General features: G+C 50.6%; 1 protein-coding gene across 14 annotated transcripts; it reads left to right on the forward strand.

Moving 5' to 3' along the window:
- Positions 1-8,728: 8,728 nt before the first annotated feature.
- Tle3 (TLE family member 3, transcriptional corepressor) lies at positions 8,729-54,139 on the forward strand. 14 transcript variants are annotated; one of them, XM_048423124.3, is made up of 20 exons: positions 8,729-9,809; positions 10,306-10,406; positions 10,894-10,957; positions 11,923-11,967; positions 29,678-29,740; positions 31,084-31,188; positions 38,203-38,407; positions 39,827-39,843; positions 43,486-43,605; positions 44,455-44,505; positions 44,926-45,075; positions 45,443-45,584; positions 46,018-46,217; positions 47,152-47,228; positions 47,949-48,198; positions 48,509-48,756; positions 49,572-49,719; positions 50,302-50,452; positions 51,221-51,297; positions 52,248-54,139. In XM_048423124.3, exons 1-20 carry the CDS (start codon positions 9,786-9,788, stop codon positions 52,353-52,355), a joined length of 2,346 nt encoding a protein of 781 aa, XP_048279081.1. In that variant the 5' UTR covers positions 8,729-9,785; the 3' UTR covers positions 52,356-54,139. The 14 variants fall into 14 exon arrangements, with proteins under 14 accessions (XP_048279081.1, XP_048279084.1, XP_048279083.1 ...); XM_048423127.3 differs by having other exon boundaries at positions 46,018-46,202; XM_048423126.3 differs by having other exon boundaries at positions 45,443-45,575.
- The last annotated feature ends 16,161 nt before the right edge of the window (positions 54,140-70,300 follow it).

The following is a 70,300-nucleotide window of genomic DNA, read 5'->3' on the forward strand; positions in this document are numbered from 1 at the left end:
TAGTGTGTGCACATGGGAACCTAGAGATCAACTTGGGGGTGTGATTCATTAGAAACCATTCATTCACGTTGTCTTTTTGAGTCAGGGTCTCTCACCAACCTGGACCTCATTGATTAGACTGGGATGGCTGGCCAGTGATCCTCAGAGATTCACCTGTTTCCAACCTCTCCAGCACCGGGAGTTCAAATACATACACTACACTTAGCTCTTTACCTGCACTTCACTGCCGGAGCCATTTCCCCAGTCCCAGAACCACTATTGTTATGAATCAATAGTATCAGGGAGGGTCAGCAAGTTGGTCCCTTAGGTCAAGAGGCTTGCTGCCAAGTCTAGTGACTAGAATTTGATTCCCAGGATCCACACAGGAGGAGAGAACTGATTTCCCCAAAGTTGTCTTCTGATCCTCATATGTACACTATGACGTATGTGTATGTGCACATATGTACATTTGTGTGTGCACATGCATGTGCACATTCATGAGCAAATGTGTGTTCCTGTGTGAACATGCATATGCGCACACATGTACATGTGTGTGCGTGCACACACACATTAAGTAAATTAAATACACTTAAAAACCAGTTTTTAAAAAAATTAGGGAAAGTTGACATATTCACAGTAGCCCAAGCCAGGCTGAAGGCATCGTGGTAAAGAAGGTGCTAGAAGAAACAGAACTGTATGGTGCCAGGCCAGACACTCTTCTGTTTGAAGCAGACCACACTAGTATAAGGGATTATTGTATTAGGGCTAGGAGAGAGGACTAGGGCCATACTTCAGGAACTGAGCTTAAAATGCCACAACTCACCGGCCGAGGGGGCTGCCTCTATTTTTTTTAACTGTAGTGAAAACCATAGTACATAAAACCTGCCACTTTTAAATGTACAAAGAATAGTGCTAACTCTTCACAGCCATGCAGCTAATTTACTTTGGCCTTCTTTGTCTTGTCAAGTCGAAACTCTGTAGCCCTAGCCACTCTACTGGGCCCTCCCTAGCATGGCAACCAGCGTTCTACTTTCTGTTTCTCTGAGCCTGACTGCTTTAGCAGCTCATTAAAGTGATCCATAAAACATTTGTCTATGACTACCTTCCCTCAGGGTCAACCTCTCAAGATTCATCCTCATGTAGCATGTGATTGGACTGCTTTCTTTTCAAAGGCTGGGTGATATTTCCATTGTATATATGTGTCAAATACTCTTTATCCATTTACTTATGGCCTACATTTAGGCTACTTACACCTCTTGGCCATGGCGAACAATCCTGCAATATACAGGCAGTTGTGCAACTATCTCTTTCAGATTCTGTTTTCAACTCTTTTGGGTACACACACAAGAAGTGGGCCTGCTGTGTCACATGGCAATTCTATTTTTAACACCTTGAGGAACTGCCACACCGACTTGGAGTCAGTTGCACAACTTCACAGTTCCACTGAGAGCACACAAGGGTTCTGGTCTCCCCACAGTCTCCATAACACTTGCCGTGTTCTGTTAGGTCTTAAAATATATTTATTTGTTTTTTATTAGTGGAAGTGTGTGTGTTTGTGCATACTGGGAAGGGGCACACATTTCTAGGTCAAAGGACAATAATGTTACAGAGTCAGTTCCCTCCTAGTCCTGTGGATTTCAGGGATTGCATGGGGGTGGGAAGGCGCTATCTCCCCATCTTCTCCCTGCGCCATTACCTTTTGAAGGCCCCAGAACTTCCCCAGAACTCTGTTGGAAACCCTGACTGGTTTATGGAAAGAATCAGTTTCAATATCAGAAGACCTAACTTCTACCACCATGTCCTCCGAACCATGAAGGACTAGACCCTTTGACTATGAGCCTTCCTTCCCTAAGTTGCTTTGATCATTTATTTTTCATAGTTACTGTAAAGTAACTAATACAGTATATGCAAATTACCCAGCTTTGTCACTGTTAGGATTAGGAGCCAGATGCTATACATAATGTGGTGACTTTTCTCGGCACTCTAGGATGCTGGGAAGCTTCTGCTCACTGCAGGTATCAGTTGTGGGCTAGCAAAATGGCTCACCAAGTTAAGCCATTTACAGACAAATCTGACTATCTGAGTTTGATTCCTAGGACCCAGAGGGTGGAAGGAAAGAACTGACTTCCAAAAGTTGTCCTCTGCCCTCCACATGCATACTAACACAGAAATAAGAGAATAAAAATTAATAATAAACAATAATAATAATCCCAAACCAGATAATAGTGCACCCCTACTATTGAGTTGTAAGAACAAAAATATCTCTGGATATTGCCTAATGTCCCCTAGAGGGCAAAATTACCCTCAGTTGAGAACCAACAGGTAAGTACAGCTGATAAGCAATCAAACCATCCATCGCTGTGTGTGCATGACAAATGTACTTCTGTAAATCCAACGAATAAAAGAACAGAAAGAGGAGAGTAGAAATAGAAGGGTAAAACAAAAAAGACTATCAGGTAAATAATTTCTCCCCTCCCCTCCAGCTCCAGCTCAGTCCCACAGTGAAAGAGCCTGTGCACAGGGCCAGAGTTCTGCCCCAGCCTTCATCCCAGCTTGATGCTTCCCTAAAGCACCTGTCTCCCCCCGCCCCCCCCCCCCAGCACTGGCCTGGGTAATTCTTCTCCGCCCTTGCTAAGATGGATGCGTTAATACCAGCAAACTATTTCTTAATCTCCTAAGCCTCAGCTTTGAATCTTTAAAAAGGAAAGAGAAACGGCACAAATCTCTTAATTAGGACGCCCAATCACTTCGATAAATATTTACCCAGTTCCAGCATGAAGCATGGAAACCCGGCGCCATTAGTCAATAGAGGTCAGCAAAGTGCACCTTAGGAGCAGCAGGATGCCATTCAGCCTAGCTTGGGAGGAGGTGTCGGGGAGAATGTTTCCAGTCTCAGGCTTCTGCTAGAGACAGGTGAACAAACACATTCCATGCCTCCTCCGCACACCTGCCCCCCCCCCAAAGTCCCAGGTGGACATGATAGCCTATTTGTAAATCATCACCTGGAAGTCTGGTTGCCTTAGTTTTCTAGATAGAGGGAGTGGGGCCACCAAGCAGATCCAATAGCCCAGGACTCTCCTAGAGAGTCCTAGCTGAGCTGCCTTGCTCTCCCTCGACCAAGGCCACAGCACTCTCGTACAGTCCAACTCCAACTCAATACCCGGCATTATTCCCTGTGCAGCTCTAACACCGAGGTTTGTGCACAGCCTAGACTGGGAGAGTCTTGTGTCTACCCGAAGGCAAGGGCTTCTCTCACGTTCTAGCCCTTGCGTACTGTAGTCTTTCAGTACGCTTGTGATGAGTCAGCACCCAGACACTATTCTTCCCATTCTACAGCTGTAGAAGTGGAGACTGAGGGAGTGGATTCCTCAATCCTGACCTTAGCAACCTCTGGGGACTTCCTTCATTGACGAGAAGGCACTTAAGATGGGTGTGGAATAAGGTCAAGGCCTTTTTAGAAAAGCCAGCGCTTAGCGTCCTTCCTCAGGTCCTGGTGACAGCCTGCTAGGCGGTAAAAGAAAGCTATAAGAAGGGGAGACTACTTTGGATGGCTGTGGGAGAGAAAAAGCTCCTGCTGATCTCCTCTGCCCACCAGAGCTTTTGTCTACAGTCCTGTGCTGAGTTCAAATCCTACCTCGCCAATAAGTCCTCAGAGAAGCCCTCGACACCACTCTCCACTGTGGTGGTACTCAGGTTTCTCTCTACCTCTACTATCCCATCAAAGGTTAGTTTTGAATTATCCTTCCTCCCATTCCTTTCTTCCTGCCCTCACCCAGCCTTTCCCGGATGGGCTCAGGGGCTGTAGGGATAGCCAAGGTTATCAAGGACTATGGAAAAGAATGGAAATTCCAGAGTGGAGAGATAGGTCTGCTAGCTCTTGGGCTTTCCCAGGGCTCCGAGGGAGTCTGGTGCTCCTGGTTGGCTCTGGTCAGAACCATGCTTGACTTTTCTGTCCTCTGGCCAGACCACACACATACAGAATGTTCCAGAAGCTGAATCCCCAGCTGTTGGTACGTCCTCATCAGGGCCTCCACAGCTAACTGTTATTGATGGCTTAATGTGCCTGCCAGGCCTATACCAAGTACCACTTGAATGATCCCCATCGATCTCGGAAGCAATACTCCAAGGTGGACAGGACTGTTATCTTTACTCCACAGATGAGGAAATGGAGGCTTAGAGAGAGTCCACAAGTACCTCAAAGTCACAGAACTTGACCCAGCTAGAGAGTTGGAAGGGAGCTGAAGAGGCCGTGGGAAGTCCCTTCACCAATTGGAGCCTCAGCCCTCTTTCCTGAAGTGAGCTGGGTTCATCTTGCTGGCCTGACTCCGCAGGGCAAGTGTAGTTAAGTTGTGGACTCTGGAGCTGAGTTGCTTGGATTCAAGTCCGTCAACCACCACAGTGACCTTGAGTAAGTCATTGTACCAGAGAGTAGTATCAATTACCCATCTGCTCTGCGGGAGTGCCGTCAGTGGCTTTGCCCTCATTCTTCGGGCCGAGGATTAAATTTGTTAATATTTGCCCAGCCAGCGCTTAGAATGGAATCTGGTGCAGAGCAAGCACTGGGTTAAGTTTGTTAAACAAACACAAATTCCCCTTCTTCTAGCTTCATGGTGAGGTGCTGCCTTGTGGAGGAAGATCTGGGATTACTGATGGATGGGGGTGAGTCAGGAAAGGGGGGGAGGAGCAGACTTGCTCTAGCACTGAACATAAACAATAAGAGAACCGCAGAATTAACCAAAGGGAGGTGGGGGGTGATGAGGGAGAACACTGTCCTCTTTGGCCAGCTCAAACAAGAGGCTACCAAAAAATCAATGCCAGTAGCTGTCAGGGTTTGGGGATGACAGGAGGGGAGGTTTTCAACCCCACCCCAGACCTTGAGACCAGTTCCTCAAAGGGCAGGCCACAGTCTGGTGGCTGGCCAGAGACAGTTCCCTTAATTCTGGAGAAAAACATACAACACTCATCTAAGGTGTTTCGGATTTATTTTTAAGGAACCAGAGAATCATCTCTGTCCCCACCCCAAATTCCCACAATCACTCTACAACCCAAATCAGGAGCTGGGGTGGGGGGGTGCTCTGCTGCTTCAGATCCATCCCGGGCTTTCCATCTCACCGTGTGACTTTTTTTTTTTTTTTATAAATGTGCCAGGAATTCCTCTCCCACGTGGGGTGGACTCCGAGGTACTCAATTAAGCAGCCAATGAAAAGTCAGCTCTCCGGTAGCAAATGACCCTGACACTTCTTGTAACATAAACAGTTGAAACGTTTCCAATTAGAACTGGAGACAGAGCTGTTTGAAGTCTTTTTCTTCAGTTCCCTCCTTTTTTTTTTTTAAAAAAAAAATAATTGTCAAGCACTTCGGACAGGGTGTCTGTGCATCTTTCTCTAGCATAAAACAAGCATATTTTCTTTCCTTACAAAATTTGTGGGGTGGCATAGGGGTGGGACTTCTGAGCAGTAGTGAGCTTTGAACTTCAGGGTCCTGAAGCTGGTTATCAGCACCCAGCTCCAGGTTCTGGTACCAAAGACAGGATTGGGAGCCGAGGTGAAGGGGCAAACCGGGAGCCAGAGACCCCCACCTCCAGACCTCCAGAGAGGGCCAGAATGAATGAATGAGTGAATGTTATTCAGTAAGTGCTCGTATGGATTCGTCGTGCACAAAGCTGTTTCTGAGTTTGGCCGTGGATCTAGGGCTGTCCTGGATTCCAATTCTGATCTCTCTGCCCAGCTCAGAGCCCATTACTAAGCTTTGGGAGTTTGTTTTCAGTGTTTCTTTTTTATCTTATAAGCCAGGCCTTGGGAGTGAAATGAGGACGTAGTGGGTAACCATGGCCTGCTCTGTACCTATTAAATACTCAAGGGCTGTCCTTCCTCACTGTGGAGCGCACCGTTGCAGTTCGGCTCTGCTGTGGGGGCGGCGCTCTGCGAAACCGCATCCATCACACTTATCCTCGGTGCGCCAGGCCTGGTGCTGGCGCCTGGGTTCACGGGAGAACTCATTGTGAAGGCTGCCTTGCACCAGCTCACGCTGATTCGTGGGGTGCTCAGGAGCACCTCTGCCCTGGCAGGAGACACGCAGACCGGAGACAGAGCTGCAGGGCTTTTCTGTACACAGTCCGCGTAGACTCGACCTGGAAGCCCAGGACCTCGGTGGCGGCCAGCGGAAGGACGCCGTCGGAGCCAGTACGGAGGGAGACCGAGGAGAGGGAGGCTGAACTAGGCGCCTTGGCCCGGGCATCTTGAAGGCATTGTGTTTAATAAATCTGGGCGACAAGCACACCCGCTATCTCCCCCCCCCCTTTTCGGCTCCCAAATCAAGACCTGCTGTAGGACCCCCAGTTTAAGGGGTCTTAAAATCCCTGCACTTTGATTAGCAGCTTCAAAGAGATCCCTTTAAAGTTCTCCTTTCTCCCCCAACGCCATATCTCCTCCCCCTTGACACCCTTCCCCCACCACTCCTAGGACCACGACAACAAAAACACTAAATGCAAGTTTAAAGGGGGACGGCGGAGAGGGAGAGTCTCAGACTTCCTCCTCAACGCGGTCCATAGAAATTACCTATTTCAGACGTGCGCACTAGTCGGAACATCGTGGAGTTTGGTTTTTTATTTTCTCTTTTTTTCTTTCTCTTTTTTTCCTCTTTTTTTGTTCTTTTTTTTTTTTACAGGGTTTGTGTGTGTTTTTACCTTTTATTATTTAAATTGATACGTTTCATTACTAGGGAGAAAAATAAAATATTCCTTTGATACACAAAATCAAATTGATATTTAGCCTCTGCTTACTTTTTTATGCATGGCTCCTTTATACCACATGGTAGTGACAGATTGTTTGAGCTGGAAGGAAAAGCCATTCAAAGCTAATTAAGCAGCCATTCCAAGCACTATTTGCAAGCGGGAGGCTCAGAAGCCTCGGCATTTGTCAGCGCTCCCCCACCCCGCGTGGTTTTGACTGACAGCTCTGGCCAAGGACTGACAGCTCCCAGCATCTTCACCAATCCGTAGTTGAGAGGCTCTTTACTTGTTTATGATTGGTCTCTAGGCTTGCTCTGGGGCGTGGCTGGCGCTTCCCACGTGGGGGCTGGAGCGAGAAAGGGGTGGGCCGGGTAGAAAGCGGGTGCGCCCACCCGTGACGTAAGGGGGAGGGCAAAGAAGAGGGAGGGGAGAGGGAAGCTCAAAAGAGGAGCCATTTTGAGACTAATGGATGCTGCGGGCAGATGCTCGCATCTGTCGAGCTGGGCTTCTCCTTGCCCCCTCCCCTTTTCGGTGCGCGCCGTACACGATTTATGTTTTTATTTAGGAGAATAAATAAATGAAGAAGAGAGCGCGGTCGCGGCCGGCGGCCGGAGCGGGTTTTGGGAGGCTCCATCTCGGGGCTGTCGCTCACGTGGAGGTCCCCGCGCGCTCCCTGCACCTCATTAAGATGCAAACGCGAACCTCGGGCTCCTAATGAGGGGAAAATATAGATTCCGGGTGCGCGCGGCCGGCTCGCGCGCACCCGCAGCGGGCCCGAAGTGCGTGCTTGCGTGTGTGCTGGGTGGGAAAGCAGAGAGGGACCCGGGGACGCCTGGGCAGTCCACTTAGCTGTGGCTCTCCGAAGCCCGGGGACCCAGGGTGGGCAGTATGCCCCGACGTGACCCCTGTCTGCGAGCAAATGGGCCCCAGAGTCGAATGTCTGCGCCCCCTTGGGCATTAAGGCTGGTGACCGTGGACGCTCCAGGCTCACAGTCGCTCTTCCACGCGTGGCTGCTGATGCATGTGGTACGGGCCGGCCAGCAGGCCAAGAAACCAGGTTGGAGCTCTGGGTCGTAGCTAGGAGAGCCCCAGCTCTGTGCATGCCCTTCGCCACTTCGGGCCCGGAGCGCAGCTGAGGAGCCCACCTCGACAAGGCTGCGGTCAGGAAGTAGCTGTCCCCAAAGGGCAAGAACCCCAAACGGGGCCAGCCACACTACTAAGCCTGTTGTCCGCAGACAGCCGGGCCCTTCCATCTGCACTGCCCGCCAAGCCAGAGTTCTCAGACTTCCCCCTCGGCGGCAGCCGCTGCGCATCAGAGGCGCTGTTTATTTGGCTTTCTGAAAAGAAGGGCGAATGAACAAAGGAGGAAAGCGGGGCGCCCAAGGGTGGGAGAGGGGACAGAAACGGATAAAAGAAAAACTCAGTTTGGGGAACAGTCTTAGAGGTCGGAGGTAACTTTGGGAGCCAGCATTTTATCGGTCCTAAATCTTCTGAAGTGAAAACATTAAACTGACAAAGTGATTCTGTTTGTTTTATAGTATCTAATTGGGCTGCTTTGCAGCCCTAATGAGATTAGAGGGGGGCAATCGTTCGCCGCCTTTACAGAATCAACTGATCCATTACTACCAGCCACAGGTTTTGAGGATTGTACAGCTTGTCCTTTTTTTTCTCTTTTGTTGTTATTCGTTTTCTCTTCCTCCCCTCCCGCCAAATAATTATTTGCTAGTAGATCGTGGGAAAAAAGAAAAAAACCTAGCAGCCCAGCACTATAATATATATCTATTTATTATATGTCTTTCGGTTAATTCCTGATGTGAGGAGCGCTGTTTTTCACTCCCAAGCGAAAGTCACCAGCGGGTAGGGCCTGATTGCTACTTTTCATGCATAGTTTTAGACACAAGAGGGCATTGTGACGTCTAGCCCAGCGGCGCCCAGTCGCAGTCCGAATACCGCGGCCCCACGTGGGAGCCTCGCGCTCCCATTGGCCAACGCTAGGCGAAGCCGCCACATTATTTTGTTACTTTTCAGTCCCTATTTGGAACTGCTCTCGCGGCAGTTCAGACCTCGTGCTCGGCCCCCTTCGCCTGTCTGTGTGTGGTATCCGCAGGTCCGAGGCACTTTTGTGTGTGTGTGTGTGTGCGCGTGTATGTGTGTGTGTTGAGTGCGTGTGTTTTGGGGGTTTGTCGGGGCGCGGAGAGGCTGGGAGGAAGCAAAGAAGCCGCAGAGCTCCCGGGCTCGGGCTACGTCTCCCCCTCCGTGATCTCCAGCCTGCGCGCTCCGAGGCGGCAGGGACGCCGACCGCTCCTCGCCAGAGACGCTGACGCTCTACTTGGGAGCAGAGAGGACCCCTTCGCCCAGGCTTCTCATGCCTGCTGGAGTTAGGATGCCGGGGCGCATGATTTACACCGACTGAGCCCGGAGTTCCTCCTCGGCCCTGGGAAGGAAGGGCTGGCGGCAGCGACGGGAGCAGAAGGAACAGCAGGCTCTCCTCTCCGAGGGGGGGCGTCGAAGCACCCTCACTGGGCTCCAGCCCTCACCCTCGGTCCTCAAGCCGTCACCTCTGTAGCCTGCCTTCTTTCTCGTCTCATTGCGAGTTCCGGGCCCGGTCACCTCTGAGACCCGACCCACGCGCCCCGAATGCTCTGGGCTGCCCAGACGCGCCCCCCTCCAACCTCATCGTGCTGAGTGACCCGCGAGGGGACAGGAGGATCCCCCCACCCTCGGCCTTGGGATCCCGCACTGGAGCCACCAGGAAGCCAACGATGTCCGCACAGCCCCGGCTTCTGACACTGTCCACGCAGCCGGGGGAAGGTGGCCGGCAGAAGCCGGCCGAGCCCTAGGCGCACAAAGCGCGAGCCCGCCGACGACTTTGCCGCTCGCTCCGCCGCTCTTTGTCTGCACTTGGGGCGCACGCCCGACTCTGGGATTTCGCTGCGAGAGCGGGCTGGGGGGGCCGGGGGCGAGCTCTCGGTTCCCCGGCCGCCCCCCGCTCGGGCTCGCCTCCCCCCTCCCCCGCACATCCCCGGCTCGGGCTCTCAGCGCTTCCAAGCTCTCGGAATCGCGACCCCTCCCTGCCATGTATCCGCAAGGCAGACATCCGGTGAGTAATTGCAACTAGGCTTATTTAAGCATCTATCATGGCAGGGTAAACGAGGCAGTTTATCTCGCACCTCCATTTTGCTTGTTGCTACCTTTATGGTGCGCGCGCGTGTGTGCGCTCACACAAAGGGGCTGTGGTGTTGGGGGGGCGCAATAGAGGGCCAAGGGTAATTGCACTCGAGTGGTGGGGGGGCGGCTTGCCTTGGATGAAGGACTTTGACTCCCTCTTCGTACCCTTCTCCCAAGTCTTCCAAGTCGCCCTCGCGGCACTTGGCCATGGGAACCCTGCTGGCTTTGGGGATGATCGGGGCGCCCCCTTCCCGGCCCCGTCGGGAGAGCGGAGAAAAACTTGCTGGGAAGGTTTTGGGCTATGGGGTGGTGGCCTTGCCGGTGGCGCCCTGCGGGAAGGAACCAGGGACCCAGCGGAGGCAAGGGGCCTCGTGGAGCCCGTCTGATGTGCCCACTCCTCTCCCCTGTGTTGTCCTCATGGGCTCCAGGCTCCCCATCAACCCGGGCAGCCGGGATTTAAATTCACTGTGGCCGAGTCCTGTGACAGGATCAAAGACGAATTCCAGTTCCTGCAAGCTCAGTATCACAGGTAAGGTGGGCGGGGGGTGGTGGTGGTGGCCCCCGGCTGGCGAGGAGGGCGGCCGCGCGCGCTCCTGTTACCCCCCGCGAGGACGGAGGGGACGCCGGCCCCCGGACTGTGGGGCTACGGGGCCTCCGCCTTTTGTTTCCCCTCTCGGTGCGCGCCACCTTAACCCTTTGCTTTCCGCGGTCGCCCAGCTCCTGAAAGCCCGCCCGGGTTGGGGCGGGGAGGGGGGGGTTGGGGTCTTGATCCCGCGTAAGGGTCCGCCCCCGCGTGGCCGCGATGAGTGCCCTCGCAGATCAAGGGAAGTTTGGAGTTGGTACAGCCAGGCCCTGGGTGGCAAGCAGCCACCCCCACTGCCCAGAGGATGATGGATAATGGGGGTGCGCAGGGTGCTGGGGAAGTGGAAAAAAATGGCTCTCCGAGACCCTGGGATCCGGGTCTCTGAGGAGGCCATGTAGGCGCCAGGCCTGAGCGCCTCCTCCTGCCCTTACAGCCTCAAAGTGGAATACGACAAGCTGGCGAACGAGAAGACGGAGATGCAGCGCCATTATGTGATGGTGAGAGGCAGCCCGCAGCAGGGCGGAGGGAGGCCAGGGCAGGGCACCCAAGCTGTGTGTTCAGCTGGGACTGTGGCAGACCCGAGGCAGGCCCAACTTCAAGACAGCCCCCTGGAGGGCTTGCTTCTTCAGCTTCCTCTTCCCCGCCACTTGGAGGAGGGCTAGTGAAGAGTAGGGGCCGAAAGAGAAACAAACCGCGGCCACTTTTGTAAAGCTTCTCATTTGTGTTTTGGAGGTTTCCCGGGGTGTGTGGGGGGGGGGGGCGACTGCTTGCCTTAAACTGGTTAGTAACTTAGAGTTGAATGAGCCAGTGTCGGAGTTGTATAAAAACCCTCCTGAAGTCCTCCTGGGAGTGTTCGGAAACTTTTCTGTTTGGCAGCTGGGATCTAGCTAGAATGGGACAGAAGAGCCTGCCTTCCCCAGAGTTTTTTCAGATTGGAGGAGCCTTTTAAAGCCTCTCCTCCCCCCCCCCCTCCTCGAGGATTTCCTCAGTTGGAGTCTGGACCTCCCTAGCTAGACTATGTTTTACTTAGTGTCTTCCTTCAAGTTAACATCTTCCTTTTGGGAGTGGGCATGGGAACCACTTGAGGACAGGCCAGTAGCAGTCTTTCCACATTAGAGACCTTCCACCTAGTACTAAATAACTCTGAGAGGACAAGAGGAGGCGGGTGCACTGCATTCCCTGTGGAGCCGGCACCTTGTATAAACAGCCTGTATGGCAGGCACATGGGTGCTTGTGGGAGGGGAGGCCCGGGTCTTCTTACTATTGTGTGTAATGTTCTATTGGATGGAGAGGAGCACTTGACCACTTCTAAAACTCCTTAGGCTGTCTTTGTGGGTGGACTTCAGTTTCTGTGGACCCAATGAATGGCTTGGCCGAGGCCTGGGGAAGGGGAAGGTAAAAATGAGTAGTATCCCTGTGTTGCCTGCTAATGGCAATTATTATTATTTTTTTAAATTTGTAGTACTATGAGATGTCCTATGGCCTGAATATTGAAATGCACAAGCAGGTACGTGCTTTTCTCTTTTTAAAAATGTATATGTATATGTAAAAAACAGAATATGTGGATTTTGGGAAAAGGTCGTCATTTGAAAATGAGCCTGGTTCTGGTCTCCCACTTGGCCCCCAAGAGTGAGTGTTCAGGGATGCCTGCTGCTGGGGCTTTGCTCTTCCTTGGTTATGTTGAGTTGTTAGCATTTGTTCTTGTGAACTTAGGCCTGGTCTGGGATCTGGGTACAAAGTTGCTGGTCTGGGAACTGGGTAAAAAGTTGTACTGTAGGTACCCCAGGATCTGTGCTACCCACTCCTGAAGTTGACTGACTGCTTTTTATCTGTTTTAATGTAATGTAAAATTCTCAAAAAGGGAAGGCAGGCGGGGTTCTCCACCCCCCTTGCTTTTCTTTCTTTTTCTTGCAAAAAAAAAAAAAGAAAAAGAAAAAGAAAAACACAACAGTGATGTACTGCCTTGATAAGATTACGCTTCAAGAGGCTTAAAAGCCAGGCTGAGCTTTCGAAATGTAAGGGAATGAAGCCACTAACGGCCTAAAAAAAAAACTTAAAGCCAGAGTGGAGTGCAATCCTCGGGCTTTGCGTTCAGGAGGGAGTTTCTCAACTCTCCTCGTTCGAAGGCGGCTGTGTCCCCATTTTACAGGGGGAAGCTGAAGCCCTGGGGTGAAGTAGCTTGCCCGGGGCCAGCCTCACCAGGCCTTTTGAGGTGGCTGGCAGTTGAGCTCAGCTTTGTAATCCTGAAGTCAAACCAGTTTAACTAGTGTGGTATCCTTTGATGGATATGTAAACTACCTCACATTGTCTCCCTTCTAATAACACTATACCTCAAATCCAGCAAATAGAAACACCCTTTATCTGAGTGCATATCAGTAGCCGGGCCTGAGCTAGGCCAGGCTGTGGGAGAGGCCTGTTTGTCTATTTGTGTTCTGAGGAGAGGCTGCCTATAATTTGGCTTGGCGGACGATTAGCATCGACTTGGCACGTATAAATGGCGCAGGCCGGTTGTTCTTTTTAACAATTGGTGTTCTTGAAATCTCAGAAGGCTGTTGACTCATTCCAGGCTTTGGTGACCGTGACTTGAATGGATTTTCTGCTCTAAATTAACAGTCATTTACAAGGTTTAAATTTTACTCTTTAAAGGGGGCAGGACCCACGGCAGGTGAGAAGGGCAGGTGACCCTGAGGGGAAGCGTGCAGATTCCTGCCCGCCCCAGTGGCTTCCTATAGAGCCCTTTGAATCTGGTTTCCTTTCCCTTGCTGTTAGGCAAAGGGGAGCCAGAAAGGGGCCAGCATTTAGTGAGCAATGTGGGAAGCCAGCTGTGGTTTCCTGAGGAGTTGGTTCCCTAGGCATGCACACATGGAGGCTACCGCATCCTCACTTCTTGGCCCACAGAAATAATAAACAGACATTGCTTTATACGTAAAGAAGGTTCTCCTGGGGAGGAGAGACCAGAAGTGAGTTTCGCCTCAGTCTAGGTAGAGCTGGCCCAGGCTTGACTGGAAGACTGCATGAAATAAAACTGGGGTCTCAGGTGTTTTAAGGACTTCGGGGTATTTTGCAAGGTACCACTTCCTCCCTTTTTCCAGTCCTTCCCTTCCTCTGTGAATAGTATCTTGGGCGTGTTTTAAAGAGGGTAATTGCACCCAGGTTCAAAATTTATAGCAGTAGTTGTTGTTGTAAGAGCTTCTAATTAAGGTGTAATATGTCCTTGCATGTTGAGGTCTGCATGGGTGGTGTTGCCCGTGTCTGAGTGGATGGTTGTTGGGTACAAAGAAGTCACCTTGGCTGGCAGAGCAAAAGTGTTCTGAGCCCTGGGGAGGCTAGAAACCCAGAAGGGTTAAGTATCTCAATGGTGAGGCTTGTGTACAGAGCAGCTGTGTTCGTCTGGGATGTCTGGCCATTCCCTAAACAGGATTCTAAGACGGGAGAATGCCTGAGATCTGGCCACATTGTCTTCATTAATCCTCTCAATGGCGGATAGAGGGATTTTTGCCCTCTTTTTATAGGTAGGAAAACCAAGGCATCAAGGAAGCCAGCATGGCAAGAGCTAGGGCTCATTTTAGACCCTCTGGGTTCTGCAACTAGGTCCTTTGCTCCTGGTGCCTTACCTTTGCCTTCCAGCCCCTTCCCGGCATGAATGCCAACAAGTCGCTGGGTTGGATGAACTCACCCTGTGGCTCTGTAGGAACAAAGAGGCTAAGAGGTGGAGAAACCCTGACTGAGAAGGGAGAAATGCAATACAACCCTGACCTAATGGCGTGCTGGCCACTCCCTAGGCTTGCAGGGTTCTGTAGAAGAAACCCCGCCACTAATTGTAGTGTGGGTCTTAGGTGCATTTGGTGATGGTGGTTAGGCCTGAGCAAACAAGTTTATCAGCTGACCTGTTTAGCGGTTGACTGGTGTTTTATCTGCACACACAATCAAGTGACTGGAGTGCTTGAATTATTCATGCAGTGTCCTGCCCTCTAGACTTGACTGTGTGATTACATCTGCCTGGAACAAACAGGCTGGATTCTTCATCTTTAAGCGAGTGGGGGCGGGGACTGTATGTACTTTTATATAATAGATGGTCTACAGGGCTCTAGCACCTTGGGAAAGTGTGTCTGGCTGGCCATTCTTGGCCTGTGCACGCGTGTGCACGCACACACACATACACACACACACACACTTCACCACCACCACATATATTTTCAAAAGCTCTTCTTCCCTGGCTCCATGGGAAATGCCAATTAGCTGAGAACCTTGCGTTTTGCCAGATGGTCCCAAGTATTGACAGAGGGCAGCTGATGAGGTACGTCCAGCCCGTTTTTATTTTACTGAGAGGTTAAACTCAGTGTGGCTGGCTCTGTCCCTGGCTGTTTCTCTGTCTCCCCCCATCATTCTCTTTTTCAAGCTGTCAGATCCCAGAGAAGTAATAAATGGGTCCTCCTACTCTTTTGCCTCCCTCCCTAATTATGGTAAAGCAAAGATTACAGAATCACAGACCTGGCCCGGGACTGGAAGAGGTCACCACCTCCCCCAGGCTCCTGCTTCCAGGCAGGGTGTCAGGGATGATTCAGCGAGGGCCAGGGAGGCGATGAAGGCTGACCGTCTCATCAGTTCCCGTCTTGTTCCTGCAGCCCCTTTCCCGTGTCAGCAGCAAATAACAAAGCCAACTTAGAAATAGACTCCAGAGCGACTGTCATGCAATGACTTTGAGACATGGTGCCGGGGGAAGCCGGCAGGCTGGCCTTTCACCCTCTGTTGGTGAGCACTGATGTTTGGCAAGCTGACTTGAGGCAGTTTGATTTGGGGGCAGCATCATGCCAATACTAGACAGGCACTGTTTTCAGTAACCTAAGCAAGTTCCAGAGCCCCAGAGCTAGAAGAGCCCTTTGACTTCTTATCCAAACCTTTCAAATCATGGAGGAGGAAACGGGCCCAGGGACTAGAGCTGGTATGCCCAGACTCCCGCAGCCATAGGTGATGATAATGCTGCTATTGCAGGCTTTCCTCCATACCCTTGACCTCTTCTGTAGCAAGCTTCTTTTGGTAACTCATAGCACGCTGTGTCTTTAATTACCTCCGCTTGTTCCATGCTATTATACAGCCAGGTTCAGGCTGCAAACTTGGCTCCACCAAAGTCCAAAGTATCCCATTTGGGGTTGTATAACCGCGTCAGCTGAACCCTCTGTGTCCGCAGTCCCATCTCCATTCGCCAGCTATTTGCACAACTAATGATTCGTCGTGTTTGGTAATAACACAGAGGGCAGGTTCACAGATGAGGTGATGGCCATAAAACCTGTGACTGTTGTACCCCAGCCACAAGGTGGCCATCTACACGGCTGAAACGGGCTGAAGACCTCCAGGCAAAGCAGCTTAAGGGGCTGTGTGGCCAGAGAGCCATCAGGCAACAGGGTTTTCTGGAAAAGACCTTGGTGGCAATGAGATGGGGGTGCAGGCGCTGATCCTAGGGCAGTGTGTGGCATCCGGGTTGAGCTGTGAAATTTTCTTTACTGGGAGCTCTATCATTCACGCCCTGGATTCTTTGTGACCTCAGTTGCCTTGTGGCTCCTCCCTGCAAAGGGGGGGGGGTTGTGTGATCTCCCCAGAAGGGTGCCACCCCTGCTCTACCTTGGGAATTCCTGAGCCCGAAGCTCATTTTACTCTGCCTCATCCAGTGAGAGGGTGCCTTTCTCTCAGGCTATAGATGACAGAGCGGTAGAGAGCAAAGCTCTCTGTACTTCTCAGGGCTTTTTCCTTCTTGTACATTTGACCGTTGAGAGGACTCTAAAACTAGATAAAGATAGATAAGCCTACTGGGAACCCATCTCTCAGTTCTACTATTCCAGAAGCCAAGAGTTACTCCCCCTCCCCCTCCTCATCCTCCTTGTCTTCTGTGGAATCCTCCCTCCACCCAGGAAGGGTCGCCTTTACTGAGACCCTCGATTCTGAATTGTGGAAGGAGAGTTAGCCAAAGAATAAATTCCCTTTTCACATAGGAAAATATTTTTTTTCTGTATCATTGGACAAAATGCTGGGACACCAGGAGGTGGGAAACAACTCTCAGCAGGGCTCTCCCCTGTGATCCTGCACAACACAGTGTGAATCTTCTTATCTCATATTGGAGCTATGGAGGATGCCCCTTTGCCAAGTGCACACAATGTGTAATAGGTGCTCAGTAAACACGTGGGGTTTCCTTCTTTGGGTTGTGGGCAGGTGGGTGGACCTGCACTGCACAGAGCCCTGGGAAGGAAGTGGGGGGTTGTAATTGTGGGCTGCCTGCAGGCTGTTCTCTGTGGTTCAGCACACAGTCTCCTCATCAGCAAAATGAGAGAGCTGGATCCATTCCCAAAACGGTTATTAGGGGTCTGGGATGTGCTTGGGTGTGGGCCGGGCTTGGTTACACAGACGAATAAGACACCATTCCCTCCGCTGGGGCATCAGGCCTCTAAATAAGTAATTGCGATGCGGTGAGGTAAGCGCTAATGTGGCCGCTGCGACACACTTGCTTCACTCTGCCTGGGAAAGCGGAGACGGGTCAGAGAGGATGTCCCTGCAGAAGGACTGTTACTTGAGTGGGGCCTTGAAGGGAGGGTGGGAGGGGAGTTGTTAAGGGCAGAAGCCAGCAGCTGGAGCTCCTCCCAGGTGACAACAGCTCCTGGCAGGGCAGTGAAGTACATTCAGGAAGCCACAGTCAGGAAGAATGGATGGGGGAGGGCAGCACCCCCCCCCCCTCCGCACTTGAGAAGTGAGGCGAGGTGGTGACATTTTGCAGCACAGCGTTATCCAAAGGCCTCTCCACCCTCGCATTCACCATGACTCAGTGGCTCCCTCCGTCCCCATATGGCTCTCCAAGGGCTGGCTCCAGTCCATCTGGCATGGGGTGGGGGTGGGGAATGCTGGGGCGACTGCGGCCTCCCCTGGCTGCTTCCCCACCATCGTGCTCTGGTTTGAACTCTATTCCCCAAAGTGGCATTGTCTCCTTTCTCATACTGGTAATTCTGTAATGACTGGGTATGACCTACCCCTCCCCCATATTTAATTCTCATCAGCCCGGCTCTCCACTTTGCTATTAATGATAGCAGCCAGCAAAATAGCTTTCAACATGCCATTGACAGTCTGGCTTAAGAGCGCTCTTGAAGTAGTGCTAGACAGCTGAAAGCACCCATAATTGTGTACCAGAGTGAGAACTGCGTGCTCAAGGGCCTTGTTTTTATATGCTTAAAGGGACAATATCTTGTTTTCAACAAATGCTCTCTGAGACACATCCAAGATGCTTTCTTCCTTTCTCTTGTACCTCTCCTCCTCTTGGCTCCTTCTCTTCCTCTGGCCTTTCAGAATAAAGACTCCCCTCCAGTTGGGGCTAAGAGAACTTAGGGAGAGGAATGAGACCCGCCTTGAGAGCAGTGAGGGATATATATCCATTGGGCCTGCTTAAGGCATCATCCACTCCAGACCCAAACCGGTGGACCAGCCTTTCCCTGCTGACACCAGGGCCTCAAGTTTCTCAAGGAGGGAGCGGGGAGTCTCAGTCATGGTTGGCATAGTGTTTTCAAGTCCTTTTGTTTGCTGGGCATGTTTCATAACAGCCAGAGGCAAGGGGGGGTACCGAGCTGTGCCTGAATGCAGAAGCTGCCATGACAGGACACAGAGAACAGGAGCCAGACTAAGGTTGCCTCGCCCCCCTGCCTGGTCAGATTTTAGGAGGCCTTTCCTTCTGAAGAGCCTTTGGATCTAAGGGGCCTGTCTGGAAACCAGGAGGGTGGGTAGGATGGGGCTGGTATTCTTAATTGAAAGGCTCTATCAAGCTTGCGGGGAGCCAGAGGAGATCTCTGGTGACTCCAGAGATTTTACTGGACAGTAGAGACCTCCCTCCCCGCTTTCTCTTCACCTCAGCCACCCTGTGAGAAGTGAGAACCAAGTGCTTAGCTATGGAGAAGGTGTGTGTCTGGGGGGGGGGGGGATGAGGTCAGAGAAGCAGGGAAGCCTTGTCAGTACCTGCGGTTTAGATGTAGGTGGTCCTCACATCTCTACATTGCCAAGTTCTCTTGGTGAAAGGTAGGAGCCTGGGTCCCTTTCCTTTTACCCACTCTTTTATTTATTTATTTATTATTCATTTATTTATTCCTTAATTTAACTTTATTTTATGTGCATTGGTGTGAGGGTGTCCGATCCCCTGCGACTGGAGTTAAAGACAGTTGTGAGCTACGATGTGGGTGGATGCTGGGAATTGAATCCCAGTCCTCTGGAAGAGCAACCAGTGCTCTTAACCACTGAGCCATCTCCGCAGCCCCTCCTTGATTGATCTTGAGTGACAGCCCAAAGTTCTGAGATAGCTACTACGTCTCTGCACATGGACACAAAAAGTGGTGACCTCGCAAATGCCATGGATGAGGGTGACGCAGCCACTCCTGCTCCCGCAGTGCTTGACTGCCAAGCGGACGAGGCGTTTTCGTCTGAAATGCTGGGCTGCTTGCTTCCCAGCTGAGAGTATGGGACACCTGTAGACCTGGGTGTAGAAATGACATGTATGTGCTCCGGAAAGGGGGCTGCCTCGCCGTGTGGTTGTAGAGGGGTGGGAGGGGGTGTGGAACAACAGGACTGTGAGGGCCAGGGTTATTTTGTGTGGACTGAACCTTGATGCTTGCCCAGTAGTGAGGGGACAGCGCATTTCTCGGAGACTCTGGTGAGGGGATACCCTGCTGCGGCAGGCAGTCTAGGGTTCTCTTCCTGATCACGGGCTGAGGCATCCAGAGTATTCTCAGGTTTCTAAGGCCTGTGGGCTCTAAAGGTTGTGATTGGAAAAGGCACCCTGATTGGAAAGTGTTTTCTGTTTCTTTTTCATCGTATCTGCTATCAAGTCGAAAGTGGAAAGTGGAAGGAGCAGAAGAAGGGGTGATAAAACTGAGGTGTGGTGACAGGAATGAGGAAGGGCCAGGTGACTGCTCTGTCTGGGTTGGGAAGGAGCTGAGGCTGAAGGAAAACTTGAGGCTTGCCTGACCTCAGCTTTGGTGGCTGGGCTCCTAGGGCTTGGCCTTTGTTTATCTTGGCTTTACATCCTCTTTCAGGTTTGGGTTGGTTGCTTCTAATTCTGAGAACGACTCTGGACTCTGCCACTGCTAAATGTGTTTAGTTTATACTGGGAAGGCTCCCTCTTCCTTCAGATGGAGACAAAAACTCAGCTGGAGTTCTTCCCTTTGGTCTCATCTCAAGGGACTGTGCAGCACAATTCGGGTCAGGAGGAGCACCTCCTTCTGGTTGACAGGGAAGACTTTGGACTCCACCCAGTTCGGCAACCACGTGAGGGTGAAAGTGGCCAAGGCAAGGCCACCTCCACTCCCCAGGACTTTAAGGTCTTTCTTGACTCAGGGTCTGGCATTGAGGGAGCTGGTCAGACAAGCTGCACACACTTGCTTCAGGAGCTAGTGAAGAGGATAGTTTAGTGTAGACCCGTGTGCAGGAGTGGAGTCCTAGCCTTGGATTCACGGGGGCACCATGCCCTCACCTTCATGCTGGCCTCCAAATGGGAGGAGCCGTTCGGTGGGATGCAAGCAACATGTGGCCTGAAACATGGGGCCTGGTGCCCAGCATGGTAAAATTGTGTGGCAATACGGTGGGATGATATTGTGGGGTCAATCAAGCCAGTCCCTTGGCTCATCTCAAGTGTCACTACTGTTTGTCCCAGTGGAGTTCCTTCTCTCAGTTTCTCTCCAGAAGATGGCAGCCTGGTGGGATCAAGTTCATAGCAGCTCCTGCCTCGGCCTGTCGCCTTGGCCTGTTGTAGATCTCACACACTATCCCAGAGGAAGTGAGGAGCTTTTTTAAGTCGAGGTCACCAGCAGCTGCCCTCTGCTGCCACAATTGTGGATTTGACACTGGCTTTTATGCCGTGTCCTGCGGAGTGAGGGGATCCTGCGGCCTTTAACTTTCCCCCACCCCACCGGATTCTTACCTTGCTTCTCAAGAGGCCCCTTCTTTGCAGACCCCTTGAATACTTATGTTGAAAGCCCAGGCCTACAAGGTTGGGGCAGTATTTCTGACAAGCCTATTTTTACATGGGCGGCAGTGAAGACAACTGTAGATTTGGAGCTTCTTGTCTGGGACCTCTAGAGGCAGAAACCCAGGAGCGTGGGGAGTGGGGGGGGTGGAATTCTCTGCATGGCTAGAGTGGGGCTTTAGGGTGGGTCTCTGTCCCTGATCTGTACCCTACTAGTGTGACTCTGGGCAGCTGCTTGACTTCTGTGAGCTTTAGTGAGTGCTGGTGTATGTAGTCCTACCTGCTAGCGGAGCAGGCTTGTCTGGAATTGTCATAGCCATGAAGTGCCCTGCGCCTGCTCTGCCCAACATGGTCGCCCAACATGGTCACCGCCCATAGCGGCATGGACTGCTGAGCCATTGAAATGGGGTCCTGAGGTGACTGAAGAACTGAGTTTGAGATTCTGTTTAAATCTAGTTGCACTAGTCTGTGTGTGGCGCGTGACTTTCTGGACATTGGGGGTTTGGGGAGTGTGAGGGATTATGGGAGGGGTGTCCAGGAACTTAGCGCATAGACGGGGCACAGCAGAGGAGTCCCACAGTGGAACAGAGAGAGCCTCAACATTTCCATGGCCTCAGAGAGGGAGGAGGAAAGTGAGGAGGGGAGGAGAGGGCCGGGCTTCCTAGACTTCCGTGGGCTATATCATGTTGCTGCTTATTGCTGCTTAGCCACTCCACGTGCCAATCCTGCAGTGCTGGGTCCCATCCCAAGCCCATGTAGCAGGTGCACTACTGTTGAAGGGGTTGGATGTGTGTGGTCTCAGGGTGGACCCTTCGGCAGGGTCCAGTCAGGCCTCTACTTGACCCGGGCCATGGCGTGAGCCTCACCCCAGAACCACTTTCCAGTAAACATGCATGCATGCACTGGGGGCATATCCAGCCTGCCCCGAGCTCTTGCCCACTGGCTGGTTGTCAGGCACTGCTGTGGTCCTGACAGGATTCCAGACACTGCTGATTGTCCTGTCCTCTAAGGGCAAAAATCAGCACTGGCTGAGAGGACCCCCCCCCCCCCCCATGTAAGAGACAATGAGGCTCTTAGACTTGGGAGACCTGTGGGGAGCATCCCCTTGCTCTCTCGGGTCCATCTGTGAGATGGGAGGTTTTCTGTCTGAGAAGTCAGTTTGACTGAGTTGATGGCAGACAAGGGCCCCCGACTTGATTTCCATGGCCTGTGAAATGCCTCCTCTTACTTGAGTAAGGAGACCCGTTGACCCTCTGCCTTTCAGTTTAAGGAGGGGATACGCTCTGCGCTTGTGAACTCGCACAGAATAGGGCTCTGTTTCTGCTGACTGGGTCTGCTACATACCACCTCGTTTTCCCTTCATGCTCCTCCTCAGAATGTCAAAGCGGTTGGTTTCATTTGTAGCCCTGGCCTGGTGAGGAGACCCCCAAAATTTAATGAGCTGCCTCAGCAAGGGTAATGTGACTTTTACAGCCTGTTGAGGGGCAAGGGGGAGATTTGCATAATGCTGGGGGGGGGATTAGGTGGCTGGGGGTTGCCATAGCAACCCTACAGGGATGAATTGAGAATTTTTCCTCCTCACAGGAGTTGGCCAATGGAGTCTGGGAAGGTGGGGGAGGGAACAGGGGGTTATTCGAGGGGAGGGCGGAGGAAAGGGGAGGGGGTTCCTGGGATGAGTGGGCAGCTTGGGGGAAGGTGTAATCTGAAAAGCTCCCTCTGTTCTGTCCATACAAGCACGCTCTTTGAGAGCCGTCTCCCTTCGTAGGGGGCGGGAGGCAAGCAGTTTAATGTGTTTGGGAACCAAGAAATTAAAGTGAACAAATATTTAAAGATTATTGGATCTTGTTAACAGGAAGCTGGGTGGATGGAAAGTGAGAGTCAGAGAAATGAAAGTCTTAGCGTCTCAGAGCTCAGGGAGGGACGTGGGCTGTCAGCTGGGCTCAGTTCTGCCTTACAGCGTGGAGGAGTGCCTCCATGGCCTTATGGGTGCGCCTGTGCTTGGCACCCGGGCATATCTGAGAGCTCTTAGTGTGTTATACCCCTGCCCAAGCGTCCTCCAGACTGCAGAAACAGGCCCAGTGCAAGGACAGCCCCGGCGCTAGGGTGCAGCCCATTCAGGCCCCCCCCCCCCCCCCCGCTTGCCTGGCATGTTCTTACAAGAACAAGGAAGGCTAATTTCTTTCAGGGAAGTGCCTAGAAGGGTCATGTCACCACTCAGAAACCCCAGGCTCTGGGAAGCCCTTGTGACTTCCTTCCTCCCTGCCCTCCTCACTGTTCCTTCCTCTCCTGGGAAGGGCACACACAGGGGCTGGTGCATGAGGTGGCCATCCCAGGCTGGCCTTGCCATTCTTACCCTGTATAAAACAAAGATCCTTGGGGTCATGTGGAGACACAGGCCCTTCCTCGTCCTGGTCTTCCTAGCATAAAGACCCCAGCAGGCTTCTTCAGAGGGTGTAAATATTTAATGGTGTTGTAGTTATATATAATTTGATCAATATGTCAGTGCTAAGAGAGCCTTTAAAGAGGCTCACCTATCACCAAGCAATCTGTGATGTAAACCAGCCGCCCCCCTTCCCTCTGCCCCCAGAAGCAGCAAGCATCATCTCCCAGGCTGCTAAGTGGATCATTTATCCCTTTCTCACTCCTCAGCAGGGTCTGTGGCATGGAGGGACTGGGGCCTGGGAACACCACCCTGGCTTTTGTTAGCTGCCTTGCCCCTCCCCATCCCCTGATTTTCCTTCCTTTGTTGATAAATACCACCTGGCTCAACCCAAGGAGAAACTGACTGGCCAAGGGTACCATCTTGTCAATAATTGAGGGGCTATTAATTTAGAATTGCCTAGGAAATACAAGGGATATGTCAAGTGAAGATTGCCCGGACACTTTGTTCTGGAATCTTCTAATACTTGGCTGCTGGGTAGTTATGAAGCCTGGCCAGAGTCAGCTCTCTCTATGCACAGCTCACAGCTCCTTTTAATTCAGGATGAAGCAGGTTCACTTTAGTTACCCAGAGAACTGGGTAAAACTTGATTCAAACCTGGGGAATCCCAGAGTCGATCTGATACTCCACCTCAAATGTAAGAGTCTAGCGGATTAACTGGAGACAGGATCAGACTTTCCAGAGGTCACATATGTTGGCAGGTTAGACACAGCCAGGATGAAAATCACTGGTCCTGTGTGGCTTTGAAGTGTAACTCACCCTTCAGGCTGGCGTCTGTTCCATGGCTCTCTCACACGTGTCTGTAAGTAGGTCTCTAGACTCACATTGTGATGACTGTCCATGACTCTGTCCCGATCTCCAAGGAAGACACCCTTATGTTAGAGATGTAACCAAGAGCCTGCTAGTGCCAGACAGCCCTTTCCCTACCCAGCAGACATGGTGCCACGTCCCTATAAATGAGAGTTATGGTGAAGGAGCGTTTCTTTGTAAGCCACAAGATCTCTCCAGGAGGCACTTAGAGATGTGTGTGAACTGCTTGTATTAGTCGGTGTCTCGTCGCTGTGACACAACACCTTGACTAAAGCAACTTAAGGGAGTTTGGGAGATGTCTCAGTTGGTAAAATACCTGCTGAGAAATCGTGAGGACCGGAGTTTGGATCCTGGTGCCTCAGCTAACATGCGTGCGTCAGTGCATCTGACTGGAGGAGAGGAATAGAAGCAAGCTAACCCCCTAAGTTCACTGACCAGCCAGCTTAGCCAAACTGATGAGTTCATGGTTCAATGGGAGAGACCCTGTCTCCAAAAGTAAGGTGAATGATCAAGGAAGATACCTCCATGTTGACCTCTGGCCTACATGTGCACATGTACACGCCTACACACATGCATACACCATGCACACACACAAAGCAAGTGAAAGGAAGCAAGCAAGGAAAGAAAGAAAGGCTGTGTAGAGAGAGCTGCCTCACAGATGGAAGATACAGTTGATCGTGGTGGGGAGGCATGGCTGCAGAAGGCGTCTGGTCACCTTCCTTCTGAAACAGGAAAGCCGATACTGGTGCCCCGCTTACTTTCTACTCCTCAGCTCATGGGATAGCATAGGTCTATATGTAGACTAAACATTTCCACCACCTCAGCCGCACCCAGAGTGCGGTTCTCTCTGGCGTGCACAGAGTCTGCCTGTTAGGTTGAGAATACTGGCCACCGTGTTTCTCTTGCTTCCAGCTCTAGGACAGTTGTATACAGGTTTGGGTATTGGAGAGAATGAAAAGCTCACAAGAACACAGGACACCAGAACCCAACCCTGGCCAGCACCACAGCAAGCCTGCCTGCCCACTATCTGGTCCTTTCATCCAGCTGCCAGAGTGTGGCTTGGCACACCCCCACTGCTCTTCCATTTAGGCGCTTATGTGGCGCTCTGCTTTGCAGAGCTGTCTGAGTTAGTGGGAAGTGGGAGGTCACACAGTGAGTCAGGCCGCTCAGAAGTGTGTGGCTGTCTAAAGTCTGAATCTGGTACCTGGGACCTAAATGAGCCACCTGGTCTACCCTTCCCTTTTCCAGGTAACGTGAAAGCCCAGAGAAGAGAAGTGGTCTGCCTAAACTCGGTGGGAATAGAAGCTGGGCCATTTCTTCCAGCTGTAGCTTTCGGTGCTCCTTAAACTGGCAGGTTTCTCCTCCCGCTTTGTTTTTGGTCTGGCTGAGGTTCAGGTGAAATGCGCTCTCTGAGTCCGCAGGTAGACGTGACGGGGCAGTTTAAAGCTAGCTAGCAGTGGAGTGGCTGTTGGAGACACTGTACTGTATCTAACATGGTCAGTTACAGGAGGCAAATGGGCCAACAGCTGACTGGATGCTGAACGGCCAGCCGCAGCAGCGAATGCTGGGGGTGAGGACCAAGAGTTGACTCCATCCCCTCCTTAACTCAGTGTCAGAGGTCAAGGGTCAGGGATGGCCTAAAGTTGGAGTGGATGCAGGTAGTAGATTGCTCTTATAGACACGCACTTTCTGGGTGTTCGGGTATCCTCAGCTTTCGGCCAGACATCCAGCGGTCCTGCTTTAATGACAAGAGGAACGTGCAAACAAGAGCTACGAAGGCACAGGGAACAGATTGCTCTTTGGGAAATTACACTTGCCCCCCACTATCTTGTTTTGTGTCATTTATTCGCCTAACAATCTCAACAGAGACTCGGGGCAGATGTTCCTCCCCAGTGCCCAGTTGGTAGCACAGACTCAGAAAGGGACCCCGGCCCATTCCTGGCTGCTTCTGCCTGTATCTCAGAGATCAGTAATGGGGCTGTCTACCAGCAGCGTCACCAACTTTGAACTGTACATGAGAAGTACTTTGAAAGGCCAGAGCAGCCTCCCCAGACACCTCTCACTAGAATGTTCAAAGCAGGCCGCCCTCCCCTCCTGCCACATCTCAGGTGCATCTGAAGACCTGGCTCGCAGGCAGGGATGCCTTGTGTTCCCAGGTCGTGGGGAGGATGGGTTGGGCTTGCCGGGCCCCAGCTACCACACTGGTAGCAGACTGGGCCTGAGTGCTGGAGTTTTCTAGTACGCACTCTGGCTTCAGCTTGTGGTTTGTGGCCTGTCCTAATTGTCGAAATCACACATCTAGATTTTTGTCCCCCTTTTCTTTGGAGCGGGTGCTTAGAGGTTGTTTGAGTTGGATCGAATGCTGTTTGGACAGCTGTGGTAATCAGAAATGCTGTCAATCATTAGCCTCGACGGTCGATTTTCTTTCAAAAACATTTCTCTGCCCTGTCTCAACCTACTGAAATTTGGCTTCCTGGCCGAAAGTCATTTAGCGGAGTCGCTTAACTGCCGAGTGTCAGTCTCCCCTTCTGGAGGATAGAGGTTGTTGGTGGGTGCCTTCCGGCAGGGCTGTGAGAGCTGCCATGCAGAGTGCTGGTAGCGGTCAGCTAGATGGGTGCTTCCCTGTTGCTCTTAACACTGACTCTGTCTGGGCAGCTCGTTCCCCTTTAGAACAGTGGCTCTCGACCTCCCTAATGCTGAGGCCCTTTAGTCCAGTTCCTCATGTGACCCCCAGCCGTAAAACTGTTTTTGTTGCTACTTTATAAGTGTAATTTTGCTTCTGTTAATGAATCACAGTATTTGCTATGCAGGATATCTGATAGATAACCCCTCTGAAAGGGCCGTTCGTCTCCCCAAAGGGGTTGCGACCCACATGTTGAGAACCACTGCCCTAACATGACCCTCCCAAGAAATGGTTTGGTAAACGGTTTTTATACCCATCTTTGGGCTTATTGGAGTACAGAGCGGCCTGGGCACAAGACGGGGCAAGCTCAGTCTGTGCTTCTCTGTCGAGAGGAGATGAAGAAAGGTTTAGTGGCCAGCAGCTCGGGCCCCGAGGAAGGGCAGGAAACAGAAGCAAAAGCAAGCCCAAGTCCCAAGACAGGGAAGCCTGGTGCTTGTAAAATACCTGGTGTATTCCAGGTGTGTGGCCCCCCCCCCCCGGTGTTCTTGGTGATTTGTCTAAGTCCTTCGTGCCAGCCAGTGGCATCTCTGTCACGCTTGGGTTTGGGTGTCAGTTCCACAGGCTTCTGGACTTCTATAGTTCTCGTGCTTAGTTGGTGTTTGTGGTGATGGAAGATGAAGTAGGAGTGACATTGAGTGACAGCTTCGTCTCAGCCACCCACAGGGCCCCTGGCAATCCAGTTGTGGTCACTTGGTGGCCAGAGTTGCAGGCCTTGACTTGAACATGGCTGTGCAAAATCCCAGGGGATCCCTTTTCTTAATGACAGAAGATACAGGGCTTTGGGCCTGGCAAGGTGTGAGAAGTTCCCTGTAGGAACCTGGCGGTCACGAGCTCGCTGCAGGTTCAGGGAAGGGCCAACTCTTTACTTTCCCTACCAAGACCCTGACCCTTGACCTGCTTTAGAGGAGGTAAGCTCTGAGCTGTAGTAGGTCAAATGACTGCCAGGGGACAGAGTTGGCCTGTTGGCCTTCCTGCCTGTGTATGTGAGGAATTGATGGGGCTACGAGAGACCCATAGAGCTGGCTTGTGGTTGGCCTGGCTTGGCTTATACTCTTACCCTGTTGATAAAGTATTTGAGCCACTGCCCGCCTCCACTCCTCCTACCAGCTGTCTGTCAACACTTTGTCCATCACAGCATGTTGCTCACATCAGGAATCATCACCATAGACACTCTACAACATGAAGTTTTCACACACACACACACACACACACACACACACGAGCGCGTGCGCGCGCACACACACACACACACAGTGGGGCTGAGGAGATGGCTCAGTCACTGATGCCCTGTACTGGGGTTTGTGGAGTCAGGAGAATCCAAGGAGCTCATTGGCTGCCAGTCTCGCTGTAGTGGTGAGCTCCAGATTCAGTCTCAAAAAATGGAAGGTGAAAGAGAAAGACGCCAGGTGTCAGGCTCTGGCCTCCACACGCATAGGCAGCAGGCGCGCACCACACAGACACGAGAGAAAAAGAATAAATGCTAGTTACGTTATTCTTTGGCCAGATATTTATTGAGCACATACTGTTTCCCCGGCCTTTGGTTGTTTGAGACAGCCGGGCTGATGTGTTGGTGTTTTGTTCTGTATAGGTCCTCCTGTTCCTAGTTAGCACATGTGACGCGAGCGAATTCCTTCTTGGTCAGTTCAGAGTGCAACGTAGGCTTGTTCGTTGATGCTAGAGCTCTGACTCTCACTCCTGCCTTTCACCCTTGTCGGCAGAAGAAGTGAGCAAGTGAGAGGGCCCTGGTTTCGGGGTACAGTTCTTCCTGCATATGTAGGCTGGCTTAGGCTATGCGAAGTGATCCTCCAAAGGTCCTTGTAGCACAAGTGGCAGACTACTTGGAAAAAAGGCCAGAGTCAAACTGTGGTTAAGAATCTTGCAATATACAAGTCAGCCCAACGGGGCAAACAATTTATGGCCAGCGAGGTTGAGAAACCTTGACGTGTGGCTGTCTGCCACTGTTGGGTAAATACGGGTCCCACCAGCTCTCAGCTGGAATGCTGCTTGCCCCTACTCCCAGAAAGCTTGGAAATTGGGGACCATACTGACACAGTTGGCCTGGGGTTTGAGGGACAGCCCTTCACAGTAATGAATGGTTTTGCTACAAATGCTCGGACCAGTGCCTGCTGGGAAACGCCCTGTTCCTGAGGAGACCCGGATGTTCCATCACGGCCCTATCTCCACCAGGAACTTGCAGTTTGGTGGGCAGGTTCTCTGGGTTGGATTGCCTGACTTTTGTAGTCACAGGACACAGGGCTGCCTTAGCCTGTTCAGGTTTTTGTCAGGGCCTGTTCTCTCCTCAAACTGGAGACATATTCTTTAGTGCCCTTAGTGCCCGGAGATGATGGAAGGGGTGCTGGCCCCAGGGGTTGCCCAAGGCCAGCTTCTGTTGGTGGGGCCTCAGAGGGCATTGTTTCATCGAGGCACGCTAGATTTCGCATGCAGAATCATTTGACATGCAGATGATCACAGGTTTTTAAAAGGCTGTTGTCATGGTTTTGTCTGAAAGATCGCTGCGTGCTGATGAAAGCTTTGAAGGCCGCTCTGAGACCTGAGTCCCGGCTGCTCAGGATTCAGACAAGATAAGAAAGCCAATTCCAAGAGTCATCTGTCAGCGTCCCAAGCCTTCCTGTCGGGTTCAGTTAACCGTTTAGCAGCAGTCTTGATCTGAGCTCTGAGTCGCACATGGTCCTGCTGGAAGCTCTTGGTATTCTAAGCATGGGCTTTGCTGATAGGCGGGGTAGGCAGAGAATTGATCTGCTGTTCTGTGAGCAGCCTTTATCAAGGTGTAGGGAACCACTGGGTTCCATTCTTCGAGTCGGCCCTAAGAGCTGAAGACTTACCAGTGTGTTTTCTGGTTGTTCTGCCATGGTTAGAAGCAATGTTGAAAGTGGAAGATGAGGGTGATGCTGGCTCTGGGGGATCCCTTCACTCCGTCATGTCCAGGGGCTCTCTTGCCTTTGACCTTTCCAGTTTGGGGCATCATCGGGCAGAGTGATTCTCTCAACACTAGATTTCAGTTTTGTCATGGGTTTTCTGAAATGTGAAGTGGTTTTTGTTTATATATATATAGTGGGGATTCTCTATAGAGGATGCCAGTTGTGACCTGCCAACATGGGCCACCTCCCCTATGAAATGGGAGCTTTCTAAAATGCGATCATGGAGCCCATGGTAAGGGGCTGCAGTGGCTGTGAGTGCGCGCGTGCGTGCCTGCGTGCATGCGCGTGAGAGAGATACCACTTTGACTTGTCTCAGTGTTTCAGTGTCTTGATTTATTTATGGTCTCTTTTTCCTTGCAGACAGAGATTGCAAAGAGACTGAACACAATTTTAGCCCAGATCATGCCCTTCCTGTCACAAGAGGTAAGGCCTTCTTCTGTTTCCTCCTCTTCTGCCCAGAGCAGCACAGGTCTCCCTCCAGCCTGAGCTCAGTCCAATCTATCATACTGATAGGCTGATAGGATTGGCAAACCTTCTCTAGCCAATCACGGGTCAGGGCTCACATCACAGGGACCCGGTGCTCCTTTGTCTATGCGAGAGTGCTCCTGCCACACCTGAGATCTGGGAGGAGGGTCTTGGTTTTCATCTGCAACAGTGATGGGCACCGTGCCCGACATCCTACCCACACGGCCTCACTGGCCTCTGCTTTCCCTATACCTGGTTCCAGTGAGGCTGATTGGTTGGTGGCAAAGGTCAGCCCCTGTGTGGGTTGCTGACTCCCCAGGTGCAAAGTACCCTCTCCAAAGGAATGGCAAGCAAGTCTTGTCACTTTACTCTTGAGAACCCCCAAAGGAGGCAAGGGCGTTTTGAGGGAAGAATCTTGAAAGTTGCTCCGGAAGTACGGAGCAACAGACTGATGGGGTGATCTCATTGGCCTCTGTTTCTGTCCTGTCTGATCCCACTCCAACACAAGCAGAGCCAGGATGCACCCTCCGCTCCCCCTGGTGGGGGTCTGAAGCTGAGGTAGTGACCAGATTCTGGTGAAATAACTAGAAGAATTAGGTATGGCAGTACGTTGGGTACCCAGAAAGGGAGATGACATTGTGTGTGACTGATGCTACTGCAGGGCTCTAGGGAATCTATGAAATGTAATTTTTAATAATGGGCTTTAGGTTTGGCAAGATAGAGTGGAAAATACAAAGGTTTCCCATAGCCTCCCCTTATCAGGGTTTAGTATTTGTTAGAATTTCGAGTCTACGCCAACACATCATTGCATTCAGAAGTCTGTGACCCTGTTAAGAATTCCTTCAGCCATTTTCACGGTTCTCTTTCTAGCTACTCTTTGCTCTCCCTCTTGGTAGCCATAGACCAGATCCACGTTTCTTCTCAGCCCTTTGAATGTAAATCCCACATGTTCTAATTCACCACTAGCCACTATTGGCATGTTCTGGAATTGGATGTTCTACATGTCTGTAGTAATGATTCCGTGCCTAGAAAGCAATCACTCCAGTATGCAGCGGCATCCAGCTTATGTTCATATTTCACAGAATAAAGGTTTTCCTGTGTATGAGGTAGAGGAGATCTATGGCGCTATCATCCTTAGAAAGCCGTCATTCTCATTACAAAGACTGAAAGAAGAATGACTTCGCCTGCCACCCTTATGCCTGTGTCCTGGGCCGTCTGGGGAAGGGTCCTGAGAGGCTCCTGGTGCCCAGTGAGAGGATACTGAGGATGGCCACACCTGATCGTACTTTATTTCCCCCCAGCATCAGCAGCAAGTGGCGCAGGCCGTGGAACGCGCCAAGCAGGTCACCATGACGGAACTGAACGCCATCATCGGGGTACGTGGACTCCCCAATCTGCCTCTCACCGTGTGTATAGCCCTTTTATTCCTCTCATTTGCCATAACCAGAGATGAACTCTGACCTTAGGTGCTCTCCAAGAATGGCAGCCCCATGACCCACAGTTCGAGGGCTTGGATCTATTGGGCTCTTTCCACATTGTCTCCTAGTCCACAAACTAAAAAAATACGAGACACATCTCAAGTCTCCCTGTTATGTCATTCATCCCCTGGCATCTTCCAGACTTCCAGGAGGAAGTGCCTAGCTGCTGCCGCCCCCCCCCCCCCCAAGGCTGGGCTGCCCTTCTTTGGTCTCCTGGGGTCAGAACCATCTCTGCTGTTTATTGATGTGCACCGTGCTGTGACAGTATTGGGGTTGGGGGTCCTGCTACTCCGTGCCCTGGGCTGCATGGCTGAGTTCTCTTCACACGGCCTTGTGAGGTTCAGCTATACACCTGGATGGAACCTGGACGAGTCTTTTGGCAGAGGCGCCCTTAGTGGGTTCCTTCTGCTGGAGTCAGGGGAGGGCTTAAGCCTGCACTGATTCTTGGTGGTGTTGGGGGCGGGGAGGGCAAGAGGCTTGGTGCTGGGAAGCAGCACTCTAGGGAGAGAAACCATGATATCTTCAAGCTTGAAGAGTCTTCTGTGATCATCTAGTCCAGGGTTCTCGTTTAGGAAATATTTTATAAAGCTTAGTCTCTGACAGTTTCATCATACATATAGTGTGGTTTGAGCCTATTCACCCCCACTACCCTCTTCTGAAAAAGGACTGTTTTACATTTATTATTGAACCCGTGTGTGCTCGTATGTGTCAGCGTGTGTGTTGGCTGTCGAAGGATGCTACGCGGGAACCAGTTCTGTCCTTCCACTGTGTGGGACCCCATAGTCAAGCTGTCGGGTCTGGCAGGGAGCATTTTCAGCCTCTGATCCACCTCACTGCCCCTCCCCCACTACTGTCTACTTGTAATCTTGCCAGTTCCTCTGAACCCCCTTCTTCCCAAAAGTCCCCTTTTACTGAGTTTAATTAGGATTTCCTGAGAAGGGGGTGGGGTGTGATTTACCAGAACATAGAACCCATGGTCTGGCGTTGTTGAAATTCGGAAGCAGATAATTGTTTGTTGCCCTATGCATTTTTGGATATTCAGCAACAACCTTGCTCTGTACCCTCTGAGTGAGATAGCACCCCCCCACACACACACATATTCTTATGCACCCCAAATGTCTCCAGATGTTGCTTATATCTATGTGGGCAAAGGGTCTCTGGTTGAAGACCACTGCCTTGGCAGTGTTGTTATTTTGCAGAGATTTAGCCATCAAGCCAACCTGAGTGCGCGCTCTCCCTGCCTGTCTAGAGCATCCTTGTGCATGGCCTGGGTCCTACGGTGGTGGCACAGGAAGTTAGAGGTGGGCATAAGCCCCAGGATGTCTCCAGAAGCCTTTCTCATCCAGCTCCTTGTCTGCGTTCCCTTCCAGGCCCCTCCTGGAGGTCTCCAGGGCAAGTTCTTTCACCAGTCTAGAGGGGTTTGCCATCGAGTTCCTTCTCTCCCTTCCACTTTGGAATTAAAACCCATACACGAAAATACTCTTCTTAAAGAAAAGAATAAAATTGGGAGGCAGCACCATTGGATTGGCTCCAGTTCCTTTAAGTAGCGTTTAGGAAGCTACAAGTTAGGTCAAGGCAGCCCTAGGCAGATATTGGAATTCAATTAAAGCCCATGAGTGGGGCCTGTGACCCCCATTTTCAAGGTAATTGCTTCTTGGGCTCTGAGTGAATGCGGCCATCGCCCTGTCATTAGGCAAGCAGCCGTCTAATCGCTGCGCGCCTGACAGCGCCTCACAAGGCAGGGATTGCCAACAGCTGGGGCAAGCTGGTACCGGGGAGCTGCACCTGACTGCCCTCCAGCGAGGGGCCTGTTTCTCTTCTCCTGGAAGAGAGAGGGGAGCCACCCTGATAAGATAAGGACACAGGCAGGGGCATGCTCCAGTCTGAGATTTCCTCAGGTGGAGTGGACTAGGCGGGCGTTGCTAGTGGCACACCTGACTCTGGTTGGCTGATTATGGCCTCCTGACACGGAGCTGGAGTCTGAAGTCCTCTTTTAGCTGGGCTGCTAGCAGTATCGGGAACATGGGTGCAGCCAGAAACATGTTGCAGGGTTGCAGTCTCCCAGGGGTCTTTCTCTAAGATGACAAAGCCACACCCATGATTAAGAAGGTGTGTGTGGAGAGCGGGAAGGAAGGACAGGTGAAGCGACTTGGGCTGCTGGCTAAACTTTCCTCAGCTCCCAGTTGTCCTCAGGGAACTCATGTCCCCTTGGGGAAGGTATGCTGAGAGGTGGAGTCTCTTCTAGAACTTACTTCTTACAGGGTTCTGCAGTAGACCCGAGGCCTTTGCCTAGGACATGGTGGGCGCTTGGCTGCTCAGTATGAACTGCCAAGAGAATTATTTAGTGGATGTATGTGAAATGTTGGCTTGATATTTTTCTTAAGAGGGAAGAGGAGGAGGAGGAGGGAGGTTGGAGCTGTAGCTTGTCCCAGACTATGAAGGTCTGTGAAGCCACCCTGCCAGGGCTTCCTGTCTTCACTCCCGGAAGCTGGGTGAGATGGCAGAGCGGGAGTCAGCTGATGGAAGGTTAGAAGGGACAGAATGGTGGCAAGGCTCTGCCCTAGCATCAGCTCCTGGGAACGCAGGGGCTGACCGAAGTGAAGCAGAGGAATGCCGAGTTGGGAATCCTGGCTCGGATTTCTGCTGCCTAGTGGAGTTAGTTGGTTCTCATTGGCTGTTCCAGTCTCTGAAGTGGGGATAGCAAAGATCACCATGACCCATGAAAGCTGCTGCCGAGCCCAGAAGCCCTAATGCAGCGGGGGAGCCTTGGGTACCCACTGGCCTGGGTGGAAGACCTGGTTTTCCCCATGCTGGTGGTTAGAGAGGCATCCTCTAGGTTGTCCCGACCCTGTCTGTTTCCTCTGGGGCAGCTCTTGGTCTCTTTGGCTCTGGAATTGAAGTGGTTAGACAACTTCCCTAAGTTTAACTCAAATTATGAACCTCAGAACCGAAGCATCTAATCAGCTAGCAGAGGCTTGAAGCGTGAGGTGTGTAATCCGGTTACACATGCTCTTCAAGCAGCAACTCCCAGCAGTCTCTGCTGTCAGCCACGCCTGCCGATCCCAGACCATGGGCACCGGGCACGCGGGGATACCACCGTGGGGACATGAGCTCTGGTGTGTGGTTTCATTGTGAAATGGTCCAGAATGAAGTGGATGTGCCTGGTCCTGTGTTTCTCAGCCCTCGAGGGGTTAAGGGCAGAGGGGGAATCACCGACTTCCTTTCTTTTCACAATGGAGGAGAAGAGCCAGTATTAGGAGAAACAGTCCAAAGTGGAGGCAGGTGGCCTCAGACCTCTTCACTGATGACATTTCTCTACCTTCGAGAAAGCTTGCGTTGGAAGCCGCGTGACCCTCCCACTCAGACTAAACCATGTTTGAGTACTTTGTGCTCTGAAGCCAGAGGACAGGATGCAAAGGCTAGAAACATGGCCTGAGGGTGCCTGCATCCTGCTTGCCTGCCCCGGGAAGTGACAGGCCATGGTCCTGCCTGCCTGAGAGCCATATCATTGCCAACTGTTCCTGGCCCCATCAAGGAGAAAACGTGGCTTCACTCTGTATTGTCACCACGACCACCGCTGGTAGACCCTTCACCCAAAGAGCCCTGGCATTCGTTTGCATCTGTTCTTGCCTTGTGGGAGAATTTCCAGGTCGGCTCTTCCGCCACTCTGCCCGCAGTCTTCTGGGCTTGCCCCGATGGAACCTTCAGACCACCCCGAGGAGAGCATGGGGCTTTCTGGCTGTACAGAGTCAGCTGCTCTTCTTGCCGCTGTCACGGAGGATACTCCTTGCTGAGACACCGGGGAACACCGCGACCATCTCTGAGTCGTTGACAACTTTTATCACAAGTTTCTGCTGTGGATTTACCTGTGGATACTTGTCTGCCCCACTGATGCTGTAACAGCTGCCTCCACCTGGGCCTCCAAGGCCGCATCTGGAGCCTTTGGTTAAGGCTCTCTGCTGACTTATTTTCCTACCTCTTTGCTGCTAACCTCCTTCGGCGTTTCACTTACTCACCCAGAATGTGGGCAGAGGGACGTGCCAGGACTGTTAGAGGTCCTGGGTGGATCATGCGACAGACGGCCGTCTTCCTGAGACCCATCAGTTGCTTAAAGACGACGGTGTGGATTGCACCCATTTGCTAAGGTTGCTTTGCACTCCAACTTGGCTTTTCCGTGGAATAATGTGAATAGACCAGAATGGAATAATATGGAATAAAGCTCACAACCCAGGGGTGAGCTTCGCTTTGATGTCCATTTTATAGGAAAATGGGGCCCAGAGAGGTTAGATGACTTGTCCAGGGACTCATCGCTGGGAGCTGGAGCTGGAAATCCACCTCCTGCAGCTCTGCCTGACTCCGGGGTCTGAGTTCTCCAGTCTGGGAAAGGAAATTTCCTCTGACCAGAAGAATAAGAAGGAATCTGCTTTGACGGGGCAGAGTGGAGTGGGAGAAGAGACCTGACTGGAAAGGCCGAGAATCCAGGTGTTTGGACACATCTTTTGAAGATCCGTGGTCTTTGGTTAATCTACATATAGCCTCACATGTCTGCAGCCAACAACTCCCCGCTTTGTCTCTTTAAGGAGTCTTGTTTTTCTAGTTCTGCACAATTCGCTGTGGATTAAGTACCTAAGTCCTTACTTTCTGGGGTTTTGTTAAGTAATTATCACCACAGAACTAAAGGACGCCCCAGCAAGGGGTTTAAAGCCAGCAGGGCCCCAGTGGAGACTCTGTAACAGTGTCTAGATAAGGCTGTGTAGTCCAGCCAGACTGTGGAATACTAAATAGCCGTTCAAAAGGAAACTTAATTTTTTTTTTCAGAACTCTTTTTAAATCAGGTCATATAACCGTGTGGTCGCTCATTTGTGGAGAGTCACATGGACAATTGTAAACCTGAAAAATCTGGATTCCAGACTGACAGTGGCTTCTGAGGGTAGGATGAATGGAGAACTTAGATAGAACAAAACTTGGAAATCTTCAAAACAAAGTTTTTTACAATGAGTACGTGTATTTTTGTGAGGATGTTAAAAATTCCTTTTCTTTAAAAGGGAAGGTGGGGAGCTGTGTTTAGTCCCTGTCTGAGAGGAGTTCAGTCTTAGCCAGGAGGACTGAAAGTCTGCCTGGCACACCTGCCACTCTGCCCCCAAAGCTCCCTTAGCCTAGGTCTGCTGTGACATTGGCAGACCTAGAGTCACATCTCCCTTAAGGCCATTGGCCACCAAAAGCTTTTACAGGTACCTAACAGTGGGCGGGGGGGGGGGGGAGTCATCTTAGATCCTCTGTGGTCCGGGGCAATGGCTGTGGGTGCCAATCCTAAAATAGCTAAGGAATGTAGCGTCTGGGCCAGAAGTTTAAGGCTTGACTTGGAGTTAGAGCTGGTTCAGCAGTCTGAGGGGAGTGTGGAAGCTTTTAATCCTTGCCCAAACACCTGTAGGGATTCCCCCGGGCCTGTTGACTTGAGAGCGGTTGTTTCACCATGGCAGGTACGAGCTCCCTCAGTCTGTAGTGATGTCTTGGCTTGTTACCTCTTGCTGTGTATCTTCCTCACCTCCTTCCTCTTGCTTTGAAGTTCTTTGGAATACTCTGTAGATGATGTTAGTGGTTGACAGAGAAGAGTTCAGATCCTATTTAGGGGTCATGAGACTTGGGCTGTTCACTCCAGTGGCCCTGTATTAGTTTGTGGTCTGTAAAATGGGCACAACCCTTCCTCTCCTGAGTGACTGCCAGAATTATAGGATCTCTTTGGATAGTGCCCAGGGATGTATATGCACATACAGGTGGCCTTGGTTGCTTTCTCTTAGGCTAGTCAAAAAGAAAGATGTGTGCGTGGGTGGGAGACAAGCATACCCAAGGTCCCAGCCAGTCCCGAGAAATATTTGATACATATAACCTGTTCCTCAGTGCCAGTGGTTCTTGGCATAGTCTTATAAATAAGGGAGCAGTCTGTCTTGGCTGCTGGGGGAGCTTGGAAGCCTCTGAGCTAGGTAGGAGCTTGGGTTTGGGGGCAAAATGAGATGATGGGGAATTTTGGTGCTGGCCATGAGAAGAGGTGTCAGGCAGCAGAGTCCTGGGTTAGGTGTGGGGAGGAGAGGGAGAATGACTGTTGTGTGCATGTGACTGGGAGTACTAAGGTTCTTAGGACAGTTGGAGAGCCCTGTGAGAATCCCGAGGAAGTGCCAGGGACTGCCAGGAAGCCCATTGAGCAGTGGCTGTGTGTCCAAGCCCCCATTACCTTACTGTAGTCCCCTGCAGTAGGTGCTCTCTTCTCCCCCCCCCCCCCCCACCTAGTGCAGATGAGGAAATTTAAGGCTCAGGGAGTCGAATCCCTGCCCCAGCCACACAGATAATAAGTACCGGGACATGGCTCCTGATCCATCTGGTTTCAAAGGCTCCGCTGTTCCCAGTTCTGTGGTTCTTTCTGTGTTCTCTGATGAGCGAGGACATCAGCTTTTATCCCCCCAGTCCTGGTACTCCTCTGCTCTGGCCTAGCCTGTCCCCACTCTACAAGCCTTGGGCTTCTTTAGAATCATGGAGGCTTTGCCCAGGTTCCAGCTTTGGGTGGGAGGTGCTGGCTGCTGATGTTAAAGGCATGTATGCATGAGCTATGAGCTTAGAAATGGATTCCTCTCCATTGAAAGGAAGCCCTGGTGACCGTGTGGGTTTTAAATGCATGCATTATTTATCTTGGGCTTGAAACCGGGCATGGGAAACTGTCCTGAGATTGGAGCTGGGGGCTGAGACTGGAAGACATAAATCTTCTACGTTGCAGTCCATTAACAGATTTTGTTCAGCAAGATGAGCATGTGGGCACTGAGGGGGCAAGTGGCGGCGGGGCGGGGTGGGGGGGTGTTCCCTGTCACTTACTGGTGGAGGAGCGGGAGGGAGGGCAGAGCATCACCTCTGCTGTGTCCTGCTTGCCATCACTTACCACCAACTTCATTGCAGCAGCAGCAACTCCAGGCACAGCACCTCTCCCATGCCACACATGGTCCCCCGGTCCAGCTGCCACCCCACCCGTCAGGCCTCCAACCTCCTGGGATCCCCCCAGTGACAGGAAGCAGCTCTGGGCTGCTGGCACTTGGTGCCCTGGGCAGCCAAGCCCACTTGGCGGTGAAGGATGAGAAGAACCACCATGAACTGGATCACAGAGGTGTGGCTCTGGGTGGGCTGGTGTGGGCAGGATGGGCTGGGGCTGGATGACAACACACTAGAGGGACAAGTGAATGGCGAGTGCTGTCACCTAGAGTCTGGAGTTAGCCAAGACTTGGAGCCATCTGTTGAGTCCTTAGGCCTGGTGACCTGCCCTAGAAGCAGTCTGTTTATCTACAACAGCTGCCATCTTCCCAATAGCACCCTGCCTGTCTTGAGAGCCAGCCCAGCATGTCCTTCAGGATGCTTTCAAGATTGGAAGAGGGCCGTTCTTTTCAAAAGAGCTTGAGTTGGGGCCCCGTTGTAGCCTTTGGTTGCTCTCTTCCTCTATCTCATTAGGTTCCTAGCAGTGCAGAAGCCTTGGAAGAGGTACGCAGTCAGTCCTCAAGCACTGCTAGGGATGTTGCTCAGTTGGAGGGATTCTGCCTAGCATGCCTGAGCCCGGAGTTCATTCCTTGGCACCATATAAGCTGAGGGTGCAAGTGCACAGCTGTAAGGCCAGGAGTTGGAGGCAGAACACGGAAGGTTATGGTAATTCTCAGCTGTTGTAGTGAGTTCAAGGTCAGCCCTGGGTACTCGAGACCCTGTCATAGATTAGGTAGTGCTCCATTTTTAAGTGCAGGTTTTAGCTGGTCTCCAGCAGAGGCGACTAGAAGGTTGAGAAGTCAGAACTCTCACCCGTCCCGTTCTGAAGAGGCAGGAAACAGAACTCTTAGGGCTCCACAGGACATCAGAGTTCAAAAGGATCTATCTGGTCCCAGCAGCCCCTTAATAAAGTTGCGGGCTAATATTTTTGGCTTTTAGGTGTTTACTGGGCCACATGGTCAACATCTTCCCAGCTCCCAGAGACTTTGGGGGAGGAGTCAACCATCCTAGCTCTAGTCCATGCTGTATCCTAGGAACCAGGGGCCAACTGTTTTGTCCCTTCTTGGCAGAGGAGGAAAGGACCATGGGAGCCGCTGCTTAGCTGGACTGGTGTAACCAAAGGCTTAAGCATTTGGGGGCTTTTTGGCAAAGGAACGGAGAATGATGTTAAGGAAAACAAACAGTAAAAGTCACTCCTAAACTCCATTGAATTTTTTTAAAACAATAACCTTCTCAGCTCCTGCTCGTGATTCCAGAAAGCACAATGACCAACAAGCCAAGGCTCCTCTGACACTGTCAGGGAGAAGATGACGATGGCCTCCCAGGCCAAGCTGGGGCCTGGTGGGAGGGGACCACTTTGGAATGAGAAATGAGATGTCCAGTTTCCAAGTTGAGAACTGTCACCCAGGGATCTAGCATCAGGCTAACCACTGAGAGATGGCTTTAACAAATCACAAGTTAGCTGAGTTGAGAGTGACCTTTTACCTTTTTTTTTCCTTTTTCTTTTCCTTGGGGATCCTGACCCTCTTCCTGTCGTGACCTCCTCATCCCAAAGAGAGAGAGTCCAGCGCGGTAAGTGTGGGTTCTCTGGATCTTGGTGTGGGGGCAGGTATGGGAGGTGGGTAGGCCTGCCTCGGGGCTTGCTTGTTCCTAGAACTACAAGCCTGGCAAGTGGCCGGTGCTGCCCACAGCTAACCCCAGAGTTTCCCACTCTGCTCAGTGGGTGGAAGCTGGGGGTTTACCATTTGTTTATGTGTACCCAAAGCCGGACGACCTGACTTCAGGGTTGACGGGCGGACGACAGTGTCTCCGTTACAGATCCAGTGCTAGGGATAGGAGTTGCTGTCCTCTGTTGAAAGTGACCTTATGTTAGGGAAGCCTATTATTTCTCCAGGGCGTAGGCACTTGCCTGGGTGAGCTCTAACTCCCCCTTGCAGAAGTGGTCTGCTGAAGCCCTCAGCCTTGTGTCTTCCAAGGGGCTTTTTAAAACCTGGTATATCCCCATGTCTCCTGGGCCATGGTTCATCAACCTTATAGGTTGGGTGCTTGCTCCCAGCATTATCCTGAATCCTCCTTCCTTCCAGTGCCTGAGGTTTCTCTCTGCTCTGCGTTTTTACTCAGTTTAAGAAAGTGCTAGCAAGCAGGCATTAAGGCCAGGCCGCCTGCGTGTCTGCCAGCTCAGAGATTTGCTGTAAATCTTTCTGATCACACTGAGGCTCCGAGGTTCTGTTTCAAGTGAATAAGCCCTCTGAATAAGCGCAGTGGAGTCTGGATAAAAAAAAAGAAATCCTCCAGCGATTAGCAAAGCTATTTTATTCCTCATCGCCATGCTCATATCCGGGACCATCTAATCTTCTAGGATGGCTTTGGCTATTACCTCATGTTAAGTAGGACTTGGAATGTCAGACCGTTAACTAGCCATCCAGGCAGCAGCCTCCTCAGGAAGCTCCCTTGCCCTGACCTGCCTTCCTTCCCCATCCTCCCCTCCCCCAGACTCTTTTCAAACCTCCCGTAGTATGAACTGGCTGTCTCTTATTGCCCTGCCTGTCCTTAGAAACCCAGGTACCCCCTTGGGCTCAGGAATGACACAGAAGAAAGGAAAGATTAAAACTGAAAATCCATTTTGATTGCTTTGGTGTTGATCCTTAAACGGTGGCTTTTTTTTTTTCTTTTTTCTTTTTCTCTTTTGGAGAGGCAGTTTGCTTACATAGAAGGCTGGTACAGGTGTGTGTCCATCTGTGTTGTGTCTGCTCCCCCTACTCCCAATTCAGTCTCAGCCTTAGGAGATGTTGTAGTGTCTTGGCCTGAACCCCAGTTTCCTTATGCATACCATGGGAGTTACCCTACTCAGACAGCCTCTCAATCTCAGCTTCGATAGGAAGACCTCTTCTAACCGGAGTCCTTACTTGGTCAGAGCTGGCCTTCTCCGGGAAGTGGGCAGTTGAAGCCCAACGCCCTCCTCTCCATACCTGTTCACTTTTGGCCTGTGCCCCTTTGAAAGCTTTCTGCTACAAACCCAAAGAGACTCCCAAGCGTTCAGCCCTTTGCCCTCTAATGCTCCCTGGCATCTGATCTGGGCGGACTCAACACAGGGACTGAAGAATGAACTGAACTGAATTCCATGCCATCCTATGGCTGGGTAGCTCAGAGTGGGTTCTGGGGGGGGGGAGGCTGGGAGAGCTGTGTCCTCGTGGCTGTGGTGTTGGATGGTGGAGATTGAAATAATCAGCCTTAGGAAAACAGGTTGTCAACAGTCGAGGCCTCCGGCAGGAAGGACAAAGCTGTGTCAGAGAGGGGAGGGGGCTGGGTGGACAGGCTGGAAGCTGTCCCAGAGGGGTTAGTCTGGAGTCCAATTAGAGGTAGCTTCATTCATATTTCCTTGCCTAGCTGAAGCAATAAAAAATACTTAGTTTTTTGGCTGCCTGCCAACCAGAGGCGGGCTGGATCGATGCCGCTAAATGCCTGACATGACTCTCCGGTAGCGGCGAGGGTTTTCAGCCTGACTGCATGAGAAGAAAGAGTTCCCTGTTCTCGCACTAGGTCGCAAGGAGAAACACGAGCAGCCACCCTGTCCCCTCCCTCCTCTCCATCACCCGCCTGCGCAGGGGCAGCCAGCCTGAGGGGTTGGAAGCATTTCTGCTTAGCACGGGGTGGCCGCCACCATCGGAGGAAATGAAATGAAATGACGGTGATTTTTTTTTTTCTGCCTGTGCTTGCAGCAACTAATTGAATTGCGGCTGTGCGCGCTTCGCCGCCGCTCGCCCGGCTGCGGGGAAGGTTGAGCTGCAGTTCCATTATAACCTCCATTTTTTTTCTTCAAGGCTTGATAACTCTGCCATTTTAATTTGCTTCAGGCAGAAACTTGGCAGGGAAGGGCTGCCCAGAAAACCGGCTTAGGAAAGGAAATTAAGTTCTGCGGCTGGCTCCCTCCCTCCCGCACCATTCCCCCAAACCCATCCACCTGCTGGCCATCCTGTTCCCTCCCAGTGAACCTTGTCCCTGGGCCAGCACTGGGCTCTAGTAAGATGGGGGAAAGATCACCCCTCTCGCCTTCGGTGCCCTTCTTTGTGAGCAGTTCTCGCTCCGCGTTCCCACGTGACTCCACGCATCTTCAGCCTGCCTCTGGCTGAGGACTTGTGGCCCTCTCTTCTCTGACCTCCCAGGGAGGACGGAAATGCCTTATTTATTCCTTCACTCCTGACGTCCTGACTCTCAGTGTGGGTAGGTTTATTAGTCACTTTTCTTATCACTGTGATAAAATAACTGGATCAAGGACGGGCTATTTATTTGGCTCGTGGTTTGGAGGTGCAGTCCATTAGGGCTCCAGGAGCAGCCGATGGCTGGGGCTGCAGGAGCGTGAGGCCACTGGCTACCTACGTCATGGCTGCAGTGAGGATGAAACTTGCCCATAATCCTCTATGGCCTTGTGTCTGCCAACCAGACTCTATCCAGAAGGTTCCAAGACCTCTCCAGTGCCATCAGCTGAGACCAAGTGTTCTAACACATTAGCCTGTGGGGGTGTTTCACATTCAAACCATGGTGGAGGTAGGAGGGATGGAACCCCTGGATGTCCTGAGGGCTGCCTTCTGTTGGAGACCATAGCTTGGTCTGCAACAGCAGAGGGATGGCCCGTGCGGGACACTTGTGCCCTCCCTGAAGGGGGGCGTCCTATCTTTTCAAGAGAATGTGGCCCCACCAGCTTTGTGTCTTCATGGGTCTGGTTTCTCTTCAGTTTGCTGGAGGTTTGGCAGTGAAGGAGCAGGGACTTGGAGTTGCCCCTGGAGTTGCTCTTTTATACTTAGGATTCTGTCTGCAGTCCAGCGCCTGTTTCTCTATCCCTGCTGAACTTCCAATGGGAGTTCCATGTGTGCCCCTGTCTATGTTCCTGTCTGTGTCCCTGTTTTTGGTCAGGTCTTACAAGATTCATCTCCTTTGAATAAACTGAATGACAGGACTTGGCCTAAGAGCAGGAAACAGCCTGCTCCCTGCAGGGTTCACTATTGGATAAGCAGCACCTAGTTTCCAAAAATGGAGGCTAGTTTGGGGAAGCTCCCCGGGACCCAAGGCACCCTGGGAATATCCTGGATCTACAGATACAGGGTGTCTGCCCACTTCCTCCTCCTGGCCCTTTGTCATCTGCTCTTGTCGGCTTGGAGGCTGTGTGCAATATCACGTTCAGCATGGAGTATTGACCTCAAGATCCTCCTCTTCTAGAACAATTCGGTGTCGCCTTCAGAAAGCCTCCGGGCCAGCGAGAAGCACCGGGGATCTGCCGACTACAGCATGGAAGCCAAGAAGCGGAAAGCGGAGGAGAAAGATAGCCTGAGCCGATACGTATGTAGGGGTTAGCAAGCGGCATCATGGGATAGGGCTGTGTGCTGGGCTGTGGCCCCAACCCTGGCAGCTGGGTACTGAGTCAGAGACTGGTAGTGGGACAGGGCCCAGAGGAAGTGGTCAGGTGAGGCTTCGGGGAGAGAAATGGACAAGGAAATTGTCTCAGCCTTTGTGGGGACTGGGGAGAGCTGAAGGCTCTTTCTAGGCAGTTCTCTGCCGTACCCACGCTCAAAGCGAGTTCCCTGGTGTACCTGAGTGTGAGCCCCACAGCCCTCACAGACTGCTTCAGGCATTCAGCCACTAAGACACAGCTTATAACAACTTGATAGCTTGACCCAGACCTTTGAGATCCCAGTGGGAGTGTACACGTCCCATTGCCAGACTGAACAAGGGTGAGATCTGAGACTAGAGGGGCTTGTAGTAGAGAGAGCTCGTTGGCCCTCCTGGCTGCCCTGTGTGAACGTGCTACACAAAGCTCAGCTGCACTGTGAAATGAAGCTAGTCACCCGCCCCAGAGTAACGGGAATGCAGATGTGAGACTTGGCCTTATGAATGACTGCAGCCAGAACACCAGCTGGGAAGGGGGTTCTGACTTTAGAAAGCTCAGGGCTGAGATCTGAGATAATGAGGCTGCTTACCCCAGATCCCCAGAGGCTGAGGGTTCTTTCTAACCCAGGAGAGAGGCCAGTTCTTGCTTGGGGTGCTGGTCGTAGAAGGCAGAGGGCACAGAGGCAGAGACAGCATGAGCTTTGGGCTTTGTCTGGGGAAGATGTGGGTGCAGGGTTGCTTGAGCAGATCAGGAGTCGATGTGAGCTCTTAATGACAGTCTGGCTTCTCTTCTGCTTGCAGGACAGTGACGGTGACAAAAGTGACGACCTGGTGGTGGACGTCTCCAATGAGGTACGGGTGGCCCCAGCTGTAGGGGCCCCTTGGATGGGATGGGATGGGGCATGGTAGGGTGTGTTCTGCTGTCCGAGCAATGGAGCCTCTGTTCTCGGCGTATCAGAGAAGCAGGAAGACAAGGTGGTCCTTTGGTGCGTGATGGCTGTTTGTGGGGGTGTTGACAGGTACCATTAGTGGCCTTCAATTCCCATAGTTTTCTAGGTGCCAGTTAGTGTTCTAGACTTGTATGTGGCCCTGGGGCAGCTCACTCCTCCCTCTCGCCAGGTTCTTGTTCACCCCACCTGTGAGGTGAAGGGCTCAAACTTAAGGTTAAGAGCCCACTGCCTTCCACCCAAGTCCTCTGCCTTCCTATGTCCAGGGCAGGGACAGCTGCCTACAGCTTCAGAACTCTGTAACTGTGACACTTAACATTCTCAGGACCCCGCGACGCCGCGGGTGAGCCCAGCACACTCCCCTCCTGAAAATGGGCTGGACAAAGCCCGTCTGAAGAAAGATGCCCCTACCAGCCCGGCCTCGGTGGCGTCTTCCAGTAGCACGCCCTCCTCCAAGACCAAAGACCTTGGTCATGTATGTGGGGTCTGCCTTGGCACCTGTCAGATGTGGGGAGGGAAGGAGGGACATGGGAGGTGAGCAGAGGCTGGAACTCAAGCTGTGCCACTTGGAGGGTGGGAGTTGGGGGGTGGAAAGAACATGGCTTTTGGGACTGGCTGCATTTAAGTCATTAACCCACACCGGCTGAGCCTCTCGCTGCTGAATGTATCAGAGCCTTGGTTCCTTCTTTTAAATTAGAACCTTCACCACAATCCCTACCAAGTAGGGACTTCTGTTCAACCCATGCTTGGCTTCATTGTGGGATCAGGACTGGGCATTTTGCCCAGCTCTCGGGAGAAAGGAATCCTCATGGCATCTCTTGGTCTCTGTCTCCCCTTCTCAGAATGACAAATCTTCTACACCTGGGCTCAAATCCAACACACCAACGCCAAGGAATGATGCCCCAACTCCAGGCACCAGCACGACCCCAGGGCTCCGGTCAATGCCGGGCAAACCTCCAGGCATGGACCCGATAGGTATAATGGGTAGGCACCATGGGCCCGGGTCGATCTGGTGGGGGACGGGTGGTTGGTCCTTAGCCAGGCTGGGGTCAAACAAATAGTGAAGAACAGAGGAGTGTGTTCAAGCTGGTGCTTCACAGTTCTTCAACTGTGATCTTCAACATCAGGCTTAAGGAAATAGAAGCCTAGACCTTTGACATTGGTATATCAGAGTCTACAAGTCCACTTCTGTTAACAGTTTTGTGAGGCCCTCTTCCCTGGGCCTCATGTGCTACCCTTTGAAAAGAAATGAACCCATCCTCTGGCTCTGAAGTCCAGAATCCAGTTGGATAGGTTCATCGTAGGCTGCTGCAAAATACAGAAGGGCTGTGGCCGCAGCTCTGTCTAGCAGAAGGGGGCGCCCATCCTCTCTCATGCCCACTCCCCACTGATGCCCTCCTCATTGACTTCCTCACAGCCTCCGCCCTGCGCACACCTATCTCCCTCACCAGCTCCTATGCAGCACCCTTTGCCATGATGAGCCACCACGAGATGAATGGCTCCCTCACCAGCCCTAGCGCTTACGCCGGCCTACACAACATCCCACCCCAGATGAGCGCCGCCGCCGCTGCCGCAGCCGCCGCCTATGGCCGATCGCCAATGGTGAGCTTTGGAGCTGTACGTAGACCTTTTGGCTCCTTTTGGGGGGTGGGAGCATTGGGCAGGGAGTGGGAAGCTGGCAGGGTTGGTGTGGTACATGTCCATGCATGCTGAAGGGACCCTTGTGTGTTTTCTTAGGGTTTCTATTGTAGCAGTGACATAAAGCAACTTGGGGAGGCAAAGGCCCAGCCCCACCAATTGCTAATTAAGAAAAGGCCTTACAGCCGGTTCTTATGGAGGCATTTTATCAGTTGAGGGTCCCTCATTTTCGATGACTGTAACTTGTGTCAGGTTGGCAAAAAAAACTAGCCAGCACAGTGTGTGCACCTGACAGCTGCCCAGGGGAGAGCACCCGCTTGAGAAGGCGTTTATGTATTGGGTGGCAGACCTGGGCTTCACGCTGTCTGCCTGCTGGTCTCAGGTGACTAAAGATAGCTCTTGGACTGCCCTTTCTAGTGTGAGGCCAGGGCTTATACCCTGAAAGGGGATGAGAGTCCCAATGAGAGCTTAGTGACATCTGGCCAGGTAACAGGGTTTTGGTGAGGTGGGGCTGGCGATGACAGTAACTGGGGATAAACAGGATTAAGGCTGGCAGAAAGCTTTTTCTTTTTCAGGACAGTTTCTCTCTACATTTCCTGTACCTGGGGTGGCCTTACTTCACAGGCTTACAGCACACTCAGGAAGGCGAGAAATGGGGCCGGGCCCACTCTGTCTGGCAGAGCAGAGGATGCTGGTCAAGAGATGGGGTTTATATTGCTGTCCTGTGTGTTACTAGCCTGGCAGGACACTTGGCCTTCCTGGCATTTGCCATCTCTGACGTGGGCTCTGTTCAGCAATGCTGTCATCTGGTTGTGGAGAAGCCACAGGGTGTAGCTCACCCAGATGATTGTGGCCATGGAGAGCATGGGGAATATGTGGTGGCCAAATGACTCAGCCACTCTTTTCTTTACAGGTTGGTTTTGACCCTCACCCCCCTATGCGGGCCACGGGCTTGCCCTCAAGTCTCGCCTCCATTCCTGGAGGGAAACCGTAAGTACTTGGTTATTCTCTTTGCATGCCTCACGGGGTAGGCAATGATAATACCCCCTCCATCCTCTGAGCACAGGGTCCTGCTGGATGCAGCGCCCTAGGCAAGGTCATGACCCAAGGAATTCAGTCACAGAAACCCCCTCCGCCAGGGCAGCTGAGGGATGCTGAGGCCTGGGTATTTGACTCTGGGAGGACCGGAGTGCCTGTAAGCAGAGTGCATGGATCTATGTAGGCCCTGGGGACTTCTTCACATTCTGCCTGCTGCAGAGACTCCAGCTCCTTCCCTGCCTCGAGTTCCCCTGCTCTCTGCACTGTGGGTTATTGGTAAATTGAAGGTTGAGCCATGCATAGCACATAGAAACTGGCACTGTTCTTTAATAGCCATGAGAAGGCCATGGCCATTGAGAAGGTACCCACAGTAACATGGGCAGAACAAACTGGATCCCTAATGTTACTGACACACACACACACACACATATGTGAAACAGTATTCCATAGCACCCATGGAACTCCGAAACTGGTTGGTGCAAGGATATAAAATTCAAGGTTGGAATATTATGTAGGTCCTAACCTGTTGGAGCAATTCTATTACCAAGGGCCTCCTGGGTTTAAGGGATTTAGGAGAAGAGGGGCTTGGAATCAGGGCAGATAATCATGGTGTGTCTATACATTGACTTGGAAGGGGGTGGACGGTAGGAGTGACCCACCTCCTTCTTGCAGGGCTTACTCCTTCCATGTGAGCGCTGATGGGCAGATGCAGCCTGTGCCCTTCCCCCATGATGCACTAGCAGGCCCCGGAATTCCCAGGCATGCCCGGCAGATCAACACGCTCAGTCACGGAGAGGTGGTGTGTGCTGTGACCATCAGCAACCCCACCCGGCACGTCTACACAGGTGGCAAGGGCTGCGTGAAGATATGGGACATCAGCCAGCCAGGCAGCAAGAGTCCCATCTCCCAGCTGGACTGCTTGGTGAGAGTTCGGGGCCATGGGCATCTTCTGTAGCATGGAGGGGAGCGGGGTAGACCTAGCCGTGGGGGAGGACATTAGGCCTATGGCCAGGCTCAGCTCTGGGTTAGCTGAACAGCTTTGGGTAAGCCGACTAACCTCTCTGAGCCCTAGTTGGGGCATCTGCAAGTGGAGATGACAATGAGACTCTTTAAACTCAAGATTTTAGAGAAAGACGTGAGAAATTGAGTAGAGCTGCTAAGTTACCTAACGTGGCCTTTTCGGTCCACGGGAAAACGGTGGGTAACCCTTAACCCTGTCCTTCTCCTTCCAGAACAGGGATAACTACATCCGCTCGTGCAAGCTTCTCCCTGATGGGCGCACGCTCATCGTCGGCGGTGAGGCCAGCACGCTCACCATCTGGGACCTGGCCTCGCCCACTCCCCGCATCAAGGCTGAGCTGACTTCCTCAGCTCCAGCCTGTTATGCCCTGGCCATCAGTCCTGATGCCAAAGTGTGTTTCTCCTGCTGCAGTGATGGGAACATTGCCGTGTGGGACCTACACAACCAGACCCTGGTCAGGTGAGGCTGGCAAGGGGGCAGCTAGGGGGATTTATACCTCCCCAGCCCGTGAGCTCAGCTCTGGAGGGGTAAGGAGTGGTTAGGTGCAAAGGCGAAGGGCAGCTGATAGGGAGGACGCCTTGAGGAGCTTGGGGGACGGGAGGGGGTGCAGAGCTTGGAGCAGCTCTGGGAAAGCAGCTTGAGTGGCGGTGGCAGAGGGTGGGAGAAAGAACAGCATTGCTTAGCGGCGAGACCCGGGTGGGGCAGAACTGCTGATCTTTGTGTCCTGCCCGCAAGACATCATGTGCTGCCCGCTTGGGTCCGGTGTGACCCGGGGGTGGTGCAGTGTCCTCCTGAGTCATATTGCCCTGTGCAGTGGTGGACAGCCGTGCCTGCCCACAGTCATTTCTCGGTGTTACCCATGAGGCACATTTTGGACTATAGCCTGAGGAGGCTAGTTAGAGACTATCCAGACTAGACTGAGGAGTGTGCCCCAAAGGCAGGGCCTGCTACCCTAAACATTATACAGAGTCGTATAGGATCTTTCTGCCTTCCCTCTATTACCTTCTCTAGAGCAAAGTGGGCACACCAAGGTGCCCACCTGGATACATATGGAATCGGGGAGTTACCCCTTTTCTCGGGGAACCTGAATGGAGTAGGAGGGGCCTGGTACTCAAGCCCTGCTTCCTGCTGTCCAAGGGTTCGAGGCGTGCAAGCCAGCCCTTTGTGCCTCCAGTTCCTCTCTAGCTTGGCTACAGGGCTGCCCTACTCCTTGGGATGGTTCATAGTCAGGGCCTTCCTGGGGCTCACCCTTCTTCCTTGCTTGGCCTTCCTAGGCAGTTCCAGGGCCACACAGATGGCGCCAGCTGTATAGACATCTCTCATGATGGCACTAAGCTATGGACAGGAGGCCTGGACAACACCGTGCGCTCCTGGGACCTGCGTGAGGGGCGGCAGCTACAGCAACATGATTTCACCTCCCAGGTGGGTAGCCCAGGCACTGTGTTCCCTTCTCTCTCAGGCCCTAGAACCTGTCAGCGGAGAGAGGGACCACACAGGGTCGTGATTGCCAAGGGACCATCATGAGCCAGCTGGGAAGATTTCCTTGGAAGAAGCAGTAGTAGTGTAGCGTGGGCATGGCCTTAGAAATGAACCCCCTTGACTCATCCTAGTTCCTCAGCTTGCTCCCTGTGTTCCTCGGTTTGCTTATGGCTCCCTCCCACCTCTGGTGTGAGCATCTGACTCAAGGCCGAAAAACCTTGACCGTGATCCTTGGTATTTCTTGCCGTTAGACTTGCTTCATTATTTTAGCACTCAGTACCTTGACGTAGAGTGTGGTAGTTGCCAATTTCCTAAGGAGTGAGGGCAGCTTGCAGGGTCAGTGAAGTGCACCTCCCTCCTGCTCTGCCCTCACAGCCAACTGAGGTGCAAATGACGCCCCCCCCAAGGGGGGGGCACAGGGAACTGGCTACTGGGCGTGGTTTGTAAGTGCTGGGGGTGGAGTGAGGAGGGTCCGACCTTGCCAAAGGAGGGGCAGAGGGGTCACTACGGTGTTTGTCCCATCAGATCTTCTCCCTGGGCTACTGTCCCACGGGGGAGTGGCTGGCCGTGGGCATGGAGAGCAGCAATGTGGAGGTCCTGCACCACACCAAGCCGGACAAGTATCAGCTGCACCTGCATGAGAGCTGCGTGCTGTCCCTCAAATTCGCCTACTGCGGTAAGGCCTGGGGCCCCAGCCTGGCATGGGAGCCAGTGTGGGCAGCCTGGTCCGCTAAAGGGTGGGGAAAGAGTGCAATCCACGGTCTCTGAGTGAACTGAGCCCATGCCCCTACAATGCCCTTTATGGGAGAGGTGTCTTATCCCCCATCCTTGTGCCTTGGATACAGATGTTACCCTGGGGCCCTGAACTCACAGGGCAGGAGGCCAGAGCCCTCTTGTGTTGACCTGGATCTTCTCTGAACGTTGTGGCCACAGCTTTTGTGCAGCTGTGGACGCGTGGTGCCAACTCTTAGCCCCAGAGAAACTGGCTAGGAAAAGCATGGGGCTTTGGGGGATGATAGGAACCACATCCAGGAGCCCACTTGCCGGGGAGTCTTCTCTGACGGCTGGTTCTCCACACTGTTGGGTTTTCGCTGTTTTCTGGTGCTTGCCGTCACCGTAGATAGCTGGCCTGGGTGCCTTCGGTGGGGGATCTTGTGGGGAGAAACACTAAACTCTGTTCATTGAGTCTTACTTTCTTGTTCTGGCTCCTCCTGACTCTCCCCCCCCACACACACACACACCTCCCTGGACAGTAGAAAAGGGCATCCTTTAGGTATCTATGAGCCTTGCTGTAACTGCTTTTCAGGAGTGAAGAACAGTAAGCTCTAAGACCTGGTTCAGCATGTCTGAGGGTGTTTCCGTCATGGGCAGACACATCTGGGGTGGGTCCTGCTGTGCCCAGCATCAAGCCACAGTCTGAGGGTTCCTTTACCTCTGCTTGCAGGGAAGTGGTTTGTGAGCACTGGGAAAGACAACCTTCTCAATGCCTGGAGGACGCCCTATGGAGCCAGCATCTTCCAGGTACGCCCTTCTTATCTTATTCTCCAGACTCATCTGAGTCAGTAGGTGGCCACAGGGATGGGGGAGGGCAGCAGGAGGCAGGATAGGACCACTCTGGAGCTAGGAACAGACCTGGCTCATCCCTGCCTGGCCCCTGCTGGATGGGGAGGATGTGGGGGCTAGAGTGAGGCACACTCTGTTGTGATCCCACACCCCCACCCCAGGGTAAGAGCATCTGGAGAGTAAAATAAAGTGAACGTGGCTGGCTCCATGAAGTAGCCATTTCATCCAATGAAACCCGTTCAGGTTAGGATGGCCACCCCAAGCCATCAGTGTGAAGTGGCATTAGCATGAACATGCATTTTTTACAGGTTTTAAAGATCCAGAGCCCCCTCCCTCCATCTCACGCACACTTCCCTCTACAGTATAAACTCATAACCACTCGCTGTCAAATTTTTCTTCAGTCACTCTTGTTCTTAAACACACACAATCAAACACACACAGCAAACCACTTACAGCTCCCCGCTCAGATGTCTGGTCCCATATGCCCTGCATGTCCCTTGGGAGGTTTCTAGTTATGTTGAGGGAGGTTTCTGGTTATGTTCATCCCAGTCTTCCTGGCTGGTCCAGCCAAGAGTCCGTCTCTTGATGCTGCTGTGGCTCGGAAATGCTCCTTCTCACCAGTAAACTCAGAGATGCTCATGCTAAGTGTCCCGATTTCATCCTTCATCCCTTATCCTTCTACCAACCTTCATACTAAAGCCAGCTCAGGAGAGGCAGGTGGGAGGGGACTCACTGAGCCCGAGGGGAGGTAGGCCTCTCTCCAGCAGTACTGCTCCAGCCTGAGCTGGAGAGTGGGAGGTGATTTTGCTCCGAGCCCCGGAGTGCCAGGGTGTACCCGGAGTGAATTCCTGTCTATTTGCTCCCCACACTAATTGTCTTTCTCTTTCTCCGTGTCTTTCCTCCTCCAGTCTAAGGAATCCTCATCTGTCTTGAGCTGTGACATTTCAGCAGATGACAAATACATTGTAACGGGCTCTGGTGACAAGAAGGCCACAGTTTACGAGGTCATCTACTGAACAAGGACTCTAACAGGCCTGTCAAACTCTGGGAGACACCCACGCAGCCCTGACAGGGAGACGCTGGCCAGGCCCCTGAGAATGGCAGTGGAATGGGGGAGCAGCAGCGTGGGGCTGCACTCCAGAAGCCGGAGAGGACACACGCCCCTTTGTGGATTGATGTGTCTGACAGACTCGACGGACTTTCTCTTCTCCCCCTTACCAGTGCTGGCAGATACTTCAAACAGATTTATCTGGAGGCTTCTGCTTCCATTCCCCGCCCCCACAGACACCCTCATGAGTCTGTCTCTTTGTCCCCTTTCTGACCTGTCCCCTCCCTGCTCTGGGGTGGGGGACACTGGAGTAGACCACATTGTTGTTCTGGGGAGGGGTGCCTCATTTTCTGATTGTGCAGTGCACGAGGTTTATGAACAGTGTAAATAAGAGACTGTGGTTGCTGACCGGCCAGCGAGGGAGGAGGCCCCTTCCCACCGATGCTCGCCGTGTATTTTGCCTGCTGTATTTGTAATCCACTCATGGTGGTGGCTTTTCTTTCTTTCTTTCTTCTTTTTTATTTTATTTTATTTTATTTTATTTTTTAACAAATGTTCCTGTGGGGAAGGTAGGCAGAAAGAGAAAGTGGGGTTGGGGAATTCCTGGGGATGGCCAGATCAGCCTGGCCTATTGGGAATACCTCCACATGGGTTTTACCACCAGTCAGGGCATGTAAAGATGGAGTGATAGGCAGATGGACAAGCAAACTCAGTACTGGGATGGGCCAGCCTGGGCTATCATCCACAGGAACAGCGAGGGTTTCCTGTGGATTCCTCTTCTCTGTCTGCCTCTTCCCTTGCCTTCTCCCCATCTCTCTTTCTGTCCCCCCCCCCCCGGGCCCCGTCTTTCTCTTTGGTGCACACTCAATCATTGTGAAGAGGAATGGAAGTTCAAGGGGCTCCCTCTCGGACTCCTCCAGAGCAGCCTAGAAAGGATTCCATATCGGGGGTTGGGGGACACAGCGACTCAGCTCAGGGAGCTACCAGAGAAAAACAGCAACTGGTGTGGGTGCTTTTTTTTTTTAATTTGAATAAAAAGAATTAGAAGTGATATCCTTTCATAAGATGCCTTCTCCCCTTTCCTGCTTTTTGCCCTTTCTACTCCCTGAAGGGGTGAAGCGGGAACGCCCAGGTCTGTGAGTCTGAGAAGATGGGTTCTCTTCCCACTCCTGGGCAGGGCTGAGGGCCCACAGCCTGGCGCACTGTGCTAACCTGCAGCCGTCATAGGCTTGGGCAGATGGACTGTCATCCGCAGGTATTGCCCCTTGGGTACCGATGTTTGTGGTATTAGGTTTGTTTTATTTGGTTTTGGTCTTTTGTTGTTTTATTAAAGAAAAGCTAAAGACCGTGTGAGCTCTGCTGGTGGGCTCTCCATGGATGTAGCATATGGAAGAGAGTTTTTATATTGCATTTTTATGGATTATTTTATAATGTGGGACTCGGTGTAGGAAGGAAGAACGCCTGTGAAACCTGCCCATCTCCAGTGTTCCAGCTGAGTGGCTGCCCCAAACAGGATGGGTGTTGGGACATGAAAAGGCCATGGCACCCTGCGCCTTCCTGAGAGAGGTGTGCCATGCCTGTCTGGAGTCTGCCCATCTGTCTCTGGGTTTCAGATGGTCCCTGGCCACCACTTGGTAAGGTTCTAGCCAGGAACGGGAGGGTGGAAGAGAGTTATTCCTGAAGAGAAAAGAAAATTGAAAAGTCATTGTAATGAGCTGTTTTTATATTTTTAAAAGTTACTATTTAAAAAGGTTGGTTTGATTGTTGTGTCTTAATTACCTTCCCCCCCCCCCAGTGTGTCAGTCACGCCTGGGAAAGTGGGGACTATGGTGGGTCCACTTGCGTTCTGGAACCTGGGCAGCATCGCATCACGCAGCCCTATACCCATGCATCCCTCCTTCCACCTCCCAAAAAGACTGAACAGGGCTATTGGGCTTTCCATGATCCAGAGCCTACATCGCTGTCTTGGTCTGAGCACCAGGCGGAAGTAGGCTGAGAACCCCTGGATGAGATGGATCTCGAAGGGCAGATAGGCCATGGAGTAGCACCGACCTCGTGTATGGCTGTCCACAGGAAGCCATTGGGCAAAATCATTGAGAAATTTCAAATGAAATATAAGAGTGTCGTAACCTTCGGGATTCTGAAAAATCTGCATTTGTTTTCAAGCCTCGTTAATGTAGATGTGACCGGAGACATTCAGTCTCTAGATCACAAACGTGCTTTTAAATGCTGAGCAAGGCAGACAGGGCAAGGCCAGGTGAGTGATCTCAGGAAGGCTGGGAAAGCAGAGGAGATCGGAAATTAATTCCCTGGCCTTCATATACCCATTACTGAAATAAGCCTCTCTAGAACCCAGAATTGTAGTGGTTCTCTGCTTGTTGACTGTGTCAATCACAGCAACAGTTGCCTGCTGTCCCTTCATGCAAGGGGAATAACTCTAAACGATTAAGTGAGGGTCTCGGAATGAAGCAGTCTGTGTAGACAGGACAGCAGCCCAGTTGGGTCATTTTGTTCAGGAGACGCTCAGTCTGAGGTGGTAGGCTCTTACAGCGCCATCCTCGCCAGGATCCCCTCTGGACCACCCCTTTCTCCACCCAGGATATAGCTAGAAGCCAGTGACAGCTGCTTGTTTGGAGCTGGGGCTTGTGGACCTTGGAGGTGGGGAAGGTCATTACAAGCCCCACTAAGTGACAGTCCTTGCCAGGACAGAAGGCCACTGTTAACTCCCAATAGGCTCGTTGGCCCAGAAGATACCTGGATCTGGTCAAGGTTCCGGGGAGAGAACCCAGAATCCTACAGGCACCATAGTGTCTCTGCCATCCACCAGCCTCCCACAAACTCACCAAGCTGTCTCATGTCACTGTTCACCAGCCTCCTCGGGTCTCCCCTCCCCCACCCTCTGCCCGGTACATTGACTTTAGAGATCAGTGTTTTCATGCCGAGGTGATTCCAGCACAGCCAAGGGTTACCAGATATTCCTCCTGCTGTGCCTTAATGGTCCTGCATCACCTTCAACCTCTGCCCCCTAAAGTGGATGAAGAGTGGTGAGGGGCCTCGGCGGCATTTTCCTCGGCTTTTCAAGAAGTCGCTCCCTATTAATTTGCTCTTATTTTTAAAAAAAATCTAGGCTCTTGGCACTCAGCCTTTACAGTATTTCACGCATCTTGGTGCCTGAGGGTCTCTGCAGCAGGGTGTAGCTGCCCAGGTCAGACCTCAGCATCTGGCAGCTCGGATTAGCTTTTCAAGTTCAGAGCCTGAGGAGTTGTAGAAAACGACGCTTGGAGTTCTTCTATCATTCAAAGCCAGGTCGTCTCAGTGCGAGGAGATTCTGAACCTTTATCCCTATGGGGGAGTGTGCAAGTGTCCAGGCCACCTGTGAGGGTACCTGACTAGACCAATCTCAGCACAACACTCCCTCTGCCATTTTTGCCCCCCCGGATACCGCCATCTCCTGATGATTAACTATAAGGGCTCAAAGTTTGGGGTTCAGGGATCTGGGTGTTAGGGCTAAGCAGGTACTTCATAAGACTGATAGGTGTTAAGAAATAGCCACTACCTATTCCAAAATGATGAGATTATAGTTTTTGCTTTTTAAGAACAGGGAATTGGAAAATAACATCATTTTAAATTTAAACTAAAACCGACAAGATTAAACTTCTAGTAATTATTTGATCCTCTCTTTTTGGTACTACTAATAAATATTCTACACTCAAACAAAAAACAGGAAAAGGCCCAGGTGTGGTGGCACATGCCTTTAATCCCAACACTTAGAAGGCAGAGGCAAGTGGATCTCTGTTAAATTCAGGGCCAGCCTGGTCTACATAGTGAGCTCTTCTATCCTCATGAAGCAGTTAAGAACTGTTAGACCTGCTGGCAGTGTCTCATTGCTGGAGTTCCAGTACTTAGGAGGCTGAGGCAAGGTAACTGCTGGGAATTTGAGGCTAGCCTGGGCTGCATAGTGAGTTTCAGGTCAGCCTGGACTACAGAGTAAGACCTTGTCTCACCTCCTCTCTCCCTCTTGCACCCCAGCCATCAACTCCAAATCATGAATTATAATAAAATGACCTTTGGTGTCTAAAAGGAGATCTACATCGAGTTTTTTTGTTGTTTTGGTTTTTATTTTTACACAACGCATGTAAGCCCAAACCATCTCAACCTATTACCTGTCACTCTCAGGACAGGAAGGGAGGAGGGAATCAACAGATTGGTTGGAGGATTCTAATCCAGTGAATAAGGCTTCCTGGGCTTTCTCCAGTGTTGGTGAAAGATTTCTCATGGGGACCAGATGGCTCAGAGCGGCTATAGAACTATTCTAGAACTCACCTGCCTGTCTTGCTAATTCTCCCATCCACCAGCCTACTCACTTGTCTGCTCTTTTACCCGCCCATCTATCCTCCATCCACTCAGTGGGTGCTTATGTGACAGAATCTTGTATGTTGCCAGGCCTAGTTCTAGTTGTTAAGGATCAATAAGAATCCCTTCACATCCATTGAGACAGTAACAAAGTCAGTTACTATGCTATGTGTTGACATGGCAGAGGCTTTACCTGGGCAAGAGACTGAGGGCAAAGAGGCCCCAGGAGGAGCAGGAACTAAGCATATCTGAGGATATAGGTGGCATGCCGGAGGGAGGTTCCAGAGAGAAGGGACAGCATCTTCTGAGGTCTGGGGAAGATCCCAACACCATGCCCAACTCAGCCCAGTCTAGTTCTTATTCAGCCTTCCTCCTTGCTTCAGCTCAGCTTTCTTGAGCTCCAGTTCTTGCTGCCTCTTTCCTGTTGGTGTTCCCCGGCCCAGAAGTCAGGCAAGAGTATAGGCCGAACAGACTGGTGGGTTTCCACTTAGCCAAGGACTGGAGGTGAACAGGGAGGGGGAGTAGGAGGGTTACAGCTCAGGAGCAGAAGGACTAATGCCCATGCTGGACTCTAGACCACTGGGTTCATGTCTGGGTGGCATACCCATCCTAAGCTAGCCACTGCATTCACAGTTACCTTCTGCACCCCGTTATTCCCCTGCTTACTTTAACTGGCAGTAATGAATCCACCATTTCTGATGCCTGACCCCCTGGCCAGACAGTGCACTCTGAGAGCAAGGACCATGTCTTGTATCTACACAGAACCTAGCACATCCCAGCACTTAGGAAGTGTTAGTTGAGTGAATGAGTGTGTGATTAAGGCAATACTCATATTCTACAGTGTTTTATGTATTTTGGTTAGAGCTTCATAAATAGCTCCTTTGCATGTCTGTAATTGTTCCACCAACCCCATCAACGAGGGAGCTTTATGAATATGTTCCTTTCGTCCACATCACACAGACGGAGAGTTCCTATGACATTGATGCTGGTTGGATAGTTGGCTGGCTGGATAGATGGGTAGACAGACAAACAGCTAGATGGTTGAACAGGCAGATAGATGTACTAATGGATGTGTGAATGGATAGATGATAAATAGATGATAGATCCAGATGGATGGATGGATGGATGGATGGATGGATGGATGGATGGATGTGAATGGAGGGCTGTATGGTTGAAAAGATGGATAGATATAGATGCATGTGTGAGTGGAGGGATGGATAGTATGGATGATGCATAGATGGATATATGGATGGTTGGGTCATAAATGGATGGATGAATTTTGTTTAGGAATTTGGATATGTGAATATATGGTAGATTGACTCTAAGAGCATACTTAGAGTGCAGAAAGAATGATCCCTTGGGGGCTGGAGAGATGGCTCAGAGGTTAAGAGCACTGGCTGCTCTTCCAGAGGTCCTGAGTTCAATTCCCAGCAACCACATGGTGACTCACAACCATCTGTAATGAGATCTGGTGCCCTCTTCCTGACTGTAGGCATACAAGCAGAAAGAATACTGTATCCATAGTAAATAAATCTTAAAAAAAAAAAAACTGATCCCTTCGGGGAGGAGATTAGAAATCCTGGGGTGATGAGTATGGGAAAAAAGCCCAGAAACAAAAAATAAAAAGTTGTCCCCCTGTCCAACTCAGGCTCTTTCAATTCTAGTATCTGTACTACCTGCCTTCCCTGGCTCAGAGCATGCCCTCTCGTACTAAGAGGAGAGGACAAATGGAATGTGGACACAGTGTCTTCTGGAATTCACAGGTGGAAGTGTTTGGCTATATGTTTCTATGTCTCAAACCTATTATATTAGATTTGAAAAGAGCAAACTCAAATGCCCAATTTCGACAATAAAATATCAAACTAAAAGGACATAGCTAAGCTGGACTAGGGTCTGAGAAAACAGCTCAGTAAAGTGCTTGCACGGGGAGCTTTAGGACCTAAGTTTGAATCCCCAGTTGTTATATCCACCTGTTCTGGAGAGTTTCATGTCAACTTGACACAAGCTAAAGTCAGGAGGGAACATCAATTAAGAAAATGCCTCCATAAATTGTAGGCAGGCCTGTAAAGGCAATTTCTTAGTAATTGATGGGGGAGGACACAGACCATTGTGGGTGGCCCCATTCTTGAATTGGTGGTCCTGGATTTTATATATATATATATATATATATATATATATATATATATATATATATATATATATATATAAAGCAGGCTGAGCAAACCAGGAGGAGCAAGCCAGTAAGCAGCACTCCTCCATGGCCTCTGCATCAGCTGCTGCTTCCAGGTTCCTGCCCTGGTTTGAGTTCCTGTCCTGACCTCCATTGATGACAAACAGTGATATGGAAATATAAGCCAAATAAACCCTTTCTTCCCCAACTTGCTTTTTGGTCATGGTGTTTCATCACAGTAATAGAAACTCTATCTAAGACACCAACATATCTAAAAAGTTGGGCATGGTGTGGCTGAGCATCCATCTCTAGCCCTGGGCATTTGATCCTGGGGGACTTGCTAGCCAACGAGTCTAGCTGAAATGGTGGGCTCCAGGTTCAAGGTGGAGAAACAGGTAAGGGAGATAGCTAGATGTCAATCTTTCTTCTCTACATGTGCCACACAAGGGAACTCACCCATGTACACACATATACAGCACATACATAAAAAAGCAATGTGTTGGACTAAATCATTTTTACTAGCACACCTGAAAGAAAAAGCCAGAAGACAGAATGAGGCATTCCCAAGCTCAGACTAGCACCCAAACACTGTAAAGCAAAGCTTCACCCAATGATGAGAAATGGAGGTTTTAACAAACCTCTAAGAGAAACTGGTAGACCACATGGAGAGGAATGACCAGGGATGGGAAAGGTCTGGATGACATAATTGACAGTGTTATGAGGCAGAGTCACACAAATAACCTTTGCAAAGCACACATTGTTTTCAAGGGCACAGTGACTCAGGCTTACCAGGGAAATAAGCAAAGTGTCTTACAAAAGCCAGCACCTATTCATCACTTTTTCAAAATGTATTTAATATTTTATTTGTTTCATGTGTACAGGTGTTTGCCTGCATCTATGCCTGCTCACTACTAAGCGCATTGCCCATGGGAGAAGAGGATATCAGATCCTCTGAAGCTGGAGTTCTGGATGGTTGAGAGTCATCACGTGGGTGATGGGATTTGAACTCTGGTCCTGTGGAAGAGCACACAGTGTTCTTAAGAGCTGAGCCATCTCTCCAGCTATTGTGACTTCTCTTCAAGTATCAAAATAGAAAGCTACTATGGTTAGCTACACTAAGCATGTAGCCAAGTATTAAAATACAATAAAGTTTCAGAAGTATTATTTTACCAAGGATAAAAATCAAGAATATTCTTTTTATGATGTAAAATTTTTATTAACATATATCAATAGTACAGAGTAGTGGGTTTTGATATGGCATTGTCAGTGTCTGTGCTTTGATGACATTTAACCCCTCAATCAATGCAATAAGGCGAAATTAAGTGACAAATACAGATACAGTGATTGAAATAAAACAGGGTTGTAATCATTTGCAGACATCTTGCTGCACAGAGAGAATGCACAACAATTAAAACAAATAAGCGTTTAGTTAAGTGATGGCACCCAAGATCAATATTCATAAAACTGTAGCACTGTTACTCATACGCAGAAACCAGTAGGAAACCCAACATAAAGGAAAATGCACTTAGAACAATAAAAGCTACCCATGAATAAATCCACATAAGATATTTATGGAGAAAAATCCACACCATTTTATCAAAGATTTAAAAAAAAACTATAGATCACAAGCTAAACTAGTAAGTGAAGAGAAAATTCAATCTCATTTGAGAAGCTGCCTTTCCGAGCAGTCTATAAATGTAATAATAAGCAAACTCTGAGCAGGTTGTTTTCTGAGTCTTCTGACTCTAAGATATATATGAAGGATAAAGGGCCAAAATATCAAATATGACTTGGAAGAGAAACATGGAAGGAGATAATAATAAGATAAGACATCATAAAATAACAGCAAAGTGCAGTGTAGACAGACCAACAGAACTCACTTGTGCGGAATCCATAGATGGACCCTGTGTAGAGGGAAGTGAGACTGAAACACAGATGGTGGTGGCTTCAGCAGAGGAGAGCATTGTTCAGCAAGTATTTCCTGGACAATGGGCCACCTTTGCCCTTATCCACAGTGCAGGGGTCAAACCTCGGACTTTGCCCATGTTGGGCAAGTATCCTACCACTAATCTACATCACCAGTCAGTAGGCCACATTTATGTTGGGAAAATGGCTCTCTATCTCACAGAATACACAAAAATTAATTCTGGTGGGGGGTTGTTAAAGACCTTTTTAGCTTTTGGAACAGAATATTTGTTAATGTGTTGGCCAGCCTTTGCATCTATGTGAAAACAAACAAACAAACGAAATCTAACAACTTCAGCAGGAAAGATTTCTCTTCACCCACAGTTTCAGAGGCGTCAGCTCCAAGTTCTTGGTTCTATTGATTCTGGCCTGTGGAGAAACAAAACATCTCAGTAGCAGTAGCCCGTAGAGAGGCTACTCACCTCATAATGGACAAGAAGCAGAGGCAGAGTAAGTAGGAGGGGCCAGGGCGAGATCCCAGCAGCCTACTGCCTCCATTAGATCCCGCCTCCCACTGTACCTCCTTCTCTCAATAGTCTGCTCAGATTTTTTAGCTCATCAATGGATTGAGCCATTCATGAAGGCCAAGCACCCTCAGGGTCCAATCACTGTCCCTGGCTGGCAGCTAAGACCTGATGTATGATTCTGTGATCTTGTACTCACCCTACAACCCTCAGGAAAGAAAGGACTGTTGAACATAAAAAAGGAAGTAAAGCTATCATGAGCAATAGGTGGATAGATGATTGATAGATAGATGAATTTGGTGTTAAAATTCGAACTGCCTTTACAATAAGAAATGCCAAACAAGAAATAAGAAAATAGCAATAAAATAATAGGAATGCAATACTTACCACCAGCAAAACAAGAGCATCTAGGTTGTATAATAAATGCAGATTCTTCCAAATCAGTACAGAAATGTAAAAAGCTAAAGGAATTGGTAGAAAACATTGGCAGGAATCCACAGGTAGGCTGGTAAAGCTTCAGAAAGTCTCCATCTTGCTAGTTCTGAGGGAAATGCAAATTTAAAAAAAATCACAGAGGGAACAATTCGCTCCCGTTGGATTGGCGAGTGTGTAGGTTTAACAGTAGTAAGCTGCTAGGGGGATGGGGAAAGAGTCATCTTGTCAAACACTTTGTGAGAGTGTAAACTGGCTCAACCACTCTGTAGAACAACTTGGCAATCTCGAAGTGGGAGCAACATGTCCCCAGAACCTGGCAACTCCATGCCTAGGAATGAACCCTAGAGAAATTCTTCAGCAAATCTATAAAGAATTGTGGGTAGGACCTGTGTTGCCTCCTTATTTGAACAAAAACAACTGAAACAACCTGTTCCTTAAGTGGGAAAAAGGATTTTTAAAACTTACACATTTTCTTATATGATGAAATCATTTACAAGTGTTAAAATGCATGAGCCAGAACTTTATGTATCAACTAGGCTAATTCTCAAAACATAATGCTGCTCAAAAAGAGTGAGTCTCGGGGGAGTGGGAGGGTGTTGGGAAGAGGGGCGTAAATGGAAACTTTTATAATTTAATAAAATTACTTTCAAAAAAAAAAAAGAGAGTCTCAGAGAAATGGTTCCGTTTATGTAAGACGTAAACCCACACAAAATTAGTATTTGAGCGTAGACATTAAATAGACATCCAGATAGATATTAAATAGATAGTTGTTAGAGATAGATAGATACATGGATGGATGGATGGATGGATGGATGGATAGATGATAGATAGATAGATAGATAGATAGATAGATAGATAGATAGATAGATAGACAGATATATAGGCAGATATAGATGGGATGGATGACATACAGATAAATAGATGATGATAGATATTAGAATATATTAGTAATATATCTACATATTACTCTAGAGTTAAAGATTTAAGAAAAAAGATAGCCTGGAAGATCTGGACTCCATCAGGAGTCAACTCTACAATGGTTTCTAATGACAAAAGGGTCTAGGATAGCAGGGCATCCCAGTGGCAAAAAATAAAGCTCCTAGAGCTCACTGGGTCACCAAGGTCACACATGCCACTTGATCTCTCTAGTCTCCAGTCCTCCATCTTGTCACACATCCAAAATATACTAGAGGCTACACGAGCCATCCCTGGGTGTCCCATCATAGCAGCAAGAGCAGGTGTCTCACCCAGGAACAAGGTGGGTAAGGTTTGATTAGCTTTTCATTGTGAACAACAAACATCGACAGTTGAGGGGACAATGTAATGGCACCACATAGCCGTCACCCGCCCTCAGCACTGCCACCTCAGGAATCGAACCTAGGCATCCCAGCTCATCCACTCATGATGCAATCCCCTCCACTGGACTTTTATTTGGGAAGCTACAGACATATCATCACTGAAGTAGTAAAAATTTTACCAACCCCGAAAGGTAGGCTCTAACTGTAAAATGCAGCTGGATACCATCATTTAACAAATGAACAGTAATTTTAAATATCATTGCTTTGTTTGAATGTGACACACTCTCCACAGGCTCAAGTGTTCGAACATGGTGTCCAGTTGGCAATCCTGCTTTTGGAGCTGGTGGAACCTTGGAGACCTGTGGTATTTCTAGCAGGAACAGGACACTCGAGACAGGCTTTGATATCCTGTACTATGTGACACCCTCTTCCTGCCTGAGCTCTCTCCTTCCCGACCCATATAAAGATGTAAAGACTGGCTGCCCAGCTTTCCCACTGTCTACCGCAAGTCACCCCTACTGCCGAGCCTCCGCCCACCACCGTGATGGATTGAAACTGGGAGCCAAACCATCTCCTAGGTTCTGTCAGGCGTTTGTCATAGTTCCTACGGGTTCTAGAGCCTGTTTAGACTCAGGCAGGGTTTGTGGAGTCTTAGGAAGCACATAGTTATCTGGGAATTTCTCCTTTTGTATGATGGCCTTCACTTATGATCATTATGTAAATCCATTAAATAATTAGCATAGCTGGAATCCTATACCAGAAGCCCAGGTCTGGAATATCATGGCTAAGTAGGTCCAGCTTCTCAACCCAGAAATCAAAAATTAATAGTGTGGCAGATTTTAGCCTACAGTGCCCTTTCGGATTGGTGTAGGTCACACATTTCAACATACATTCCTGGTTTCTAACAAAATGTTTCCTACTGTAAAATAATTTTTAAAAAAGAAGAAGAAAATCTAATGATCTACATGAAGGCTACATTTTTTTTTTTTTGCATGTACTACATTCTCAGGCTGTGTTTCACATGACACACCATCTTCTCCTTGGCTAGACCAGCATTCTCCTGGGGCCTTCCTCATCGTACGGACTTGTACAACCTGTTCTACAAAGCCCAACAGAGATTTCCCAAACACCCTTGCTCCTTGCTGTTCCTGAATAATTTCTTTCTTTCTTTTTTAATGAGAAGGTTTTTTTTTTTAATTTTATGTTATTTTTATTTTATATGCATTGGTGTTTTGCCATGGGGGTCAGGTCCCCTAGAACTAGAGTTACAGACAGTTGTGAGCTGCCATGTGGGTGCTGGAATTGAACCCAGGTCCTCTAGAAGAGCAATAAGTGCCCTTCACCACTGAGCCACCTCTCCAATACCTGAATAATTTCAAATTTCCTTGCAGTACCAAAATGGTTTGATTATACAGAGTTTAAATAAGCAAAGGCAAAGCAACAACAACAACAACAACACACACACACACACACACACACACACACACACGTAGATCCAGGGTGAACTACTGGAAAGGATTAAGGGATTGTACTGTGAGTCCACCCACACACTCATTTCTGGCTTCACTGAGTAACAGTAGGAAGGAGCCCCAAGTTGAGAGATTAGGAAAAATCCCAAGAAAAAAAGGAACCCTAGCAATTGTGTGGAACCATCAATCTCCCCTCTTTGCCCTATACTGATCCATTGCGCTTGACTAATGCTCAAGAGGCATTCTTTCTCCTGGCTCCCTCTCCGAAGTTTGTTGCTGTAATTTTAAGTCAAGAGCTTCAGTTCTGAGAGTCAGAGAAGGCCGAGTCGCCATCCCAATATACCAATCAAAGAGAAGGCAGAGGAGCATTGATGGACTTCTCACTAGGAAGAACTGACAGAGCCCGAATAAACCCAAGATCTGTCTTCAAGGGGCTGAAGGGGATGCTGGGATTTTCTAGGAAAGAAAAATAATGGAAGGGTTTGGGGAGCTAGGGGCAGGGTTTGCATAGCGGGAAGCATGGGTAACTAGCCAGGCCCGTGATGTGCCTGAGCTGTTACTGCAGTCATTCTGTGGGGGAAGCAATCTGGCTTCCATGAGTCGACTGCTCCTGCTCTGAGATGTAGCCTCAGTTTCCATCATGGATAATTGCCACCTGCGGGGTGATCTTATCAGGGGCAATTGGTCCTGCACTACTGGCTGTTGTTTCAGGGAGATGGATCTATCATGTCGTTTCTGGAACCCAGGGGAACTGCAGAGGACAGTGATTCCAACTCTGGCAGGAGAAAAACAAGTAAAGAGGCCAAAGAGAGCTGGAGGAGGGTGGAGCAGAGTCAGGGAGAGCAGGAACCAAGAGCGCTCTCATCGGAGATAATAAAAGACAAAACACTTCTAAATCCGGGAGTAAAAGAGAAACTGAAAAAAGGCCTCTCCACTCTATCGGTTTGCCACCGTGAAGCAGTACCCACAGAAAGAGCAACATAAATGCTTGATTTACTTGTATGTTCTACTTTTCTTTTAATAGTAAATTAATACCTCAGTGACAAAAGCAAGGCAGGAATGAGATGCTAGTGCTGACATTAGAATCCTCAACAGTTGACCATTGGTTTGGAGAGTTGGCTCCATGGGTAAAGAAATTGCTGAATGTGGATCCCCGGAACTGGTGTGAAGTCCTGGGGTCTGGGGTGGGGGGACAGTAACACTTGCCTGTAGTCCCCAGAGCTTCTACAGTGAGCAAGGGGTTGGAGGCAGGCCAGTTAGCCTGGTGTACAAAGCAAGATGCCCTATCTAACACAAGGTGAACGGTGAGGGCCAACAATGACCCGTGACATGTGGACTTGTGGTCACATACACAAACATGCACACATCCACAAAGAATTTTTAAAAACTGACCTCTGAAGATTTCTTTTTGAAAATATCATTCTGACAATATGGATTTGAACAGATGTGGCGAGTTTCAGTCAAGAGATGTTATTCTTGTGCTAGGTGTTGGTGGTGCACGCCTTTAATCCCAGCACTCAGGAGGCAGAGGCAGGCAGATCTCTGTGAGTTTGAGGCCAGCCTGGTCTACAAGAGCTAGTTCCAGGACAGGCTCCAAAGCTACGGAGAAACCCTGTCTCAAGAGAGAAAGAGAGAGAGAGAGAGAGAGAGAGAGAGAGAGAGAGAGAGAGAGATGTTATCCTCACTGTGATCAGATTGTTCTCACTGAGAAGTCCCCTGACACCTGAGACTTTGCAAGAACTTCCCAGTAGCCTTCCCAGCACCCCTGCTGGCTACTGAAGGTCTGTTTTCAGTGGATGCAACCTTCCCCATATACAAACCTGAATCCTTTCCATGAGAGTGGAATTAGACACCATAATCTGCATGCCAGGAGAGCTAGGTGCTAATAGAGTGGCCACTGTGTGGAGGGCTTTCCGGGGAGGAGGTAGTGGATTTTCTACATGCATGTGTGTTTGTGTTCATGTGTGTTTGTGTGTGATTTATGTATACATGTGTGTTTGTGTCTTCATGTGTGTTAGTGTGTGCATAGCTGTATGCATGTGTGTACTTGTGTGTTCATGGGGGTTTGTGTGTGCATGTGTGTATTCATGTGTGAGTGTGTGTGTGTGTGTGTGTTAATGTCACGAGGACTGCTGATATTCGACATACAGAGTTATAGAATTTTATGTGGCATTGATGGTGCATCCAATTCTCCTTTCCAAAGCAGATTCAATTGTGAGTGGGTCACACCAAAGCCAAGGATGAATGCCAAATCCTTCCTTTGCTGTATCTCTTCACCCCTGGTCTCCAATGTTCACCTGTGACTTTCTGGAGGGCAGAGCTGAAGCTTTGGTCACTCCTGTGTCCTTGCCTCCCAGCAGAGCTCCTGTCGCGAGCACAGGTGCCTGCCTGGTCAGCAGTAACTTAACGCCTGGAAGGCCACGCTTTCAACGAATGGTTTCCTTTCCTTAAATAGAGAAGTAGAAAGAATAGAATCTGAAAATTAGCTCAGACCCTGCAACCAAGCCTCCCCACCCACCCAGTCATGCATTCATTCAACAACACAGGCAAAGCAGACCTTCCCTGGAGGCTAGGGGCTCCAGAGCGGGCCACGCCCTCCCAGAATGCACCTGCTGAGAGGAAAAACAGACACCACCAATTGCAAAGCATAGCTATTAGCAACCAGCGGCTTGAACAGCACGCTGTAGGGGTTCTCAGCAGGGGGATTGGGCAGCTCCTTGGAGGAGTAGAAGGGGCTGTAAAGGAGATGATATTTGAACTGATTGCTGTAGGATGCTGTAGGATGTGTAGGAGTTGATTGAGAGGAGACCTAATTTAGGCATTCTAGTCTCTAAGTTGATTAACTCACTGTAAAGCTGAGTGGTTTGTTCCAAGATGGGCATAAAGGACTTGGAGAGCTGCTGTGGGGCTACTCTTTAGAGAGCTCCAAATGTCCTTTACCATGAGCAGAGCTCCCTGTACCCAAACATTCAAGAGTCACGGTGGTCAGTAAACTGCTCCCAATGATATTTTCTCTAGCCCAGAACACACCAGCCAACAATGGCTTGTTTATCTTTAAGTTACTTCCCAAAGCAAATGCCTATGTGAAGAGTAACTTAGTGTGGCAATTCTAAGCGAAAACCCGTTCTCTCAGGAGCTGACAATGAACAGTGTGTCAATAGCCCTGTCTCCAGCCCTTCCAGCTTCTTCTGTGTGAACAGGGAGGTGAGCCAGTGTCTTAGAGGAACAGGGACTTCAACACTCACATCCCAGCTCGCTCCAGGACCACCTTCTTGTCCACTGGTTAATCACCAACTAGGCAGGTGATTAGAATCACCCAGGTGACAGGCCTTTGGGCACGCCTGTGATGAGACTGACAGAGGTGGGAAGACCACCTTAACTAGAGGTAATATCATTCTATGCCAGACCATATGAAAAAGAGAGAGCCGGGCAGGCGCCAGCAATCAGCTTTCTCTGCTTCCTGCCTGTGGATGCCATGTGACCAGCTGCCCCAAGCTCTATGATAGCTCCACCATGAACTGTGGGCCAAAATATCCCTACCTCCTTCCTTAAGCTGCCTTTGTCTGGGTATTTTACCACAGCAGCATGGAAGTGACTGCCAGCGCCTGCTCTGTGGCCTGGTGGCAATCAGGAGCTTGTGACAGTATGGGGTGGGGGGGGGAATCCTGCTCTGGTTCGAGTTCTGTTACAAGTGGAGAGAATGAGGCCCAGAAAACACAGGGGATGATCTAGAAGTCCCTTGGAAGCAGAAACGGCCAAACCCGGATGTCCCCAGTACCTGTGCAGTTGCAGAGCAGAGGGACTAGCTGCTCAAGCTGGGCACCCAGAGCCAGGTGCCTGGATTTTGCATCGCAGCCCTCCCCACCCTCCCCAGCCCTACCACCCCCTCAGCTTCCTCTTTCAGTTTGTGCTGGGGAATTCCAGGGACTGCTCTCCGGGGTAGCTCTGTTCTCCAGGCCGGGGCTCATGCTTTCACCTGTGCTTCCGAGAGTCTCAGTCTCCAGGTGACCTGACCAAAAGTATGGGGGAGAGAAGGACATGGCCTTTCCCTCTCCACTCCTCAGGGGCTTAGCAGGCCACAGTCCCAAGTCCCAGCTTGGGCCATCATCTGCCCTATCCATCTGCCTGGAATTCAGAGGTGGAAGGCGCCAAGGGGTTGGATGGGCACAGGAGTGGATGTGTGAGTGAAATGGGGGAGGCCAGCAGTCCCAGGATCTCCTGTCCTCCCACACTGGACCTCTTTTGTGTGGGCAGCACCTGTTGGCTCTCCCATCCCCGTTTCAGCATCTTTGCTGCCTGGTCATTTTCTTTCTTTTTCCTTTCTTTCCTTTCCTTTCCTTTCCTTTCCTTTCCTTTCCTTTCCTTTCCTTTCCTTTCCTTTCCTTTCCTTTCCTTTCCTTTCCTTTCCTTTCCTTTCCTTTCCTTCCCTTCCCTTCCCTTCCCTTCCCTTCCCTTACCTTTCCCTTTCTTTCTTTCTTTCTTTCTTTCTTTCTTTCTTTCTTTCTTTCTTTCTTTCTTTCTTCCTTTTTTAATTCTTCGAGACAGGGTTTCTCTGCATAACAGCCCTAGCTGTCCTGGAACTCGCTCTGTAGACTAGGATGGCTACAGAGATCCGCCTGTCTCTGCCTCCCAAGTGTTGGGATTAAAGACGAACTCCACTGCCGCCCGGCGCCATGTCATTTTCTAAGGTCGATTTCCTGCAGGCCCTAGACTTCAGAAGCTAAGAGGACCCAGCCAGAAAGCAACACAAGCCTGCAATCCCAGCACTCAAGAGACAGAAGCAGAAGATCAGGATCAAGGTCATCCTGGGCTACCTAGAGTACAAGGCAAACATGAGCTACGTGAGACATGTATCAAAATAACCCCGGCAATAACAAAGAAGAAAAACTACGGGGACTTAGTCCCACCTCCAGGCTATTGTTAGGGGTTGAAGACAGCTAATGGTCCTGTCCCCAGGTGATTGTAATATTCCTTGATCAGTGTTGTCAGGACACTAGCATGAGGGCATGGGGACCCATTAGAAAGGCATCTGCTGAATTTGGGGGTAAGGATAGCTTCACGGAGTGAGGTCTGAGCTGGTCTCTGAAGGACAAGCAGATGAGGAATGCCACAGGGGACTACGTAGGTTTGCACAGTTGCAGCCTGTGCAAAGCCTGCCTCATAGGGACCAGGAGAGGGGTTCAAAGAAAACCTTTGAGAAGCCAGACATGCCCTTGGGGAGCCAAGGGGATGCTTGCCTGGGTTGGGGTTTGGGGTTACTTAGTCAGCAGGGCCAGGAGGAGGCAAGGTGTCCCGGCATGGCAGTGGGCAGTTGCCAGGTAGACTCAACTATGGTGAGTGTACCTTAGTCTTTGTGAGGCTCATGAACTGAATGAGTGATGTAGAACAACCAGGGGCTGGGGTAGAGCTCTGCTGGCAGAGTGCTTGCTTAGCATGCACGAAGCCCTGCGTTGGGGGTCTGAGCATCACACAGAACTGGGTGTTGTGACATCTGCCTCTCCCTCTTCACTCGGGTGGTAGAGCCAGGAGGATCAGAAGTTCACGGTCAACCTGGGCCTGTCTCAAAAGAAAAAAAATAAGTGAATAAATAAAGTCAAGCAAACATACAAAGAAGTATTGTTGGAAACAACCAAGGGAAAAAGGGACCTCATCCCCCCCCTTTCCCTGCCATATTCCACTGCCACCACTAATGGTCAGTGGGGTTCAGAAAAGACCCTCCATGATGGGGACCAGTGTGTCTGCTGGGCCAGGGTTCAAGA

Source organism: Myodes glareolus, chromosome 4, assembly GCF_982192425.1.
Source record: "Myodes glareolus chromosome 4, mMyoGla1.1, whole genome shotgun sequence".
NCBI classification, from domain to species: domain Eukaryota; kingdom Metazoa; phylum Chordata; class Mammalia; order Rodentia; family Cricetidae; genus Myodes; species Myodes glareolus.

What these genes read in the sequence shown, in the direction of transcription:
- Tle3 (XM_048423124.3), top strand. Translation starts at nt 9,786, where the DNA reads ATGTATCCGCAAGGCAGACATCCG. An exon ending in AAGATAGCCTGAGCCGATAC is followed by an intron (nt 43,606 to 44,454) that starts GTATGTAGGGGT and finishes TTCTGCTTGCAG; the next exon opens with GACAGTGACGGTGACAAAAG. An exon ending in GGACCCGATAGGTATAATGG is followed by an intron (nt 45,585 to 46,017) that starts GTAGGCACCATG and finishes ACTTCCTCACAG; the next exon opens with CCTCCGCCCTGCGCACACCT.